The sequence below is a fragment of the Polistes fuscatus genome, unplaced genomic scaffold (assembly GCF_010416935.1).
Source record: "Polistes fuscatus isolate 324 unplaced genomic scaffold, CU_Pfus_HIC Scaffold6, whole genome shotgun sequence".
Taxonomy (NCBI): domain Eukaryota; kingdom Metazoa; phylum Arthropoda; class Insecta; order Hymenoptera; family Vespidae; genus Polistes; species Polistes fuscatus.
The window spans coordinates 13096475-13168563 of record NW_025113140.1 but is presented as its reverse complement, the minus strand read 5'-3'; the positions used below and the strand labels follow the sequence as shown (position 1 = coordinate 13168563).

General features: G+C 30.1%; 7 protein-coding genes, 1 non-coding gene and 1 pseudogene across 15 annotated transcripts in view; 3 read left to right on the top strand and 6 right to left on the bottom strand.

The window, feature by feature from the left end:
• LOC122523085 overlaps positions 1-21609 on the bottom strand; it is a 29012-nt gene extending 7403 nt beyond the window's left edge. For 2 of the 3 annotated variants that reach the window (XM_043644638.1, XM_043644640.1), the window contains exon 1: positions 19880-21609. The gene's annotated coding sequence lies outside the window, so the exon portion shown is untranslated. The remainder of the gene's footprint in view (positions 1-19879) is intronic. The other variant, XM_043644639.1, reaches the window with a different exon arrangement.
• Positions 21610-29952: 8343 nt separating this feature from the next.
• On the bottom strand, positions 29953-46869 carry LOC122523352 (nose resistant to fluoxetine protein 6-like). The gene is made up of 12 exons (XM_043645029.1): positions 46413-46869; positions 43839-44038; positions 42662-42870; positions 35315-35574; positions 34731-34901; positions 34483-34576; positions 34024-34143; positions 33748-33913; positions 32354-32529; positions 32130-32259; positions 30863-31180; positions 29953-30127 (listed from the first exon to the last, which is right to left on the bottom strand). The coding sequence occupies exons 1-12, from the start codon at positions 46867-46869 to the stop codon at positions 30002-30004; spliced, it is 2427 nt and encodes an 808-aa protein (XP_043500964.1). The 3' UTR covers positions 29953-30001.
• Positions 46870-50229: 3360 nt separating this feature from the next.
• Positions 50230-50312, top strand: Trnal-cag. Its single transcript has one exon. It is a non-coding gene; the product is annotated as a tRNA-Leu (tRNA).
• Positions 50313-50667: 355 nt separating this feature from the next.
• Positions 50668-54238, top strand: LOC122523184 (dnaJ homolog subfamily C member 11). The gene is made up of 8 exons (XM_043644829.1): positions 50668-50902; positions 51385-51514; positions 51631-51874; positions 51951-52264; positions 52364-52571; positions 52657-53221; positions 53303-53432; positions 53506-54238. The coding sequence occupies exons 1-8, from the start codon at positions 50831-50833 to the stop codon at positions 53526-53528; spliced, it is 1686 nt and encodes a 561-aa protein (XP_043500764.1). The 5' UTR covers positions 50668-50830; the 3' UTR covers positions 53529-54238.
• LOC122523185 (uncharacterized protein C1orf50 homolog) lies at positions 53236-55741 on the bottom strand. Of its 5 annotated transcripts, none has more exons than XM_043644832.1 (6): positions 55653-55687; positions 55232-55300; positions 55075-55094; positions 54881-54993; positions 54580-54798; positions 53236-54512 (listed from the first exon to the last, which is right to left on the bottom strand). In XM_043644832.1, the coding sequence occupies exons 1-6, from the start codon at positions 55670-55672 to the stop codon at positions 54321-54323; spliced, it is 633 nt and encodes a 210-aa protein (XP_043500767.1). In that variant the 5' UTR covers positions 55673-55687; the 3' UTR covers positions 53236-54320. The 5 variants fall into 5 exon arrangements, with proteins under 5 accessions (XP_043500767.1, XP_043500765.1, XP_043500769.1 ...); XM_043644830.1 differs by lacking the exon at positions 55653-55687 and adding an exon at positions 55548-55645; XM_043644834.1 differs by lacking the exon at positions 55232-55300 and having other exon boundaries at positions 55653-55726.
• Positions 55742-55864: 123 nt separating this feature from the next.
• On the top strand, positions 55865-61241 carry LOC122522987 (importin-13). Of its 2 annotated transcripts, XM_043644465.1 has the most exons (10): positions 55865-56049; positions 56338-56521; positions 56598-56762; positions 57176-57325; positions 57400-57653; positions 57748-57908; positions 57969-58510; positions 58589-59498; positions 59609-59755; positions 59835-61241. In XM_043644465.1, the coding sequence occupies exons 2-10, from the start codon at positions 56381-56383 to the stop codon at positions 60083-60085; spliced, it is 2721 nt and encodes a 906-aa protein (XP_043500400.1). In that variant the 5' UTR covers positions 55865-56049; positions 56338-56380; the 3' UTR covers positions 60086-61241. The 2 variants fall into 2 exon arrangements, with proteins under 2 accessions (XP_043500400.1, XP_043500399.1); XM_043644464.1 differs by having other exon boundaries at positions 57748-58510.
• On the bottom strand, positions 60898-68679 carry LOC122522986 (5'-3' exoribonuclease 1). Its single transcript, XM_043644463.1, has 18 exons — positions 68251-68679; positions 67613-68050; positions 66943-67390; positions 66607-66857; positions 66371-66510; positions 65874-66256; positions 65420-65712; positions 64954-65243; positions 64603-64876; positions 64258-64521; positions 64003-64169; positions 63531-63913; positions 63144-63433; positions 62992-63072; positions 62518-62679; positions 62159-62398; positions 61588-62067; positions 60898-61505 (listed from the first exon to the last, which is right to left on the bottom strand). The coding sequence occupies exons 1-18, from the start codon at positions 68323-68325 to the stop codon at positions 61344-61346; spliced, it is 4821 nt and encodes a 1606-aa protein (XP_043500398.1). The 5' UTR covers positions 68326-68679; the 3' UTR covers positions 60898-61343.
• Positions 68680-68886: 207 nt separating this feature from the next.
• On the bottom strand, positions 68887-70019 carry LOC122522910 (39S ribosomal protein L52, mitochondrial). Its single transcript, XM_043644289.1, has 4 exons — positions 69779-70019; positions 69552-69621; positions 69346-69478; positions 68887-69246 (listed from the first exon to the last, which is right to left on the bottom strand). The coding sequence occupies exons 1-4, from the start codon at positions 69822-69824 to the stop codon at positions 69091-69093; spliced, it is 405 nt and encodes a 134-aa protein (XP_043500224.1). The 5' UTR covers positions 69825-70019; the 3' UTR covers positions 68887-69090.
• LOC122523341 lies at positions 69911-71406 on the bottom strand (annotated as a pseudogene).
• Positions 71407-72089: the final 683 nt, after the last annotated feature.

Genomic DNA, 72089 nt, shown 5'->3' with positions numbered 1-72089 from the left:
CTGACGAAATATTTGTATTCTGATCTTTTGTTTAACATTACAGAATAATATGTGTGTTTTTAATACAACGATAAAATGATATTGCATATTTTTCAATCAGGGTTTATTCGAAAAGTTTATTTTCTCGCATCCAATTGTTCGATCAATTCATTTACTATTGAGACTCTTTGTAAATCTTTCTTATCTTCATATATACAGGGTCTTTCACCTAACTATAGCACCTTAAATATATCGCTTATTTTTTATGATAGAAAAAATGTCAAGCGGAGAAAAATATTCTGTTCGAAGGCTCCAATACGGTGATGGGCCGAAATTTTTTCTCAAGGTCGTTCTTTTCGAGATTTCAAGGTCATCATATATTTTTTAAATGGGACTACATATTTTCCCTACGCTAGTCTTACAGCCTATAAAAAGCCAAATCCAACGATGTGCAACATGTTGACCTTCAGATGACTTTTACCGAGTAAATTGTGAAATATTGTCTCTTGTACATGAGAAGATTTTTTGCTTGTATGAGTGTTTTACACGTAGATTGCATTTTTTTCTTCATTACCGTCCTCCGAGCGCGTATTAAAGTTCCTGACAAACTTTTCACAATTTTTTCAGTAAAGGTAATCTAAAGGTCAACATGTTGCACCTCGTTGGATTTGGTTTTTTATAGGCTGTAAGAATAGTGTAGGGAAAATATGTAGTCCCATTTAAAAAATATATGATGACCTTGAAATCTCGAAAAGAACGACCTTGAGAAAAAATTTCGGCCCATCACCATATTGGAGCCTTCGAACAGAATATTTTTCTCCACTTGACATTTTTTCTATCATAAAAAATAAGTATAATAGGGAATTTTGGACGGTTATGAATTCTTCTTGAACTTTATTTTGAAAAAGTTGAACGTTTCGTCCCTTAATTGGGACTTCTTCAGCAACTGCAATTTATTATGACTTTTTTAATATATATACAAAAATTACAATAAATTAAAAGGTGTTATTTTTACCTTGATTCGGATCTTTTATACTTATATATTTTTTTCTTATATACTTATATATTTTTGTATATATAAAAGATCCGAATAATAAAAAAGTCATTAAGTTCCCTTTTATCAAACCTCTGTCGAATAAAATAAATAAATGTTTTAAAAATACTAACGTCAAACTAGTATTTTATAACCCAGTGAAAATTAATTCCATATATACGAAACTAAAGGAAAAGGTCGACAAATTAGAACAATCGAACTTAATGTACAAAATACCATGCGAATGTGACAAGTGTTATATAGGACAAACAAAAGAGAAACTTAAAAAAAGATTAAACCAACATAGGAATGATTGTAAACCTACTAATGTACAAAGAACCAACACCACCGCATTAGCCGAACATTACTTCAATACAGGACACAAATTTAATTTTGACAAAGCAACTATTTTAGGTAAAGAAAACAACTGGTACAAAAGAAATGTAAGCGAAATGTACCATATAACAAATAATAACACAGTTAATTACAGAACGAACACAAATAATTTAAACAGTATTTACAACGAAATTTTAAAATTTTATTATCATAATAAGACATAACAATAGAGGACATCATAATATTGAGGATATCTAGACTATTGAACACTAGTCTAGATGGAATCAGTAGTGTTTGATTACATGTGGTAACGGTCTTAGGAAAAAAGTTTGGTAAATGTTAAGTATAAGTTTAAATGTATGTCTTCGAAAAAATAAAAAATGTATATGACTTGTGAACGATAACGATCAAGGTAAAAATAACACCTTTTAATTTATTGTAATTTTTGTATATATATTAAAAAAGTCATAATAAATTGCAGTTGCTGAAGAAGTCCCAATTAAGGGACGAAACGTCCAACTTTTTCAAAATAAAGTTCAAGAAGAATTCATAACCGTCCAGAATTCCCTATTATACCTATTTTAATATTAAAATTTCTGGATAAGATAAAAAATTCAATTAAAATAAAAAATAAGTGATATATTTAAGGTGCTATAGTTAGGTGAAAGACCCTGTATATATCTCTCTTATCCTATATGTATATATATAGTGTTCATATCCTTTGTAGATCTCTCTCTCTTTCTCTCTTTCTCTTTCTATGTATATATACATATATCTTTCACTATATTCTCGTTCTTAGTATCATAGAACTAGCTTTGAAATCGACGACGCCGTTTAGTCTTCCAAGTTCGGACTGCAATGTCACACATATAAGCGTGGTTAGCTCAGAAATTGGTAAGCGAAATCCGTGGCATGTAATCCCGACAGTCGTCATGGTTTAACTGTCGCTTAAGTGATGCTTCTAGTGTGCAGAGAATGCATATGGAAATTTGGATATTAATCTATAAAACATGACGAATTTCTAATAGCTTTTGATATATCCGTTTCTTTTCTTTGTTGTTGTTGTTGTTTTTTTCATCTTCATTTTATTTCATCAACAAAAGTGATACGAATTTTTCGTAAGAAAAAAAAAAGTAAAAAAAAAAACCATAGAAAATATGAGAATACAACAAAAATTAATGGAGAAATAAAAAGGAAGATCGTTGTATTTCCAATTATCGTTTTTCGCGGCAACGTTTTACTCGTTTTATCGTATCAAAATAAAGATCAAATATTATGATTTTATTTTCTCCTTAGTTTAAAATAGATCTTACGAAATATAGCTTTAGCTTCTTACTGATCCAAAACACGTACGAATTCGCACGTACTACTTATTGTTAACCTTTTTTCCTTCGCATCGCATCGTGGTAGTATTCACGTTGGTGAATCTTTTCAAAATAACCTTTCAAACCCGTCACGTAAACCTTCATTTTGATTTAAAAACCTTTCCATCCGATCTATCTGTCCAAGTTTATTTCTTGTAACGATTCAACATTTAAACTTTCCATTTGTTTGATCGTAAATTGTACCGTTTATTTTCCAAGTGGTGCTAGTTCATTTTTTAATGATCAAACAAAAAATTTTCATCGCGTCGGAAGACGTAAATTTTCAATTTTGTGAATAACATTTTGTCTTTATTTTCTTTACGAATAAGTATATCAAATTTTGGAACGTTCGTTTCTATTAAATCTTCGCATTGTTAATTTATTTGACCTACGCCACTGGTTTCTGAACTAAAAGCCATAGAGAAAGGGAATACACGGATTAACTAACACTATACCGGTACACTACGATACACTAGAATACAACAAAGGATTTACAATTTGATTGGCTGTATTCCACCCCGTACCTACCCCTCTTCTCCCCCCTTATTATCACTCACACATAGATTCTTGAAGTGTTTGACACTCGAAGAGTTAAAGAACGAGCATTGTACCTTTCCATTCGGCAAAGCAATCCTTTGCCGTTAATTTAAGATACACTCCAAGATTGGGTGGTATAAAGTAAAATAGAGAGAAAAGAAAAGAAGGGTGGAAGAAATACCCTTGAGCGAGTAAGATGAAACATCACTTGGTGAGCCCCTTTTCTTGGTTATATTTTATATACCTAACCGTTTCGTTGAAAATATATCCCCTTCTTAGGCCGTTCAATCCCCCCCTCCACCTTTTTTCGTTTCTTTTTTTCTACTTTTTTCGATTACGAAAATTCCCTCTTTTCCTTCTGTCGTTTCTTTTCTTCCGTTCGTAAAAATAATTAATTCGAAGAAAGATAATAAATGATATTCTTTTTTTTTTTTCTAATACAAAGCGAACAAGAAATTCTCTCCTTCGCATCATTCATGGAAAATGAATAAAATAAATCTAAGCATAGACATATAAATTTAAACACGAATACACACTTGTATGAATTTTTAATAACATCTGTTGGAAATATATATGTATAAATATTTTAGAAAAAAATTTATGAGTTTGTAAGATTTATCTTATCACAAGGAATTTAATAAAATAAATTTAAGCATTTACATAAATTCAAATATGAATTAGTACGAGTTTTTGATAACATCTTTTGGAAAAGATATTTTTAGAGAAAATTTTTGTAAAAAGAAAAGTTTCAAAAGATTTACCTTATTACAAGGAACTCGCTAATTTTCATCGGCTACAAATTTTCCACGAGAAATATCGAAGAGCTCGATATTGGGTGTTCACGTTTCGTTGGTTAATGGATCGTGGTACAACGTGAAAAGGTCAGTCGATACTCGAAGCAACGATCAAAGGGCTTGTGGAAACGTAACTTATATAAAAGGGTTCCTCTCTCTTTCTCTCTATATATATATATCTATGTATATCTGTATATATGTATATACAGCTTCGTAGAAAATTTTATATATTAGTTAGTTAATTATACTACAATAAATTACTAAATTATATTCTATCATAGATTGTACATTATTCTATGTATTTTCAATAGAAATGTTCTCTTCGAATATTATTAATATTACAATAACAAAATTAATCATTCAAAGATAGTGAAATAATAAATATTATAAAAAGAAATTTTTAAAACAATTTAAAGCTCCAATTAATATCGATTATATTTATTATATATATATGATTTTTTTTTTAAAAGAAAATACATTTTCTTCTTTTCATATTTTTCCAACATATTTGTTTCTTTTCTTTTTAAAAAGGAAAAAAAAAAGTAAAACCATCGCGTAGGAGCTCTTCATTTGAATATTATAATATTTATGAAATTCAATCACAATTCTTATCTTTGATTGCATCCAGGATTCAAAGGTTAAATCTAGAAAAAGGATCAAAGCTATTACGTCATAACGCACACATTTCGAATATCTCATTATTACATCTGCAATACGGTTTGCCGACTATACATATTTATATGAGATTCACACACACATATAATATCCTATTGTAGTGAATAATACGCTGAAATATATGGAATGGTTCATATATGCACATACAATGCACAGGGGTGTTCAATCTTTTAGATTTCCTGTACCACATTGGAAAAAGATGAATTGTTTATGATCACGCATCGATCATTATTTTATTTTCAATTAATGTTATTATTTCAGAATCATTTGATGAATCTTTGATTATTTAAAGAACCGTGTTTTAATTTCAAAATTTATCGATTATTAATTAACAACCTGTTCAAATAATATTTGTAATATTATTAACACGTGTTTAGTGTTTAGTGCACGTTTTTTGCTTGAATTTTCATTCAAACGATTTGATGCATTTCGATTTATTTTAATAAATATGTCAGTGTTTACCACCGGTGGTATTTACTATGTTGTTTTAAATGAAATTAAATATTTTCAAAAGTTAACTCTTTTTAAAAACACAACGATAAATCGACCATGAATCGTAACAATGAGAATTTGCATCGTAAATCCTCGTAAACGTACAGGAAGAGAGAATCCTTTTAACCTATTTAATCCTATCGTTAGGAGATTATACGGGTACCTTAATGTCATTCGTATTACCTTTGTATTGTACATATTGTATACATAGAATCGTATCAATTGTTTTTCGTGTGTACATAAAACAAAAAAACAAAATAGGAAACAAGAAAAAAGAAAAGAAAAAAAAAGAAATGACGAATGGTAGTTAAATGAAAGAATAAGCCATAAAAATCAATATGTGTATGATGCGTGTATATCATAAAATAAAATCCACAAAATTCTTATGGTAAATCTATTTATTTTATATTTTTCAAATATTTTCCAACTGCTCTCAGTATTCGTACCCATTTAAATATATAAAAAAGAAAGTATACATATATATATATATATATATATATGTTAACGTTAATATACAAAAACCAATTATTCTACAAATCATCTAGGTAATGTACACATTAACAGCTTTCGAGCTTTAGCGGTAACATATATATCCTCATAATTAAGAGCAATACTCTGTTTTTTTTTTAAGATAAAAAAGAAAGAAGAAAAAGAAAAAAGGTCTGATTTTGAGGGTACAATGATCCTTAATTATTCTCCTTAACTGGCACAACCCCGATTCACGTACTCAATCTTGGGGGATTGAGTCGAGTCAGGCATAGCAGTAGGAACCTTTAAAACCAAGCAGAATTGGATTTAATTGATCGATCGATCTTTCTACTCGATCAATCGTCGCCTGTCGTCGTCTGTCGTCACTTGGTTTTAAAATGTCCAAGATAATCTTATTCTTTTTTAAAACCAATTTGTTGTTTCATTAACAACGAGATAAGAAATTTGTAAATTAACGACAATTATTTTATACGTACTTTTAATTATAACAAAATAAATCAAAATACATAGTGCATTTATCGTTTGTGACAATTCGACCAATGGAAATTGCTTTCCTATAAGATTGAAACTAAATATTCCTATACGTGGTAGTAGTTAATGGTTTTAGTCGAAGTAATCGAATTATTCGGTGGTCGTGAATATTACAAAGTGCATTAGAATTTCTTCTTAATGTTAGATAAGCATTAAAAGTTTAATATTAGTTACATTAAATCGTGATCGAGTTATTTTAGAGATAAATAAATAAGAGAGAAAGAGGAAGAGAGAAATAGAGATAATGGGAGACGTTGATGAACTAAAATGAAAATGGAATAACGTGTTTGTATGAATGAGAAATTGTTGCCATTCCTTTCTCTTCTTTAGAGTAATATGTAAATACGTATACGTATACATATACCATACACACATACACACACACACACACACACACACACACAAGTACACAAGAAACAAAAAAGACAAAAATAAACGTTTGCAATACAGAGATGCTTGCTTCAGTTTTTTTACTATGACGCAATGCAGTTTTGCACTTTTGCACATAAAAGTATATTTGAGCTCGTCTCGTGTTCTTTTTATTTACCCCTATTACATTTCTTTATTTCTTTATTTCTTTATTTCTTTCTTTCTTTATTTATTTATTTATTTATTTCATCTCTCTCTATATATTTTTTTCCCTATTTTTTTTTTCATTTACATTGTTATTAAAAAGAAAAAGCTAGCAGCGTTATTTAGAGAGTAAAAAATTGTTTCCAATATCGAATTATCTTTACACACACGCATACATACACATACACACAGAGGTACAAAATATCAACGACTTCGATATTATCTTGTTCCATATCTCAAGAAAACTTTTTATTTTAACACAGAAGATTTCTCGTGGAAATTCCTTTGATAATTTCCTATCGATTTTCAATTTTGATTAATGAAACATTCGTTCGTTTTATAAGAACCTTCGACATAAATTTTTATTAATTATTTTCACCTTTGTGGATTCGTTAATTATCTTTCCCATCATATAGTGCAATGCATTTTTCATTCCTATCTTTTTTTTTCAAGCTTTTTCTTTCTTATTTTTAAGGATCGGTTGATTAATGGTCATTCGTTGGATGTTCAATTTACTTGCCCAAAATAGAAATAGGTTATTTTTCGTAGATAAATTTATTCCGTTCATAGCATCAGATACTTTCTATGTGTCGCGAACGTGGTATTAGTTTAATTAGTTATATGTAATAATCAATATAAAGTTGCCATTGGAAATCATTAGATCGTTAATTAGTAGATATATATATATATATATCGAATATATTGTTTATAATTTCATGTAACTGTGAGGTAGGTGCATAACTCGTCTATTGAATAATAAATCGTAATGGACAGTAGTACTGTAGAGAAATTAGAATATTCGTTAATTTTCAACACTATTACACGAGCAATGTGATTCAACAAAATTTATAATATAATATATTATATATATTACCGTTCCAAACCTAGAAAACCGTTAATGTGTACATAATCTAGCTAATCTGCGGACTTTAAAGTCGAGGAACTGATTTTTTCACTTTAGCGGAAACATTTATATATGTATTACACGAGCAATGTGATTCAACAAAATTTATAAATAATATATTATTATTACCGTTGCCAAACCTAGAAAACCGTTAATGTGTACATAGCTAGCATCTGCGGACTTTAAAGTCGAGGAACTGATTTCTTCACTTTAGCGGAAACATTTATATATGTGTTGGTAATTATACCAATGAACTATAAGTCACAAAATTGGAATAATAAATTTGATGATTTATTTGATGATATAAATAAATCATCAAATAAATTTGTATCATTGTTCTTGACTCAAGTCACCATCATAATTAATTTCTGACGCCTTTATAGAATCGTTAAATCGTTTAAAAATGAAACAACTCTTTTATGTATTAAAAATATTTTAAAATATATATTTATTTTGTTCCAAACAATATACATACTTCTTGAAAATGATTTTTAATTAATTTTGTAGATTATATCCTTGAAATGACTACCATTCCATAACCTCTAATGGTCTAATCATTTTTGTGTGAATCACCTTTGTATTATATATAGAAAATAAAAAGAAAATAAATAAATGTATAGAGAGATCATATCGAATGGATATTCCCAGCATTATTTTCAGAAGCAATATAGAAAATGTTATGCTTATAAATACGTTTGCAACGATACGATTTAGTTGATTTGTTATCTGGGGAGAAGGATTCACGTTCATGAAGGAAAATACGGAAAATCGTGGATGAAAAGGTTGTACGGTGAATACAAAAAAAAAAACACGTGCACAATCTCCGGAAATCTATATAAAAATATATCGAATCTTCAACTATAGAAGAGATTTTTCTTTACCTACGATGTTATTTCTGATTTTAACGGATAAATATTTTTTCTTATATTTCTCGAAGAAAAGATTCTAACGAGAAAAGTAAAATATTATTTTACTTTGGAAATATCTCGTAAAATATCGATTTAAATATACTTTTCTAAATTGTTCCTTACCCTTGTGGTTTATTGTTTTTCATAGTTAGAACATCCCCTTGCTATTAGACAGTTTGGTATGTGGATAACCAACGAACCCGTTAGGAGTATTATCCAAACAATCTCGAACCGGCAAGCAAACAAACTAGCAACCAACCAACCAACCAACCAACCAAGCCAGTACTTCGACTTGACTTAACAATAAACTGTCCTACCTTCTACGTAAATTTATAGATGTTCAACATATACGAAAATATATATGAGCCGTTTATTTTGAAAATGATGTAAGTCCATTTATGTTCGAGTCGAGATATTGAAGGGGTTTGCTGCGTTAGAATAAATTTAAAAATATAAATAACAGATGACAGAGTAGAATAATGTTTTTGAGTTTGTAAAGGGTGTCAAATTGATCATAATTAACATTATTTAAGAAATAATATGTTTTTGATGGCTATGATTGGACTCACGCCACTTTAAAAACAAACTTTTTCATCATTTCATTAAACAGCAAATTTTTATCTTACAAAAAATCTTCAATGATTATTAATATTTAGTAAGAAGTTGTTTCAGAATGAAAAGGATCATGTAAAAATGTAACTATTATTTATGTACATGCATATGGTACAATAGACACACGTCTTTGCGATCGTCATATTTTATTCTTTTCTTTGTATTCTCGACTATACGTAAAATGTAATATTTTTCTTATTGTTAGACAAATATTGTCATTGCTATCCAGTAATATAAGGTAAAGTTAAAACATATTTTCTCAAATTAATGTACGTTTCTTCTACGATCCATTTACGAAAGAAATTTTTCAAGTGAAAATGAAAAAGATGATCTTAAAAACGAAAGAGTATCCTCTTGGGTATCTCTCAAAGTTTGCATTTCATTTTGCCGCACATTCTACTCATTTCTTTTTTTCTATTTATCCTTTTTTGTACTCTCTTTGGCTATTTCACACTTTATTTTCGTTACCATTCAAAATATATAGTTTTTCTCCCTGCAACTTTTTCCTCTAGTCAGTGAAGAAGTTGATCCCAATATATCATATTTTTTGCCACGATATTTAGTTGCGAAGCAAAAATAGCGACTAAACTAACGAACGAACAAAAAAGAAAAGAAAAAGGAAAGATTTTCAAAAGGAAAAAAAAAAAGAAACAAATAGTCGATAGTTTTGATTTATTTATTTGCTTATTATTATTTTAAATTGGAGATAAGATCTTTGGTTGCATCGTTAAAGTTTTCTCGATATATCGGTTGCAATATTCTTTTCATAGAACGAGCTCGAAATAAAGCAAGTTTCTACGTGGAATATCCAGTGAGAAGATGGAGAGGAAGAAGAAGAAGAAGAATGCGGATGTCGGAGGTATTAAATTCCAAGGGTGTCGTGAAATGCACGACGTAGTGTCGCGACAGATCAAAATTCGAAATTTTTATCGTAACAGATGTACACTTATGGTATCGTATCTTTATCTTTCTCTACTTTTTTGCTACCTTTATTTTTTCTTATCCAACGAAGAAACAATTTTCGATTTTTCGATGAAAAAAAAAGATCGTTAAGACAACACGATAATTATTATATCGAAACACTTAATACAAAGATGTCCGATATTGAAAAGGATTTTTTTCCTAACCTTACTTTTTTATTTTTTTTAGGAAATCGTAGTTACGAAAAACTTTTCAGTGGAAAGAAAGAAAGGAATATAAAAGAATGAAAAAAAAAATATGGGAAAGGGGCTTCGTTAACGGGAAAAACCCACGCTCCTCGAGGGTTGTTTTATTTCGATATTTCGTTTTATTTTTCGCGTTTGTATCGTCATTGTTGGATATCTTCGTCCCCTTTTTTTCATCATTTTGGTTTTTAATTTCTTCTTCTTCTACTGCTCGTTAAATTCAGTACTCGTTCGACTGTTGAAAAAAAAAAGAATTGTCGAGGTCTTCGTGCTCATTTAAAAGTGGATCTTCGTGAGCATAAACCATCACGTGCGAGTCCCTTGACAATCGATATTACTTGGGTTATCAAATTAAATTTATGTTACATTATTGCGAATAACGCGAGTGTCATCATCGAGAAATAATGGATGAACTCTAATGATTTAATATATATTTTTTATTTATGTTAATGCTCAAACGATCGCGTGGTTATGTCATTTCGTAAAATTATTCGCAAACGTTTAAATTTTCCATGCGAACCTTGACACAGAAAATTTATGAAGAGGGATCGATAAATGCTGGGTTTAAAATTAGAAAATAAAAAAAGCTTCTTCTTCTTCTTCTTGAGAATAAGGAAAAGAAAAATAGAAGTTATAGGCACGTTTTTACAATATCACAAGTCACCATTTGTTTCTTGAAAATAGTCTAGTTTCATCCCTTAACGTTCGTTCTACTTTCATTAATACTTTCCGTTCTCATTTACTTTCGTTCTTTCTTTAACGTTTCTCGCGTGCTTTCTCTCCCGTTTCAATGAAAATTGCAATTAGCGGAGGTAGCGTGTGATATCTTCGTGAGAAGCAACCGTCTATGTATTTCAAACTGACTGTTAGACGTTTTGTATTATCGAGGGATAGAATTTTCCCTTACTCGTAATTCTAACGTTTTACGATTAAGACAGTTAAAACAGTTTTTAATCTACGTACAATTTTCTATAATGTAATATAGAAAATATTACTTATGTAATTGAGCAAGAAAAAATAATTTTGAAATTGTTCAAGTTACCGATTACTCGACGTTATAAACGTATATTTATTTTATTATTAATAGTATTAGAAATAAAATTATTGGCAGAGTTATTGGGATGGAAAGAAAGGAATGTTCGAGTTGATAGAGTTGACTATAGTTCGAAAAACAAAAAAAAAAGAAACAAGACAGCTTCTTCTTCTTCTTCTTCTTCTTCTCTTCCTATAGAATCAATTTGTTTTGGAAAGTTAGGTTAACGTGAAGGCAACGTGAAATACAGGAAAAAAAAAAGGAACAACTGACGGGTATTGACTGACGTGAGCTTGTAAAGCTTGTAAAGCTCACGTAAAATAATCCTTTTCGTTTACTGTGTTAGTTAAAAGAAAACACTCTTGATTGTTGGTTGAACCAAGCAGCTAAATTTTTATATTCTTCATTATTGATATTTATTAATTTCAAATTTGTATGTTCTATGTGCTTTGTCTTTTCTTTTCTTTTTGTTGTCCATCGATAAAAATACAAAAGTATTCCACTTTGGTCATTGGTGTTTTCTTTTCTTCTTTTTTTTTCTTTTTGTTAACCAATGTCACGACAAATAGATTTCCTCAACGCTTTTCCGTCATCGTCGTCCTGTTCGAAGTTTTAAGCTTCAGTTGAGTGCTCGTATATTTTTATCAACACGTTCTTTATTTTTCTTTCTGTCTACTTTAATTCTCTCTCACTTTCTCAAAAAAATACCTACACCTGCGACACGAATCTATGCTTCCTACGGTAGTATGTTTTTATTATTTGATACGTTTTAGTAGATCTATTTTGCCTCTCTCTCTCTCTCTCTCTTTTCTTTTTTTTTTGCATTAAAGTTTGTTCGGAGAAAAGTTTTCGATAACCGTCAAACCGGCATTTCAGCGTTAATGGAAGTTGGGCATCGAGTAAAGTTCATCTGTGTGAACTGTTAGTTGTTAGTTGTAATTGATTCTGTAGACAATAGACCTATTAAATTTATTCAATGGTATTAGAACTTTTAAACAATGTATTTCATTCTAAATCTTTCGAATCGTTGCTCTGAACGATGAAGAAAAAAGAAAAAAAAAAAAGGAGAGTATTTTTTGTTATGCTTATTTTTGTCTATCTTATAATATATTAAATTGAAAATTATTAAATTTAAAAAAGATTGTACAAAGAAATTGAACGTTGATCGCGTCCAAGTATTTTAATGCAGTCTCATGAAACTTCTATAAAAGAAAGAAAATTCAAATTCGATGAGAGGTATTATTAATAATCGCAAATGTAAAATATTAGTGACATATTTTCGATTCTCATACTTTATCCGTCCGAATCAATTCTGAATTGAATTTTCTCATCTTTCTTTTTTTCTTTACATCCGTCAATTTCTCATTCACGATAGAAGGAAAGAATATTTTTTACCGATTTTTAATCTTCCATACACGCCAGGTTGCTGACGATTGAGAAACGTACTAAGATTAAAAAGAGTACAAACAAACAAAAATAACATACGAAAAGGAATCTGGAAGAAGAAACGAAAAAGATATTCGCCAAGTGGACAAGAAAAAAAAACAAGATAAGTCGTAAATCTACGCTAGAGTGATTCCATTATCTCATTCCTTTCCCTTTGCATTCACAATTTTGTCGAGAACTTTGCTTTTTCCTTCCTCCTTTCTTCCCTTTATTTTTTTTTCCATTCCTTATTCCTTCGCGAAAAGAAGAAGGGGAAAAATAAAAAAGTAAAAAAAATAACAAGATTTAAACGGCAAACCAAAAGAACAACCAACTTTTAACTGCGACTAGTTCCCACGTAGTTCTGTCACTATAGTAATACATATTTTATATATATATATATGAATATATTTCATGTACTTTTCTATATACATGTATATATGTATATAAGAAATCATTTGGGAACTTTTCACACGAAATTCTTTCAACTATTCATGAAGTAAAACTCGTTCGTCTTAGATCGAAACTTCGTCGACGTAATAATATTGTCTTCCACGTCCTGTAAATTACGAGGATCCTTTTTTTCTCTATTTCTTTTTTTCCCTTTTATCGTTTATCTCAGTGTGATCGATTATTCCTATTCGAGTCTCTTCATTATCTTTTTTTTCCTTTTTTTTTCTTACTTTCTTTCATCTTTTATCCATGCTAACGAGATCCCTTTTATCAATCTCAATCGGTTTTTAACGATCCGAAATGGAAATTGAATTCGATCGGTTCCATCATTGTTCCACGATTGTTTTATTCCCTTTAAATACCTTTTTTCTTCTTCTTCTTCATTGTTTTTTTTTTATTTTCTATATTCAAATTTTATTCGTTACGTTTATTCTATAATTTCGTGTATTTTGTTTTATATGTGAGGTTAGATAAGATATTGTGCAAATGTAGGTTATGTTTGTCGAAAACATATAGACATTTACAGACAGAGTAACAGGTGGTATAACAAGACACTCCTTGTAACTCGACTATTTCGTTAAGAGCTTATAAATATCGTGGTATCGTTTCTAAGAAGGTTAATATAATGTGAGTAATATAATTTAAGAGCTTCCTTACACGTGACATTTATTATCTTTCTATGGAGAGAACATTAATTCTTTGAAACTGTTTGTTATCTCGTAACTTTTGTTGCTCTTTTCCAACCCCTTAGCGTGAGAAATATCGTTTAAAGTTTTTTTTACAAATTACATTTTTTTATTATTTGTGTATTTATATTATAGATAAAATTATTGCTGTCAAATGATTTGTACTCTGGTAACTTTTGTTCTTTTACAAACCCCTCAACGTGAAAAATATCGTTTAAAGTTTTATTACTAGCTAGATTTATTGTATTTTTACTTATATTACAGATAAAATGATTACTTTCAAATGATTTGTTATCCGATAACTTCATTTTTTTACAACCCTCGGTACGAGAAATATTGTTTGAAGTTGTTTTTAGATAAAATGGTTGGTTATCTTGTAAGATTTTTTTGTTATTGTCAACCATTACACTTGACTCGATATTCTTCACTCTATTGTGATACTTCCATTGTGTACTACCACTCCACGTTTTTGTTATATTTTTTTTATCGTTTTATCCATTTAAAAGCATGATACAGAGCTTTTTCGTGAGGTGCCTCGTGAATAGGTACTCTTTAGTAGATTAAAAAATATAGTTTCACGCTATAGAAAAGAGAAAAGTTCGTGGCGTCGCGAGAAAGTGGAAGAAGAAGAAGTAGAAGAAGTCGTAAAGCTCAAAGCTCGGTATCGTCGTTTTTGAAAAAAAAAAAAGAAAAAAGAAAAGAAAAAAAAAAGATTTCAGAGGATCGAGGTTAACGTAAACATTTGCTTTTCTTCTTGATGGTTTTTCGATTAAGTATATTTCTTGTATCGTTTTAAGTTCAGGTCTTAGAATGTCTATTAAATTCACTCGAATCACTATCGAAGAAATATTATTTCTTTTTTTCTTTTTTTATTTCCAATCTTCAATAAGATTCAATAGTGTGTCTTTCGAGAAACTTCAAATTAATCATATCCTAAGTGAAAAGAAAGTAGACAAACTGATCTGTTTCTTTTCAATCGACCGTTTCGAAAGAAAGATAGTATAGAGTGATATTGAGAGAGTGAGAGTGTGTGAGAGAGAGAGAGAGAGAGAGAGAGAGAAAAGCAAAGATAGAGATTGATTCTCCTTTGAATTTTATTCATCTCAGTTTGAACAGTTTTCCTTCCTATGAAAAGTTCTAATCTTTTTCGACCTTTTCTCAAGTATTTGTAATATTAACTATTATAAGTTCACAGATACGAGCTTTCTTTTTTTTCTATCGAATAAGATAAGATAAATTAAAAAAAAAAGAGAAGGAGATAGATAAATCCTTTGACATACAAATAAAATAGAATTAGATAAATATTAATTTTTTAAAAAATTATTTAATTTTATTCAACTAAATTAATTATGTATAACGATATATATTCATGTTATTAAACATCATTTAATGTGTTGTAGAAAATATGTATTATAATAATAACAAAAAGAGGGAGGAAAAATGTAAGCAAAATAAGGATAAGACATTGTAAAAGACTTTGTAAATTGTGAAATAAAAACCTGTTAACTAACTAACTACTGATAACAAATTATATACTTGACGACATAATACAATATTAATGGACAATATAAAAATAAAAAAAAATAAGTAGTCATGTTAAGTATGAAAATAGTGACGTTTTCTGTACGTCATTCTATGCCGATGGATTTTAATCGAAAGGAAAAGACAAAAATAAAGTAGGCTAAAAAGAAACAAAAATGAAAAAACCTTTGAATCCTTGCTGTGAATGAACTAATCGGAAAAGCCAAGAATACCAAACAGACTAATCCACATATTCTCTCTCTCTCTTTTTCTTTCTTTTTATATTTTCTCTCTTTTTTCTCCTCTCGGTTACTTTGAAAACTCTTTGTAATTTCTATGCTCTTTCAGTTGGGGAACCTTTTGTTACTTGAAAAAAAAAAAATAAAATAAAAATTTGTCGACCAGGGTTTTATCTACTATATTTCGAGACACGAGAAAACAATTAAAAAAAAGTTTCATTGAAGTATCAACTTTATTCGCATCACGCGAGTACTCAATTGAGAATTTCTATATAAGCATCTTAGAGTTGCTGGTGGTATTTTTATTCTTTTGTTACTTGTTTCTACGATACAAAAGAAACCAAACCTTTTCGAAAGCCATATCGTGTCAGAGTTTTAGCGGAAAAAGATACTGGCAGGGGGGTGAGGGATTGGTAGGTTGGTAAGTAGTGCACAAAAATTAACCCTAAACGTCTTCTTTTTCTTCTTTTTCTTTTTTCTTCGTATCCTTTCTTCGAACAGGATCATGTTGACAACACCTCTCCCCCTTTTCTCTGATATTTCGTATCATTTCTCTTTTTGTTCGTTAGAGGCTTTTCTACGAATGGTAGAAAAATCAATTTGATCTTTCATTTTTTATTTTCATTTACTTTTTCATCCCTCTACTACCCATTATTCAAAAGCAAAAAAAAAGAGATAAAGGAAGAAAGAGAGGGAAAAAAAATAAATCAAAATTTTGGTTTTCTGATAACAAATCATTCTTGTTGACTACCAAATCATTCCCTTTTTTTTTCATTGACGAATCATTGCCACTTTGTTAACTCGAAATAATCACGCTTCGGTTGCTTTTACACGAATTAATTGATACGATTGATTTACACGGCGTTGATATATGCTCGAGTATCTCTAAAATTACAGAAAAAAATAGAGAGAAAGCGAGAGAGAGAGAGAGTAAAGCAAAGTCGTAGAATTGTTCGAAAACTAAATTAACGAGTATCATTTTCTAACTTTATTTAATTTCATTTTATTTTGATACGTTGTTGATATTGCTGTTGTTTCAACTATCAAAGTTTAATGATAAATAAAATATGAATACTGCATTTAAATACTTATTTAATATCAATAATTAAATTCTGATTAATAAATTAATCAAATCTGTTATTAAATTCTACTTAATTAATACCTTATTAATGTAATTCATTCTTACTCATCTTTTGACGTTCTACTAATTATAAAATAAAAGAAAACAAAAAAAAAATTAAACGATTGTCATAATTGTCATATGCGTCGACGAAAAATTAATTTATTTTGTTTCTCTTGTGAATAACAATAATGTACAGAATATAAACGAAACTAAAGCAAATTATTATAAACAACAATACGAGCAACACTTTCTTTCATGGTAAATGAAGATAAGAAAGAGTGAGCTTTTAAAAATTGTGTCGTGCGGCGACGATTAAACTCTCGTATTTTCTCAGCTAGCTATTGCTAGATAATGGAACGATATTTTAACGTCGTCGTCATTTTCTTTATACTAATGTAAGTACGGACGTTAATTAAAAAATTAATTTGCGGAAAAATAGAAACGCGAAGAAAATTAGATCTGACGTGTATTTCGTATATAATTTTGTGATTATTTATAATTATTTATATATAATTACCCACCGGGGACGCGTACATTTATTTTTTCTACGATATAATTAACGACATTTTTATTTGTTCAACTCGTTCACAACATAAATTTATATTTTACATGTCAAAATGTTAATTATTAACCGGCACATCGTCATATCGTTTCGTTTAATTATATTTTTCATTTGAATTTATTTGATTATTTTATTATATTATGTTGTTATTTTAATTGTATCACCAAAATCTCGTAGTTTTATTTTGTCATTAAGAAAATGAGAATCGTAGTTAAGGGTAGCCAGCCTTATATTAGGAAGGTAGGTAGAAATTGAAGAAGGTCACAGGAACGTAAGAGAGAGAAAGAGAGAGAGAGAGAGACTACCTACTGGGATTTTGGTTGGTCGTTGAGACGATAAGGGCGACTCATCACACGTGGATAAAAAAGAAAAAGAAACGAGGCCAATCTTTCTTCTTTTTTTTTCTTCTCTGACAAATCGATACGTTAGTTCAATATTTATTGTTTTTAGGTAAACAATTTCTTTAAAAGTGAATTTTAGCTTTTTCATTTAACTCGTTTAGAACATATTTTCTATTTTTGTCTCCTTTGTTTCTTCTCTCTCTCTCTCTCTCTCTCTCTCTCTCTCTCCCTCTCCCTCTCTCTCTCTGTTTCTCTCTCTTTCTCTCTAAAGAAAGAGATTAACATTTCCAACGCGAAATTTAAACGTTTAAACAAGACTAGATTTTAAGTACTTTTTTTTTCCTTCGTGTTTCTTTATCTCGCGTTAAGATTGTTGAGAAAAGTCAAGAAGAGGATTATTGTCAGGAATTTTAACTCCGACCAATCTTTTTACGTTTCTTTATTTTCCCCTCCCCCTACCCCCATTTCATTTTTCTTTCTATTTCTCTTTCTTTTGTGTATATATATCCTAACGGGAACGATATCCACGAGTAAAAACACTGAATTCTTGAAAGGTTCAAGTTTCTCGTCTCGTTAACCCGTTGACCTCGTTGTTATCAATTTCAGATAGAATTTTACCCGTGAGGAAATATATCCGTTTACTCTTTACTTCGTTATTTCAATAAAATAAGTTAACGTTTAGGTGCTCGATAGATCGCAACAAATAGAATTCATCTTATTTTTTTTTTCTTTTTTCTTATATTTTCTTTATTTTTATTCTTTCCACAGAAAACGGGGATCTTCTATTTGCTTGCATTAACTCTTTGAGAGTGTTGAATACTTTTAACTGAAGTATTTTCTAGTAACTGAAATTATTATAAACAGATTCTAATAATAAATTATATTTAATATGAATACTTTTAACTGAAGTGTTTTCTAGTGACTGATATTATTATAACCAGATTCTAATAATTAATTGTATTTAATATGAATACTTTTAACTGAAGTGTTTTCTAGTGACTGATATTATTATAACCAGATTCTAATAATTAATTATATTTAATATGAACACTTTTAAAACTGAAGTGTTTTCTAATGACTGATATTATTATAACCAAATTCTAGTAATTAATTATATTTAATACGAATACTTTTAACACTGAAGTGTTTTTTAATGACTGATATTATTATAAACAGATTTTAATAATAAATTATACTTAATATTTAAAGTGTGTCTAATAAGAGTCGAAACAATAATCAATACGCAAACGAACAATACATTATTTGCATTATATTGACGAACAATACATTATTTGCATTTATATTGACAAACATATATATGCATCTGTAGATCACATTGACAACTTTTATCAAACGCATATATGCGTTTATAGAAACGAAAGGGTTATTAAACCGTTGATATTTGTTGAATTTATCTTTGCTCGTCAAAAAAAAAGAAGAGAAACAAAACGCTTGTTGTTGACGTCTTATCAGCGATAAAACGTTGATACGTACGAAATGAAAAAGAAATAGTAAACCAGGAGCGTAAGTTATTCGTCCTTATAACGGCCCTACACAACGTTTTCGATCGATCGTCGAAGGACGACGCGAGATTGGAGAGCGGAAGGAAAAAAGAAAAAAAGAAAAAAAGAAAAAACGAAAGGAAGAAAGAAAGAAAGAAAGAAAGAAAGATAGAAAGGAAAAAAGAAAGGAGAAAAATAAAAGAAGAAAAACGAAATGTACTTTGCCGTTTGGCCATTTGGCTAGGTGACTCGCGAATGAAATCGAGTATCGAAAGCCGATATGTGCTGGCGAAGAACAAAAAAAAAAGAAGAAAAAATGCCTATCATCGGGATTACGTTCAACGCGTGCGTCAAATTACGAATGTTCGAGAAAGCATTTTCTTCCGAATCATCAAATAGATAAATATACCTCCTTGAGAAAATCACAATTGTACGCTTTTTAAGTTTTCATTGTATTGAAAAGATTTATCATCCTTTCGTTTATCCATCAAACGCGATCTATTATGATTGTCCTTGGTGTAGGAATTTTATAATTAAACAAAACAAAAATCAAACAAATTATCATTCGTTGCAATATTTTTCTTTAAATTAATCAACGTACCTTAAATGTTTTATTAATGAAGCACGAAATCCACACGTTTTTACTGGAAAACTTCGAGTTGTTGTTGTTGTTGTTGTTGATAGTTGGCGAACACTAAATTAGAATTAACGTTGATCATTTTAAATTAAAATTCACTTATATCTCAGCGTTTATAATTTCTTAACGTTTAAACACCTAGAACGCACGAAAATTGATCCTGATTCGTATTAAGGTCGCGAGTAACTAATGCTGATCCATTTCCATTTAAAGGTGAACATCTGTTAGGTATAATACCCTTCTTTCACACTCGGGAAAATTCGAGGAGTACATTAACACGCATTATCGATCATCATTCCTCTTTTTCTTCCTTTCTCTTTCATTTTTCTTTCTCTCTCTCTCTTTATTTTTTTGGTATTTTGTTGGATATTATTAATTTTTCTTCGTATATATATACATATATATGTATATATAAATTGGATTTGTGAGAATTGGATTAACAATTATCGACAATACGTTGTTATCGAAAATCTTATTCGATCGATATTATTATTATTATTATTATTATTATTATTATTATTATTATTATTATTATTATTATTATTATTATTCGATTAAAATCGTCGTAATCGTAATCCAGTTTCGATATAGTACGCCATCTAATACGATTATTGTATCATATTCGATTAACACAAGCACCAAATGCATGCGTGCGTGCGTGTGTTACTGGCGATAATTTTAGTCGAGCCACGAGGTAAATCGGTCGTACACGTTCGTTTGGGGTGGTCAATATAGTCAAGTACGAAGGGCTCCCGGTATACACACAGGATCCACCCTTTAATAAAATCTAGTCACGTTTCTATTATTTCTCTCTCTCTTTTTTTTTTTTATTTTGGAAATTTGAACAACCGCGAAGACTATGCCGTACGAATAATGATACTTGTATAAATTTTTCTTGTTCCTTTCTTTCTTTATTACACACCTATAAGGTGAGATTAATCATTAAACCTTGAAACATTTTCAAAAACCTTGAAAAACATTTCGTACTCGATTAAACCCAAGAAAATTCTTATCAAGTATTCTTCGAAGTATCTCTTCGGATAAAAGTAACAAGTTTATTTCGATCAGTTTCTTCTCAACTAACGAATCGTATAGTTTCGAGTTGTATCAACAAAAAAAAAGAAATTAACCCCTTCAGGCATCCCGTACTTTTTTGTTTTTATTTTCTAAATAATTTGTCCAAACGTTTCGCGAAATAATGATCTAGTTTGGCTTTGAAGTTTCTACGCGAACGCGTTTTTTTTTTTATTCTTGTCTTTTCGAACACACGTTGCTTTGTACCGCGTTATTTGATTTGTTTTTTGTTTTGTTCGTTACAAACCTTTCGTACAGTATTTGATTTTTCTAAAACCTTTTGACTCGTACGATCATCCCCTTTTTCAAAGTATTTTCTTTTTGCCTTTTGTTTTTGTTTTCTTCCCCCTTTTTATTTCGTCGGACGATTACTCTGTCAACTACGAGAGACAGAGGGTTTAGTTTTTTGTTCCTTTTTTTTCTAAACACACTTCGTCGTTGTTACGGTTGATACGAATTGGAATAAACAGAATGGTCGTTGAAATGTTGTTTGCGAACGGACAATAAATCACGTTGGTCGATTGGTTGGGAGGAGAAAAACACGTTACTTCGCAACGCGTTGTTTCTTGCGTATTCTTTTAAAAAAGAAATCGCATGTTCGTCGAACGACGGCTCTTGGCCGACTGATTGCGAAATCCTAAAAGACCACTCTCGCGGTCTTTCACTGCGCGCCACGGTATTATTCGAGCACATGCGCGTATTGCATTACACGCGGATCAAATTCTGACCTGAGAAATGGGACGACCTCGAACAAATTCATTTCTAGGTTCTGTCAACTTATTTCAAATCTTTTTAATAATATAAATCGTACCAGGTGTTCTTCATCATACCGCTATTAACATCTTGTCTGCAAGTGCTACAGTTATCCTTCTAATTGATTTCTTATGATTCAATCGGTTTACTGTTTTCTATCCCATTTCCATCTAACAATTAATAAATTCTGACGTGAAATAGAACAAGCTCGAGAAATTAACTTCTAGATTCTGTCAACTTATTCCAAATCTTTATAATAATATAAATCCTACCTGGTGTGTTCTAAATCTTACCGCAATTAACATCTTATTCGTGAGTGTTACAGTTACCCTTCTATAATTGATTTCTTACAATTTTAACAATTAAAAGTATGCAATTTATTTTATAACTTCTAGATTCTGTCAACTTATTCGAATTATTTTTAATAATATAAATTCCACCAGGTGTGTTCTAATTTTTACCGCAATTAACATCTTGTCTGCAAATGCTACAATTATTCTTCTAATTGATTGCTTACGATTCTTACGATTAAAAGTATGCAATTTATCTCATAACTTCTAAATTCTGTCAACTTATTCGAATTATTTTTAATAATATAATTCGTACCAGGTGTTCTTCATCATAATGCAATTAACATCTTGTCTGCAAGTGCTACAGTTATTCTTTGTATTGATTTCTTGTTTTTAGGGATCACACCATCTATAATTCCATCTTCAGTTCACTCTTTTTTCCCTCCTTTCCCATCTTACAATTAATAGTAAACAATTGATCTTATGATCCCTGTCAATAACATTCAAGTGTCTGATATTTCTTGTTACTCTGTTTTAAGTGAAAGTGTACGATTAACGATGGAGTTGAAAATATCACTAAAATATTAATCACGTGTCGAATATTCGCGAGCAAAGTGGCCTAGAAAATGGCAAACATAATTATGGAGGCACAAGGATGTCAAATACCTGAGGAATAATATTGCTTTGAGCACCAACTGGAAATGTTGATCCACTCTCTTTCTCTCTCTCTTTCCCTATTTTTCATTCTCTTTCTTTATTTCTTTCTTTTTTTGTTTGTATGTGTGTGTACGTGTACATATGATGTATTCTAACGAAAAAGAAAAAAGAAAAAAATAAAACGTCGTGATACGTATTGCCGTCTGCTAATTTCAAGGAAACCACAGTACATCTATGCTCTTAACCTTTTCTCAAGCTCCCAGAAAGGAAAGTAGGTTACGTTAAGCTCGTTTTAGAACGCGTATACATAACCAGGAAAATAGAAGATGCAAAATAGCGAAGATTTTACGGTAAAAGGGAAGTTCGTTTATAATATACACATATAAGATATATATCAATTTCTCTCTATAGGTCTCCGTGTATATCTAGTCGAACTTTGTGGAAAGTACACGAAACATTATTCGACTTTCCTACGTGTCCATCAACTAGAATTCCTTTGCACAGTATGGCTTCGTGGTTTCAATATAAACTATTTTCAAATATCACGTATAATGTCCTATATGCAAATGTATATATATGTTTTATACTTTCTATTTATTAACATATACAATAAAGATTTATTGGGTTTAGTATACACGTATATAAAGCATTTCATTTTTCATTTTTCATTTTTCATTTTACATTTTACATTTTTCATTTTATCTCGTACGAACAATCGGTGGCTTTATACTGCATTGATTTTTCCGAACAAAATGTGGTTGAGCAGTTTCCGGACCATTTCGAATGTTACTACATACTACCTTTTGCTTTTTTCCTATACGTGATATGCTCGTATAATCCCAACATAATCCACGGTAACACCATAAAACCGTTGCGTAACATCTACATCTGCATGGGAATGTATCTGGAGCAAGGAATATCGAGGAAAATGATGATAAAGGAAACTCAAATGGATCATGATATCCGAAAGAAAATAAAATCAACCAACGAGCGCGTATCTCTTAACATTTTCTATTTGCCTTTTATTTTTTTCTTATTTTTTTCTTATTATAGAAGATTTCATTTCGTCAACGACGCCATTTAATCCCTTCTAATGCTATGGACGCTTATATGCGTTCAACGTAAACGATCCGTGTGGACTAAGGACGCATGCATGCGCTCGAAATTCTGTTTCTTATTAAAGATAATTCATTGAAACAAAATTTTGTCGTTACGTTGTCCGAGCATACTTGTGTACAAAATGATTTATGCATGACCGAGCAAACATTTGGGCGACTCGATGTACACACACACACGCACGTAAAACAAGCCAAATAATAGACATATACGTGTATTGTGGTTTGCCCATATATACAATACACTCTCACTCAGCCATATATTAACAAACACATATACATACATTGAACTACAAAGAGACTCCGTACTACAAAAATTTCGCATCAGAAAAGGTCGACATCGCAAAAACTTCACACACGCATGAACGAACACATACATATTTGTTATACGTAGGAAATAGAAGTATGTATAATCAGTATCTACCTAGTATAATTTATAATCGGTTTTAACGGTAGATTAATCGGCATTCGTAAAGACGTGTCATGAATTTGCTGTTGCTAATCTGATGCAAACAAATGCATATCTTAAGTATCAGATAAACGCACACAAAGGATATTGTTAATCCTTCGTTGAATATTATGCAATATCTAAAGAGTAATTTTCTTTGAAACTGTGTTGTTATATTTCCTTTTCTAAGGAATAATATGATACGAAATTCATTGAATTTTCAATTATAATAATTATTTTAATAATTATCATATAAAAATCATATATATTTTAATAATTATTTTAATAATTATTTTTAATAATTATCAATTATAATAAATGACGTTGTTTAACCCTTTGAATGCGGAGCTCGACCTAACGATTGCAATCACACGGGGACGGAATGATTTTTCTGTTAATGTTTTATTATTTTAATAAAAGAAAGAAAAGGAAACAAATTTCGAATCAAGACAAAATATTGATAAGCGCATATATGCGTCCTCAGTATTGTATAAGCGGATTGCTTTCGTTGGACGCATATATAAACCCATAGCATTCAAAGGCTTAATTAATGTTGTATTTATTATTAAAGAATATTATTCTAGAACTCGATGTACGGATCGAATCATTTTGAAATTCGCATACGTGACTAGGATCTATCGTTTGTAAAGTAAAAAATAAAACAAAGTTTTGTAAGAATCTTTGATAGAGGATTTCGATAAATGGGCAGAATCACAAGCAGGACTATGAACACTGGACCTAATTCCTTATCGAAGCAAACGTGTCAGAAGCCATTAGGTCAAGAGACGAGGACATCGTAGAACAGTCGCTTAGGATACACCGACATGCAACGTTTCACGAATTAGGTTTACGAGCAAAATGGACTTACTTGTCTTCTTCGTGAATACGATCTCTCTCTCTCTCTATCTCTCTCTCTCTTTCCCTTTTGCCTCACAGCTTAAATAATTGCACAATAATTAATTCTCCGAGTTTTAATGATTTTCTTATATTTTCAAAGACTACATGAATCGTTTATCTTAACATGTCAGCACTCCCGTTATGAGCATTTTGCTCACGCTCGAATTAAAACAACGATAATTTTTTTTTTTTATGAAATGGATAGTTAAAATTTTTTCTATCTTCATGAAATTTTATCTATTTTCAAAATATGAATTCCCTAAATTTCTCAATCCCATGTAAAGTTTAAAAAAAAATTTTTTTTTCGTGCACCTCAGAAATTGTAAGAGTGTTTCTGTTCATGGGAGTATAGGTGTAAGCATAAAAAATTTACTCTCGTTAGCGGTCGGGTCAGTTCGTGCATCTTCGTTAATTTACGGTTATTCGACTGAATTCGGTATAATTCGTTACTTTTAAATTTTATCCGTTACAAGTGCAATTAATGTACATGTATACAAACAAAAATGTGATAATAATTAAAAATAATTATTAAATAATTTTAATAATAAAAGAGAGAGAGAGTTCGCTTAACTCAGATGCCGTTTATGTAAGTATTTTTTTCCTTTAGAATAACTTGTCTTTATTATAATTTTCACTGACAACATTGTTGACATGTAGATAACCTAAAAGTATATTTACTTTATACTTGAAATTTAATATTTTTTAAAGCAGAAAACTTATTAAAAAGTTATTAAACGCGCGAAATATTTGACGCATGCGTACAGAGCGTGAGCAAATCTCTCATCACGAGAGTAAAAACTACCGAAAAATTCACGAGAATGTTGACTGGTTAAAAGTAGTGCAAGTAAAAAATTAATTAAAAATAATTTTCAAGAAGTATCGCTTGAAACAAAATAAATATGAATTTTGAAATATTTTTACTAGGTAAAACATTTGTTTTATTTTAAAGTGATTTAATGATTTTATAAACGCGTCAGAGATTAATTATGACAGTGACTCGAGTCAATAACAATGATGCAAATTATTTATGTAATGTGCACATTATTCATACTCATTAAAGTGAAAATAAAATCTTTGGTGGAACGACGACAGCAACGTTTCTGTACACTTAAATTAACATAATGTTATTTATCTAAAGAATCATGTTCATATAAATCTAACAATCAAGAAATAAGTTGATCAAATAAATCTGACGCAACTCGTCAAAGGTTAGTTGATTTTGTCTACAATTTAATTTCAACATAACAATATATAAAACATTTCGAGAGAAAGAGAGAGAGAGAGAGATTTGTGCTTATGAACCGTTTAAAATATGTATAAAGCAAAGTTGAAACGACAAAGAAATATATATGAGATTACGTTACGTTGGTTAGTTAAAAAAATGAAACGTAACGATAATGCCCGTCTATGATCAGTTTTTTTAACGTACGAAATTTTGTCGAGAATTTTACGGGGAGAATTACGTCACTGATATCACCGTTTCAAATTACTCCTCGTAATTTTTCCTTTAGATCTTTTAATAAGTACTGAGATATTCCTTCCAACGGTGGTATTAACTTTACCTTTCTCATTTTTCTTTGTTTATCTTTGTTAATGCCACTAAAAAAGTTGATCAAAACGACTTTTTTTTAGCGTTCCTTTTATCTTTTATACCAAGGTTATTATCAGATCCTTGTGCATTCATTTGTCTTCATCCTTCTAATCTAGAATCGTATCGTTAAAAAAAAAATCAAACGAAATAAGTAAAACAAAGAATAACTTATCGGACTTGACAAGAAAGTTTGTTTTTAAGAAAAGAAAAAAAAGTAAAAAAAGACATTTTCTTCCCCAGCAAAAAGTTAAGTTACGATAAAGGATGTCTTACCTTTTGTCTGGTCCCTCAAATGATAACGAATTTTTCACGAAAAATAATATATTAACCTAATCGATCATTATTACGCTTTATTTTTTATCAATGATATATATATGTATTCTTCTCTGTTTTAATTATAATCAAATATATCTTGTTCCAAGCACTAATTATTAATAATAATAATAAATTAATTGTTAATATTTATTCGTTCATACTTTCTATTGTTTGTGTACAATAAAAAAGACTTTTTATTAAAATAATTGATGATTTTTGCATTGTACTAATGGAAAATGATTGAATTTGAAACCAACTGAATGGTAACATTACATTAAATGATGTGTTAATTGTGAAGGATCGTTATTTTCGTCAATTAAATTTGACGGGAGTAACAATGATGTGGGCAAATGTAATAATGAGATACATTCAACTGGAATAATTAAATAGATAGAAATAGAGAGAAAGATATATAAACAAATAGATAGAAAAACGTAGCCAATTGTAAAGTTTACGCCAATTTCTGATATCGGATTTCCGTTTGAACGAACGCCATGAGAATGACGTTAAGTTGAAATCGAAACGTTATTGCAAAAGTATTTCAGAAAATAAGAAAAGAAAAAAAGAACGAACGAAGAAGAAGAAAAAGAAGAAGATGAGGAAAATAATCTAAGAACGGTGCAAACGTGTCGAGAAATAGAATATCATTATTCGATCTCGAAAAATATCCGTGGAAACGTTTTTCTTTTTTTTTTCTTTTTTTTTATTGTTACAAAACCTCGACGGAGACGAAATGTTATAAAATCAATTTTCATTTGGACGTTTAAAACGAGGGAAAGACATAAAACCGATAGTCCTCATTTCCGACTTTTATTTACTTTCTTCCTAAGTTAATCTATTATCTTGTCGGAAAATTCGATACATTCATGTATACTCATTATTTGACATGTAAATTATGAAGGATTAGGAAACAACCTTTCTCAAGGATCCATATATATATATGTAATATTATTCCAAAAAATGTAGCAAGTTGATTGAATAGTCGTAGATCAAGTTTTATTCGTTTTGCTTTTATAAAAACGAAAGAGAAGATTAATTATAAAATATAACGTTTAATCTTACGTATGAAATTAACGAAATTTTTGATATTTTATGAAGCAATATTTTATTTCACTGAAAATATTCTGTCTCGAGAATAAATTTATATATATATATATATCATATTTATATACGCGTATGAAACATATCAATATTTCTATCTTCGATAAGCGTCGATGTGAATCGACATAGAATTTCGTTTGGTTCTGTTGCTAACAGCCCCATGTACGTTTGTCTTGTAGAAAATATACATAAAATGTTATATATATATATAAGATCAAATAGAAATACAAGAACGTAGAATATTCGCGTGTAGTCGAAGCATCGAAAATCAATTCCCGATAAACTTTATACGTTTTTTTTAGTATGTTTACACGTATATAATATTTAAATGTATAACACAATTATTAAAAATTCAAAGAAAAATATTTCGAAAGGTTTTTATTTATCGTTTAATCTCTTCAATGATTTTCTTTTTTCATTTTTCTTTTTTTTATTAATATAAGAATATACAATGAATTCTCAGCTGAGAATTATAAGTAATTTATGCTAATTTAATACATTGACATGATTTGTAAATTCGAAAATATGTTACAATGATAAATGTAAATATATCTGTTAGAGAATAATCATATTATTATTTAACAAAATCTTATTCCTAGATCACAAGTAAGCCTCAACGATGAGATATTTTTATTCGAATTAATTTTTATTTTACTATACGATGATCTATAAACAAACAACAAAAATATTCCATTACTTGGGTAAAAACCTAATTCGAACGTTTTCCAGTGCGTACTTATAAGAAATAAGAAAAAGAAACTATAATATTTCTATTCTATTTCGTTCTACCATTTGTTATCGTGTTTTTCAATTTTGGGAGAAATAAACGTAACCTGTCGATAAATGAATTTCATTTTTAACCTTTAAAATGAACAAAACGTATTAATTGAACCTATTCTCTTATACGTTTCTTTTTCTATATCGTTTATATTTTATCGACAGATATAATAACGCATCACAGGATGGGGTATATAAAAAAAAAAGAAAAACAAAGAAAAGAGAGAATGTTTCTTCTCTCCGAAGAATCGACTTGTTTGTCACAGTATATACTCCCTTTTATCTTATTTTTATCGATACACAAGAAGAACGAATGGATATAGAGAAGAATGCAATGCTATTTCTCTCTCTCTCTCTCTGTCTCTCTCTTTCCCACCCTTTTTTCGTTATCGTTTTATTTCGGTTTTTATTTTCAAATTATTCACTCGTACTTCCAGATCATTTGACATATCTATTTTACATCGAAGTTGTGATATAAAAAAATATATATATGTGTATATTTATTATTTACAGGATACATTCGAAACTCAACCCTTTTTACGAGTGTCGAAGGGTTAAAGATGCATACACGGTTAACGTATACAAAAATCTGTTCATTTGACGTTTAACGTTTCAACGATAAACGTTTGATACGTTTTATTCTATATCATCTAACAGAAATGTTTTGTTTCCCTTTCGTTTAATCCTTTGAATGCGGAACTCGCCTAACGATTGCAATCACATTGAACCAGAATGATTTGATTTGTTAATATTTCATTATTTTGGATAAGATAAAAGGGAAAAAAAAGGAAGAGAAACGCACATTAATCTACGCGGATTGCGTTGGACGCATATATGCGCCCATAGCACTGAAAGAGTTAAGGAACACGTCAGTTCACTTTTGTTTTGTCCAACCTACTTATTCTTTTTTATTTCTGATTCTGAAAAATTTCAATCAATTGATTAATAATAGAATATTTTTCTTTTGTTATAATAATATTATATTTTCTATACTATTTGTTAATAACCTACCATGTGTCACGAGTCAAAGAGGACGACGACGGCCAATAAAATTTGTATGGGTCCCTTCTATCTCATCAGTTTTTTTCCGGTAAAGAAGATCTTCAAAAGGCTTACAACGGGTGCTTCCAAAGCGATGGAAATGCAAAATGACACGAGGTAGGAAGCGACAAGGTTGCCAAAGTAAACGATGAGCTATAAAAGCACGAACGTATAACCTTCTCTGTGAGTTTAATATGATTTTGGCCTTTTCTTTTTTTCTTTTTTTCTTTTTTTCTTTTTTTCCCATGAAAAGATTTTCATTTTTCTTAGTTTTATCCATGCGATAACGCAAATAGGAAAACTCTAAAGAGTTTTAATACCCATAAAATAGAAATATGCATATGTCGAATCATGCGACGAGAAAACAAGAGCACGGTTAGAGAAGGAAACAAATGATTTTATCTATTTGATGCAACACATAACAATGTCTTTTACTAATTTTCTTTCTCTACTTTATCAAGTCTTTTCTATTTATCTTTCATTTCAAACTTTATTAGGTATTTAACTATACTTTGTAAAATTCGATGAATCATTTGCCATTGGCTTGTAAAATATCATACACCTAATTCTGTTTTTTAAACGAATTTTCGATCTCGCAAAATTTTGATTTAACAACAACAATTTTAAGAAGAACATTTTCCAAACTCACGATTTATCATATTCATTTGTTAAAATTGAAATTAATCTTTTATTTTGACACGAATTCTTCCAATAATTCTGTAAACGTATATAAACTCTGTAAAAATATAATTAGGTTTATCGAATCAAATGTTCTGATTAATTTTTCATTTCAAATTAGTTTCTAGAAAATATCTTATCGTTTCGTGTCTTAAGTCACTGTAAGAAAGAAAAAGACAAAAATCGAAATAATAAGGAGACAAGTCTTACCACAATCCCGTTATGCAGATGCAACGGGCCATCCATTTGACCAGCGGTGATCATCATGATGACAGGGTGAACCAAATAAGCGCAATAAGTTAGCCGCGATAGCGGATACATCAACCTCAGGGACAGAATGCTGTCTATCATTCTAGCTGAGCCTGTGCAACACTGTACAACGATGAAGGACACTGCAAGTGCCCAAGCAGTGTGACCCAAGGCCGCGTAAATGGAACTCACCACCACCGTTAAATTAGCTGGATATAAGCCGTACACGACTGAGAACATTATCAATCCTGACAGCAACCAACCCGTCAACTTAATATACTGAAAATAAAATAACAATAATTTAAAATTTGTATTTATTGTTTGTTTCCACGTTTCTTTTCTCTTACATTTAATTTATGGATTGTTTCGTAACTTTCGGGTGGTTAAGAAAAAGAAAATGTGAAAGACAAATATTCGCGAGATTACATTGGTAATATTGTATTTAATATTATAAAAAAAATAAGAATAGAGAATAAAATAATAGAAAATAATTGTCGTTTGAATAAGAGAGATCGATTTGGTGAATCGAGGCCACGTTTGGTGGCGTCGTCCTCTTAGAAGAGGCATACGCCATTCATACGGGATATAATACGCGTCCCGATAATATTCTGTCTTGCGATGCCCTATTTTCTACTTTTTTTTTTTATAGTACTTTCTATAGAATTCTCTTCAATTAGACTTAACGATATTATGATGTGCGACTAGGAAAGTTGACAATTATTATTGCACTATTTATACTTTTGATTATTGTACTATTACTTACTTTACAATTATTATTGCACTATTTATACTTTTTATTATTGTACTATTACACACTCGACAATTATTATTGTCCATTTAAAAGAAAATATATATAATGTAACTATTACTTATTCGACAATTAGTATTGTACTATTAATACTTTTTATTGATGTGCTATAACAAACCCGACAATAATTATTGTCCATTTAAAAGAACATATGTGCCCATAATTATAAAAGTGTTCTAAGTCAAAATTAAAAAAAATCAGTTTATTAGTTATTTCACATCACATTATTTTAAACTAAATTAATTCAATGTAATTTTCACGATATTGTCAAAAATGAACCGTTAGATAGTGTTTGTTATTTCAATATTATATAGAATTCATTTAATGTTCAAATGTAATCCTTTAAATATCTCGAAACTAGAAATATATATGACTTAGACCACTTTCATAATTATGGGCACATATGTAACTATTACTTACCAAAGATAATTCGATTTTGCAATTGGTCTTGAACAATAAATAACCCGTAATGGTACCGATGAAATAAGGTCCGGCTCTTAACCATGGTTTATCGTAGAGTTCATCGAACAGGGCGAACGGTTCTTGGATCCTAGATTTAGGAATAACTAACCGTTGAACAAAAAAACATTCGATCGAAAGGCAGGGGGAAGAAAGATAAAACGTGACGTAGTTTTTTGTTTTACCTTGCTACGTAATCATTCGTATAAGCTACGGAGAAGGTGGTGAAGCAAGAAGATACGATCAGGAATATCACCAAACTGATTGCTATTTTCTTATACTTGACGGATAACAGAAGAAGTAGTATACCAAGTACGTAGAATTGAGTATCGTTCGACATATACCAACTCCAAAGCATACACTGAAATTATTTTCATCGTTAACATTTAAATATACGAGAATGATGATGAAGATAATGATTATTATTATTATTATTCGAAAATTTATAAGTTTCGTAATTTTGATAGAAACCGTACAAGAAGTTTCGAGTCAGTGCGAAGATCAATTCACGAGTTTGAATATCTTCCAAAACTGTCGGAGGGGTTGGGTGGTTGAGGGTGGAAGAAACTAATTAACTTTGCTTCTTCGATCATTTGTTGGAAGATGATATTTGTTTGGATCATTCGTTGTTACGTTAGGTCGTGTCTCATTCGTCTCTCGAAACTTTCCTATCACCGATAGAATTAATTATTGGAAAACGATCCAAACGCGCCTCCGACCTCCCCACACCGCCCCTCCCCCTCATTTTCTACGTTCCACCGATTAGTGGAATGCATTCGGTCGACTTTGTTCGCGCTTAGAAAGAAATTTTCTATCACGCATATTTGAATTTTGACTGACAAATTTTAATAAGTATCGTTCTGTAATATGGACCGTTTATTTTGAAAGTGTGTGTAAATCCGAGGATAAATTAGCCCAAAAGAAATTGATAATAATCAAATTACATATCGATAAATGAATATAAACATTTGCCACAGACTTGACATAATAATTGAATACTTTTAAATTAATACGCAAAATCTTTAATACGCAAATCTTGAATTTTCTCGTAACAGAAAATGGAATTGCATCATTTTCAAAATAAACGCTCTACTTCATTTTCCTCTCTGAAATAAGTATGTTAAGCTAGTACGTTAATCTCGTTCGACTCAATTAAGGATTACATCGATCGAGATAAAAATTATAACAATTAGCAAATAGGAATAATCGATTGAACGTTAAACGATGTTTTTCTTTTTTTTTAGATCACAATCCGATTTGCAAGGTAATCGAGTTTTTTTACTCGTTCTACAATATCGTAATTATAATCTGAAGTATCGTGTTGGTTTTTTTTTTGTTTCTAGACTCGATCATGTTATACCTTTCTAAAATGATTCAATATGTTATAAAAGATCTAATGAGATTAACAGATTGATGTATTACGAAATCTACGAGAACATAGAAACGCTTACTTATTATTATTATTATTATTTTGTTTTTTCTTTACGTTTAATTCTACGATGAAAATGCATTTAATGACGAAACTATTATTACACGTTAATCGATTGTTTTATAATAATAATAATAAAAAAAAACTTACCATCTCTTTCCTAGGATAAAGTGAATTCAAGTAGAACGCATTTCTCCACCAAAATTGTTCGCAGTTCAAATGATTAGCAATTTCCGGTGTGAAAACGGTTCTTGCTTCAACTTGTTTTATAGAAATTTCGTTCATCCCGAGTACGAAGAGATAAGCCGGTGTCAATCTACGTGAAGTAGGAAAAAGGAACATAATATAGATCGTGGAGTAATCCTGACACGAAAAAAGTCACCTACTTATTTTGATCTTTTTCACCATCAGATACTTTCTACTCACCTAACAAATCTGTAGAGAACCATGACGATGAACTTGCTCGTGCTACTTTTGAGGAAATCGCTTTTATCGATTTTCAAACTACCCAATGATCGATAGAACAAGATCGTAACCAGAAGACCGCTGTACAATAAAATAAGATTCATTTTTATTTAATCTTTTGTTTTTTATTTCTCACCTGACCTCTTTAGAAAAATTTCTGTATTAATAAATTTATCCCCATAAATAAATAAATTAATTAATTAATAAATTAATCGTGATTATATACGCAATGATCGGTAGAACAAGATCGTAACCAGAAGACCGCTGTACAATAAAATAAAATTCATTTTTATTTAATATTTTGTTTTTCATTTTTTACCTGACCTTTTTACAAAAATTTCTGTATTAATAGGTTTATCCCCGTAAATAAATAAATTAATTAATTAATTAATTAATCGTGAATGGAACTGATCAACTTACCTAATGAAAAAAAACGTATCAACCGAAAAAGTAGCATTGCTGATCGTCTGAAACATAAAGTTCCTCTCGGTGATGGTGCGCAGCGTTTTATTCTCTAAGAAAAAAAGAAGAAGAAAAAAAAAGAAGTAACAGAAAATTTAAAAAAAAAAAGGTAAAAAGTATTTTTCCGACGTTAGGCGAAACGAATGGTGTAAGAGGTAGAAATGGTGTTAGAAAATAGACACTACGATAAAAATAATTAGGTTCACCTGCTATAGCAAAAACTTGAAGATACGTATGAACCATTACGACCCATCCTAATGAAAAGACTCGAAGACCGTGAAGGCAGGTCAAACTGTCTCTGGCAGCCGGTTCGGTACTGATAATTTTTCCACCATTTATAGTTGGACTAAAAGCCAATAGACACTTTACCCAAAATTCTGGAAAAAACCGTTTTCAATAATTACAAAAAAAAACAACAATGTTTTTCAAAGTTTGTTAATAAAATCTAACAAGGACATAGCAGGAATGACTGGTGTGAATATTGTTTTAAAATTCATTGTACTTTTAAACATAGCAATTTAACACCGTTTGCAAAAAAACGAGGTGGGAAGAATTTTGCGTAAAAATTCTTATTTATTAACTTATTTATTTTTCCTCGGTAGAATTAATAGTCGTTTCCTGTCCTTGATTTGTATTATAGGACGTTTGAATTGTCTTTTTTTTGTATGCTAAGGTGATTAATTTGATTAAGAAATCAACATTATTACACAAGTAAAGCCTGCTGTGCCATTGTAAAATATAATTTATAATTGAAAAACAAGACGCGAAAAATATTTCTATTCGAATTAACCTCTCTCCTTGATATCCTTTATCTGTGTATTTAAATCCTTTTTTTGTATATTATTCGATACTTTGTCGATCAATTCTTCGTTATTTTCTTGTACTATAGAAACACAACTGTCCTGTGTTAGATTTTTATCCGCAAAATGAATAACTTTCTCGTTATTATTCGTTCCGCTTGAGGATTCGATATCCGTGCTTTCTATGACGATATTTTGTTCGTAGATTGCAGCACACATCATTAAAAGAACTATACCTCCTCCGATGGTACTATAAGATTAACAAATAAAAACAATGAAATATTATTAATATTTATTTTCACGTAATTAAGTAGGTTAAGTTAGTATTCAAGTTAGATAATATTAATTTCAATTTTAATATTAATTTAAAAATCTTTTTAATAATATTTTAATTTTAGATAATTTAATTTTAATTTAAATTTTAAAAAGTATTATTAATTTATTAGTTAGATAATATTTAATTTTAAATATTAGATAATATTAATTTTAAAATATTCTATACCATTCAGAGAATTTCATTTTCATAGCTTTATAGCTTTTTATTATTATTCCAAGTGGTATTTCGAAAGGGAAAGTTTACTCAGGTTTTCCTCTTTTCACTTAAAGAGACACACCTAATACTCCTGACCTCTTGCAATAAATCTATGACTTGTCAAAGGATTTTCATATTTTAAATGGTTAAAAGTTTAGAAATACTCGTAGAACGATTGTTCTTTCTTCTTGAATATTTTTAAGGTTCATAAATTATGCGTCTGTAGTGTGCATGTGTGTCAATAAAAGGAAAATCTTTCGATTGGCCTTGAACAATACGAGAAGACCTGTTTAGGTCAAAGATAAATTAACAATTTTGCTTGTCTAATTGAATAAATGAAGATCGTACTTCATAACACTAATTTATTTAGTCTTGAAGTGATTTTAATGAATTTGCTTCCAATACTTTTGAATTAGAATTTAATGATGTGTGTGTGTGTGTGTGTGTGTGTATGTGTGTGTATGTGTGTTGAACGAATCAAAAATTCATAAGTAAATCGGGAAAAAATGTATTTCCCATTTTCAATGAATCGATATCGTTTATTCGAGAAAGATGTTACGTGCGTTTTCCAATATCCTTCTATGCACGTGAAAACTATTAACAAAATTAGATCGAAGCAATCTCTTATCTTACATTAAAGTAGATACTTTCAATAGATACTTTAAGATAAGTATTAACTTGAATATCGAAAAGAGGAAATTCTTTTAACGGGAATTGCAACTTTAAAAAAATTTGATTGAAAGTATTCGAACAAATTGAAATAAACAATTGTAAATAAAAATTATTCGAATAATTTATGTATTAATTATTCATGGTATCAATTGCAATTGAATTTTATTGAATCGTTGAAAGTATTCGAACAAATTGAAATAAAAAATTGCGAGAGTAAAAATTATTCGAATGATTTAAAATTAATTATTCATGATACCATATGTGAACTGACATGGATTTCCTTTTAAGCAGAAACAAAACTCTCACTCGGTAAATACATAGATGAACGTTTTACTATAAGACGACCTTCGCAATTACTTACTGGAACTAGTTCTTATCTAGATCTAGGAAGTACGAAAGTGAAAAATCGAAAAATAAGAAAAATAATCGTTTTCTTAAGAAACCAAATCGTTGATTTCGAAAGACGAATGGATTTTTGTCATACTTTTTGTCTATACCACGAATAACTACGAGTTCTCATTTCAAATAATTCAATACCATCAATAAATTTGAAAAACAAATGTTTTCAAATCAATGTTTTCATATTTTCAAATATTCTAATCATTTCATAGAAGGTAGAACAAATTTGTTTTAGAAAAAGAAAAAAAAGAAATGAATTTTCAAGCTTGATAAAAGCTGCAGATAAAATTGGATTCCCAATTCAATGGGTATTTTTTCTTTTTTTTTTTTCTTTTTATTCCGTTTAACTCTCAAAAGCAAATAACATCGATTCGAGATATTTATTTGTAAAATTATTTGATAGGATGAAAGATATTTGTATTTGTACTGTTTAAAAATAATACGTAATTAAATATCGATTTTTGTTTTGATTAAATGATTTCGATCAATTCGTAGAAAGTAATAAATTGTTTGAATCATTGAGAAATGGCAAGAGACGTTCATTAGTATTCTCCAAAGGCGTTCATTTCATACTTGTATTAGATTTTCCTTAGATTCTACAGTTTCCCCCCACCCACCAACCCCTTCCTCTTTTTCTCCCTCTCTCTCATTCTCTTGGGAGAGTCCCAAGAAAGATCCAGCAAGATACAATCTACGTTATAGCGTAAATTTCTCGTATCCCATGCATCTTTGCGGAGAAACAGATGGAAACCAAATTAGAAGTGTTACCTGAAAGAGAGAGAGAGAGAGAGAGAGAGAGAGAGATAAAATCCCAGCATCTCTATTCGGAAAATTACCTTCCATTGTAAGTATACGAGTTACTTTCACCAGCTGGTTGGATGAGTAAAATTCGAAATTTAAATATTTTCCACGCTTGTTGGGGTAAATCTAAAAACTTTCGATCCGTTTTGATAATCAAATCTTTTTTTTCCAACATTTTACAATACCAAGAAAGTTAAATTATCAAATTTCTATCGGCGTACGAATTTGGAAATATAAAAAAAAATTCATAAAATGTACAAACTATCTTTTTTTTTTTTTATTAATACGATTTTTCAATTTATCTTTGCGATTTATATATATATACTCATATATATAATAGTCTTATATATACATATACAATATATTATTAATATATTAATATTAATTAATAATTATATATATTAAATATACTATTAATATATATAAATCTTTCCGATTAAATATTTGTGTACCAGAGTCTATTTTATAGAAATATTCTATTCGACACTCTAAGACTTTTGAATAATAAATATCTACGAGATTACTATAGGATAAAATAAGATAATTAGTCTAATGTAAGAATAGTATGACACGCAACAAGGTAATAGTGCAAGGTTAAAATAACATTCGCTTAACCCATTTTCTCTAACGATCGAGAAGCATTACGGTATATCTAGAGATTTATGTTTCCTTTTCTTAACTCTAATAATTTTTTTCAAGATTGATCTTCGATAATCGATATCTCGTAGTATCATTATTTATTCATCACCGTGCCATAATTAACCCGATAATAGAAGCAAATTTCATATCGTAACGTTAGTTGAAAAATTTATTGACAGCTTAAACGCGAAAAATGACTTTCTTAAATATTACACGATATTATAATGAGATAAAAGTTCGTGCGTTTTTTTTTTTTATTAACATTTCCAAAAGTAAATTTTATAAAAAAACAATTCTTTTATGCAGTTTATGACACAATTAACAACCCACGAACTTTTGGAAAAAAGACGTTCGAAATAAAAATAAAATAATTGAATGGCAAATAAAAAGTGGCGTTTAGAGATTCGTAGGAATGATTTAACGTTGATTATGGGATTTTTGTTCACGTTAAAATACAATTCGATTTCATCAAAACATGTATTAGATGAATGGAATTCAAACGATAAACGTGGCCACTTTCACGAGTTGGATGTTTAAAGGCTTTCTACAATCTTACGTAATATTTAACTCTTATTGCTGTTACTGGCTGCTACTGTTACTGCTGCAAGCGAGAAAATACAAGAGAGACCAGTGTAAATAATCGTCTACGGTATATATAATAGAATAAACTTAAATCAATCTTTTCCTCGAATTACATTTCAGCCGCAAAACGAACTCGATCCTACCTAATACGTTTGAATCTATTTTTCATTTTCCTACCGATGATGGGTACGCGTAGGTTGAGGTCAATTCATTTAAATAAGTATTATAGTAATACATTTTTAATAAATTTAATAATAATAAATATTCTTCGTGTGTCAATTCATTGGAATTTCTTTCGATTCTTTTTTTCCTTTTTTCTTTAATCAATGAAAAAAAATGACGATTGAAATATTAACCCGATGATACACTCGATGAAGATTTTAATATTCGACAATTCGTATTTTTAAAATTAATTTCTCATTAGCGTCTAGATAAATGTTTGATAAATAAATTCATAAGTTTTAAATACAATCAGAAATATAAATTTGAACTAATCGTGTTTTGATAGAAAACTAGAGTATCGTGCAGAGATGAAACGTAATTTAAAATTTTCATAGGATTAAAATTAATCCGATTGAATATACGGGAATATGAAATCGTCCATTTGTGTATTCTCCGAGATAGACGGGATTATTAATCGTCGTATCTGAATGAAAAAAAAGAAAAGTAACGAAAAATAATAATAATAATAATAATAATAATAATAATAATAATAATAATAATAATAATAAAATGATCGAATGTTTTTGCGTATCGATGGTGAAGAGTAAAAAAAAAAAATTAAAAAAAGAAAGAAGAAAAAAAATATATAAAATCAAAGAGAGAAGCGTTTATTAAAAAATTTGAAATAGTCAGGATAGATTAAACGATCGATAACACGACTACTAGGAAAACGTAATTGAACGAACTAGGACAAAGGGTTTTTAAAAAGGGTAAAAGGAAAGAGTATTATTATTTATTATTAGAAAATTCATCATTCTTCGAATCTCGATTAGAAAAAAACTTCAAAAATACTCACCCTTCGACACGATTTTTCTCTCGTTAATAATTTGAATACTTTGAAAAAAGAAAAACTAGAAAGTACGTTGAGAAATTTTCGGTATACTTCTTGATTCGAAATTTTCCAAACTATCACGAAACAGGAATTAAAGAAGAATTATCGAATTATTTGAACAATTTTCAACTCTCTCGTACCATCGTATTTCCAATGTAACGCGCGAATAAGAACTTTCATAAATATTAGCGTGAAACTCGAATAAAAAAGATTATTTTACTGAGAACCCCGGTTTAAAAACTTCAGAATCATAACGTTGCTTACAATTAGATTATAATTTGAAGTTGAACGATTTTCTTGGATTATTATTTCGTTTCTCGACCGTCGACCGTATCCGTAAATTGTGATAAACGAAGAAACACGAGAACATTTGGATTATAATTTATTTATCCAATAACAATATCGAAATAAATCAATTTCGATGAAAATTCGCATCAGACTAAATAAAGTATTGGTAAACCGATGAAAAAGAACAGGTTTCTAAACACCTATTAGGAGATTTGACGCTGGGGATTACATAAATGAAAGCAAACTGCTCATACTACTTCTCATCTAAATAAAGAAATTATCTAAAAAGGTATAAGCTTGTAAACATATGATTCCAAGGATCAAACGGTGACAATGAACCGTAAAAGTAAAAGCTCAGTTAGTATTACCAATAGTAATCGTGATACCTGCATACAAACGTAATACGAAATATACGATCATCTCATTAATGATTAAATAAATAAAGAAATTATTTAAAAAGGGACAGGTTTGTAATCATACGATTTCAAGGATCAAACTGTGACAATTAACTGTTAAAGTAAAAACATAATTAACAGTACCATAATCGTGATACCTGCCATACGAACATGCAAAATACATTTGATCATTTTATTTCGTACAATATCCTACTTACTTCTCGTATTATGCACGTCATATCTTTTTCTTTTTAAAGGTTGTAACCTTTTTGAAAAGAAAAACACTTAGAAAACATAAGTGTACTTTATTGCACGGGATAAAAGTAATATTATCATTTCGCAAGTATTGTAAAGAAAGGAAAAAAAAAATCGTATGACCTGTCCGATCAAACAGATACGAGTGTACGCGTAATATCGTTTTATTTTCAACATATGTTTATTGTATGTTATTATAAAACATATAGAGACGTTAAAAGTTTTTCAAAATAATTCTACTAACACCGTTGCATTCATTTCTAACGTGCAATTACTAGCACTACTTATTATATTTACGTTGGTTGAAATTAATGTCTCCGAGTATTCGTCATTATGCAAATTTCACTCGCGTAATAACGTTAACCATCGATAACGTTGTAATTCTTGAAACTTGTCTCGCGTTACGAGACACTTGCATACTGATCGCAATTTTCTAACATTTCTTACCATTACATGTATATTTATATATGTAAAATTTCTATTCTTTATCTTCTACTCTCTTTTTTCGAAAGTAAATATGCAAGATTTTCCGCATGCACAAATAAAATTGCTATTTTGAATCCGTAAAACTAAAAAGATAAGCACTCGGTTCACTTTAGAATATAGTTCGGAAGTTATTTTTAACGGAAACGTATTTATAATAATAATATTTGAAAGATTTCGTTTTAAAATGCGATTGTGTTTGTTGGACAAGTTGCTGATTTCTCTCTCTCTCTCTCTCTCTTTGTTTCTTTATCTTTTTTAATGAATTTGGTAATGCAATATGCAAAATATACAAACTCAGAGAAAATTAATTATAATTATATTCTCTGGCAAATTACAACGCGTCGTAAGATAAACGTAGAAACGAACACAAAATAATTGAAAAGTAAATTGAATTATCTTAATGTAAATGAAGTAATGTAAATGAAGAATGTAAATGAATTGACTGTTATATGTATATATATATATCTTTTTTTGATTGAATAATGTTAACCATCGTCATTAATTATAAAAATCGGTCAAGTTAGACGATTATTTAATTTTCGCGACATCGTTAAAATAACGTTCCAATGAGGGTAAAAACAATAAGATATAGTGGGTTATCCAATTACCACGATAACCCCCCTGCTATAAAATATAATTAATGAAATGAAACGTCAATCCAATGGTTAAACATAATTATGCATCTCATTAATTTATCATTTTATAATTGTTCAAATGTCGAATTGGTACGAAATGTGTCAATGGATAATAAGATCGTTTGTTTCATTAAGAAATTTATTGGAGTTATTGTAAAAATAATTAGGAAGGGAAAGTGCAACGAAGCTAACGAGCACGTGTTACTAATGCACGTTACGATAGGTAATAATTTCAGTTACGTAGAACCAATCAATTAATAACTGCTTTAATTACACCTACACACACACACACACTTATACTGGTTTCTGTAAAGGAAAAATCACGTGTGGATTAAAGATGCATATATGCGCTTATCTATTTTTTTTGTCTACCCACCACCTTCATTCGAAATTCTTTTCTTTTTTTTCTTCATTCAGTTTTTCCAACGATTGCAATTGTTAGGTGGATTTCACCCTCAAAGGGTTAACTTATTTTAGATATAGGGTAATGTAAATTTGAAGAAGAACTAATCCAAGGAAGATTATCGTTATACTAAACAATATCAACACAACTTTGTTAGTTGGTTATCACGATAAAGGGTATTATTAACATCACTCACGTTAGCACGTAGAATTTGGGGTCTTGCCAAACGGTGTAGTCGCTTAATGGCACCGGTTTCACCGTGAAAATGTGAATCTTCGGGCCAACCGATCGATATGTAAAGTTACCCTCTAATTCGACTCGATCTGCACTGGCTCTTAACATCGAAGTCAAGGATTGTCGATCGCACGAACTTGGCAAGCACAAGCCCAAAAATACTTGTCGTGTCTGAAAATTAAACGAGAAATCAATAAACGTAATAATTGTTAATTAATTTTTCCATTCTAAAAATTATAACAAAAATATAACATATAAAAAATAATATAAAAATATAATATAAGTAAAATTGTATACAAAAATATTTTTTAATTTTCTCTTCCTTGTTATTTTATTAACAGTTTATATCGTAAAAAATTATATCAAGACTTATATTTTGATTTCATTTTTATCTTCGTCCGTCCCCTTAAATACGTATTCTTATCTTTTTTTTCCTTCCGTTAATAATCTTACCTTTTACAGAACTTAAAAATATAAAGAGTTGTATAAGCCGATTATCGTTTAACGCAGGACTTACTACTTTCTCTTTAACAGAAGAGAATTTACTTTAGACTGCAACTGAGTTTGAACTTTCAAGCTTCTTCGAGGGTATTTTAATAACACAGTTAAAGCTTCTGTTTCTCTAAGTGCTACTATCACCATTTGTTATTTCTTCTTCGTCAGTCACGGGGCAAAATCGTTATGATAATCTTAAGAAAACTTTTCAACTGCTAGATCTTACGAATTCATACGCAATAATAATATTTAATAATTAATAATAACAATAATAATGATAATAATAACGTGCTTTTTTTACCGAGTCATCTTTCTAGATTTTCTACGTCGGTTAAAAGCATCAAGATAATACCCTGAGGGTATATTTTCGATGGAAAATTCATTTTTCCCTTCGGATGTGGTACTTTAAATCTGCATGAGCGTTCATAACTTAGTTTTCCCTGCGGTTACTATCTTCGGTATATAGTAGAAATCCATTATACCGGGTAAATTGAGCTTTAGCTCGCGTTTTACCGTATACCACTGTCTTTTTATATTATTATTATTATTTTTTTTTTCCCTTCCTTATCATATTATTTCTCCATTTCATATCTTACTTTGACCATTTCTATTCATTCATCAATCACAAATACAACTAAACTCACCGATAATTCAAGTTCCTTAGGCAAAGTCAAGTAGATCCTAGCCACGTGAAAGCTTACTTTATATGGTGGTACACTTTCCGTTCCACCGGTCAGGTTTTTCTCTTTCGTAATGTTGATCTCTTTGCAAAGTGTACTAGAACCCAACCAAAAACCATTTCCAAAATGGAATTGAGAGGAATAACGGCCGCTTGCGTCGGACACTGATTCAAAAAAAAGAACATAATAAGGATCGTGAACAGATCGTTGAACATTTAACGAGGTATTTTATGAAGAAAATAGTGATACGGATAATTTGAAAGATAAATAGAAAGAAAAAGAGAGAGAGAGAGAGAGAGAGAGAAAGAGAAAGAGAGAGTTAACGGATCTCAACGTACGTACGAAGGTTCGATTACGTCGTCTTAACTTTGAAAGGTTCATTACCAGTTATGTAAACTCTCGCTTGAACAATTTAAAGCCGATAGTATCGGATAGAAAGTGCAGTGTTGCATTGAACGAGATGACGCCAATTACATCGCGATGGCTCGAACGTTCCATTGAACTTTTATTTTCTTCTACGTACAAACAAACACACACACACACACACACACGTGTGTACGTACGTACGTACACGTAGAAATCTATTTCTGTGTATAAATCGATATACTTTCCATCGATTATCTCATCTTGATTACAATCTAAGACTATCATCATTATTTCGACATGCTCGATACGCTTAAACATTTTAATAGGTAATAAAAAAAAAACAAAAGGAAGAAGAAGAAAAAAAAGAAAAAGAAAGGCAAAGCGATAAAAATGAAAGAGGGCAAAGAAAAAAGAAAAGAGAAAAAATAAATAAATACACGTTAAAAGGTAAAAGTTAAAGGTAGGTAATTTCACAAGTGTAAGAATGTGTAATCGTAATAAAACGAGCACGTTCTGACTGATGTAGCTATATTTTAAGAATCATTAAGAGAAACATTATGAAATAATTCATAGCGAGACACGAAGTCATTCGACGAAGAGGAAAAAGAGAATTGCTCAATAATGCAACGACAACGAACCGCGTCGCGATTCCAAATTACGATGTTGCTGCTACGAAATGTATTACGATTATTATTATATATATATCTGTTACTATTTTCTAGTTTTCTCTTCCTATTTTTTTGTTTTTTCTTTTTATTTGTTATTTTTTTCTTTTAAAAATAATGACGAACCAGTCAATGACCCAGGGAAAATTTCCGTCTAGGTTTATTATTAAAAGGATCGATTCTACAACGTGTCTGTCTATCTGTCTGTCTGTCTGTCGTGAATAATTGATATGCAGAAAGTGAGAGAGAGAGAGAGAGAGAGAGAGAGAGAATATTGTGGTATTGTTCGAGATAATCAATGAACATAGCTTAAAGCTCACTATCTTCCTTCCTAACACACCTACACACGTAGTCATATTATTCCGTGACACGCGGAATTCATTTGACAAGCACCTGTGCACACTCTCTCTCTGTCTTTCGAGTTTCATCATTCGCATCGATAGGAGAGCTATCGTTTTACGCATAAATTTACAATGTTACGAAGAAAGAAAAGGATGGAAATTCAATACTAGAACAGAATACTATTTTGCAATATTCTACTCTACCTGTATACCTTTGAACCAACCTATTTACGTTCACTCGTTTGTTCACTTTCTCGATTTTTACATAATATATTTTTTTTTAATCTTATGCATATGTCGATTAATTAACATTTACAAGTGTCTCTCTTTCTCTGGTTATAACTTTTGACCTTTAATCGGCTCAAGGGTTTTGTATCTGTGTGTGTGTGTGTGTTTTTCTTTTTTCTTTTTTTTCTTCTTTCTCGAACTTCGTACGAGAGTTAAATTACAAATTCAAGTTTTCTATTCTCGATAGAATGCTATTTTAAATACGAGGAAAAAGGGAGGAAGGGTACAAACCATTTGAATTTATGTTAATAACCGGCCGTCAATGTTTCCATAAGTTTCCACGATGATTCATTCCAGTTTTTATTCAAAAGGGAAGAAAAAATTGCGAACGCGAAAATTCTTTAACTTCGTAAAGTAATTTACGTTACGAAGTTAAAAGAAAAAAAAAACAATAGAAAATATGAAAGAACAGGGGAAGAAAAATCGGAAATAAAATTTCCCTTTTCTTTGACGCGCTCCATCGATGCGTCGCGAAAATAAAACTGGTAAAGCAATTTATTTGCTCGTGTCATTACCGTGTTACAATGCGGTAAATTATGGAGTTTCCATAAAGTAAAGACAAGTTTTATGAAATCGTGAATCTAATCGATCTTTGTCTCGAGATCAAATCTTCTTGTTCTTCTTCTTCTTCTTTTTCGTATTTTATTCGAGATAAGTTTGGGATATCTATTAGGATGAAGCAAAAGTTCGCGTGTTTATTGTCTTATAAATTGCACAATGGATTTTTTTTTGTAAAATTTCATTTGGAAATATTAATTTAAAAATATAAAATCTTTAGGTTCACCCTAATATATCTTATGATTGATAATATTTGGCACAATATTTGAATTAAATCGAGAAGATCAATATTTGAATCAATGAGAAACAAGCTTACTTACTTTTAGCAGCCCAGAGTTTTCCATCTTTAAGGGACTTAAGAAACGAATTCATATCCTTCCTACATTCATTCTCAAGTTTTCCGGGTACTCTCTTCCATTTAAGAGGATCGTATAAATCCGAAAGCCATTGAATGCTGTTCGCAGTACTCTCGATCTTATCCTCCATAAAATTAACATCCAAATCACGCGGTACTTCTTCATTTTCAGCTGCGATCTTAACGTGATTTTTCCAATCCAATTCAGGATTGTTCTTACTATACCCAACGTGAGATTCCGTCGATATCATTTCTTTCATTTCTCGTTGATAATCGCTGACATTATTAACATGGTTACTTTTCACTACGGTAGGTACAACTTTCTGAGGTTTACTCAATCGTAAAATGTTCGATTCGTTTCTCGAAACAACCAAATTACAAAATCCTAATATTATCAACGAACAACTCAAATATCGAGCCATATTTATTTCACTTTGATATACGACTAAAGTTAATCCAATTTCTATCTATCTAGTTTTATTTCCTCGAGAAAACGATGAGAACGTATTAGATGACGTTATTACACTCTTGAAAGATTATGTTGATTAACGTTAACAAAAATGAAATGCCACTTAAAGATTTTCACGATAGATTATTTCGTTGATTAATCTATTCGATCGTTCGAACATTCTTCAATGATCCTCCTTCAAGTTTTCAATATACTTCGATCCTTTTTCCTTTCCCTTCTTTTATCATTTTTCTTCGATAAATAATTCGGCTCCTTGTTTCCTTATTTGATTACTCGAATCTGAATGAATTTTGTAGTGATCGATTCATTCATGAATAAATGAATCATATCAATAACTAACTAGATTTAACACTCTTCTTTCTTTCGGTTTAATAACAAAACGGATGAATTTTGTTGTTGTTTTCCTTTGAAGTTTATTAAATAGAAATCTAAATTAATATCTTGCTAAAACTTCCGATTAAATTCTTTCGTTAATCTCGTTCCGCGTAAAGAAAGGGAACGTTTGCACATATACGTTAAGTATCACGCACTGAATGATGCGAATCGGCTCACTGCTAGTTTTAGACTTGGTTCCCCTTTCTCTATCGGCAATGCACTTTACCGCCGATGTATTTCCTTCTTCGGCAAGCGAAGAAATGTCTCCGTGGATCACGGTAATTGTCCTAAACGTTTACTCAGTACAATTAAATTAACAAATATTTTCGAATTTTAATTACCAACGCGTGCCAGAGTTTTGTCTTTGACCAATACGAAGCTTGCGGTGGATAGTTTCATTGAAATTTTCCCTTCCTTTAATTTGAATTGAAATACGATATTTTTGTTTCGTTTGGAAATGAACCGATTGTGAAAAAAAATACAGTGGATTATAAGAAAAAGTTGTCACAAGTACTTGACTATATTTCAATTTTATAACTTATCAGAAATATACCCTGAAAGTAGACTAGAAACAATGATATGATTGATATGAACAAGGTAACGAGTGAACGAGAATTCTAAGTGACAACATCTTCGCTCTTAAATGAAAAATCATTCCGACGATCTTTCCTTTTTCTTTTTTTTTTTCCTAGATACGCGAAACGCTCAACATATCACATCTTTTATTCTTAATGTAAAATACATGATATAGATACGTATAAGAAGAGGACAAGAAATATGAGCAGTCGTTTGGGAAATAAATGTCACTATTCCTTTCAAAATACGATAAGGTGAAAAATGAAACATTTTATCCGAGTGCTCTTAGCGATCTTGTAGCTTTGAAACTTTTGTGACACGTTAAAAAAGGACATATGAACGAATAACGAAAAATCATGATACTTTTGGAAAAAGGAGAGACTATCCTAATTTTCCGTACTTCTAAATTATTGTATATGTACAAAGTTAACAGATCTTTTCTTCGATTTCTAAACATTTCGTGCTACGATTTAGTTAAATGTAAAACGTTCAAAGTAATTTCAATCGTGTAATTATAAAGTTTCATTTACCCATATCAAACGTGTTTGGTAGGATTTTTATATTTACGTAATAAAATTAAAAATAAAGTTGTTACGAAAGATTTTCAAGAATCGTTATCTCTTGCAATATGCATCAAATTATTGACAAATTATTACAAAGCTCGTAGTTTCTCCAAAGTTTTAATTCTATTCTTTGATTTTTGTTTTGTATAGTCGTAACATTTCTTCTGTTTTCCCTCACATTTTTTACACGAAGTAACATAGTACTTCTCGAAAGATCCGGTTACGACTCTTATGCAACTAAGCTTTCTAAGTGACAGAACGTATGCGTATACAATTTGCAATCGGCCATAACTCGGAAGTGAAAGATCTCATTATAATATGTTTTTATTAGTTTACTTTAATTACCATTAATTTACGTATTAGAATATTTGATCTCATATCTAATTACAAACAAATATTTCAATAATCCATAAAATGTCTCTATCTTTCTAATTTTAGTTTATAATTAACAATAAAAATATAATGTACATATTTATAATTATTATTATTGCATATTATTACCTGGAAAATTGGCGCCTATTTATATGAATATTATATATCCTATATATAGTTTTAAATATATAATATTAAAGTGTTGCCTTCTTTAAATTTTTTTTAAAAATCAACACAAATTTTTCGAACAATCCGATATATATAATAAATAAAAACTGAATATTATTTATATCGAATCGTAGTATTGCAAAATTATTTTAATGTCCAATTAAAAATGTTATTAAAATATATTAAAATATTTTTAATTGCTACGTTATTTGATTAATATATGTGGGGTTGGGGAAATTCGAGAAGTGTGCATATCGATATTCCTAGAATTATTAACAAACGATTTCTTTATAAGTATTGATAAGAAAATATTATTCTTTATTTGCATGTGTGTTATGATATGGGTATGAGTGTGTGAGAGTTTATCGTAAGATGAAAAAGAAAGAAATTGTATCTGTAAACGGGAGTATGTATTTTGTTTGTAAGATGACACCGCTTGGACCTATCGCTTTTTGTGTGGTCCCACCGACGTCTCTCAAATGTTTCTGATCCGGAAGTGCAGAAAAAATCTAGAATTTCTATGATCTGGATTGATCGGGAAGTTTCGCAAAAAATGCAAGGAATGACGAGGACGATGGAGGGGATATTAAGTATAATGGGCGACAGAAAGGGCCAGCAGGTGCATTCTGATACAGTTCATTGTTTATATGACGAGTGTTGGGTGTGAAAGAAAACTAGGAAGACTGAAGACAACGGAAGACAATAGAAGACGATAAAAAGGGATACGAAAGACGATGGTAGACGACGAAGAATTAAGTACGACGTGTCCTTTGTTAATTACGACGTGTCCTTCGTTAATTACGATGTTATCTTCGAATTACGACGTAACGAGTAATACCTAACACCACGTGGCAGTGATACATTGTGAATTTAAATTATAGATATTTACCATTCTATCTCATTATTTAATATCATTAAATCATTAAATCATTATTGAACGTTATTAATCGTTTGGGGCTACCGGAGGGTTTTCAAAAAACACGATCGAGAAAAGCTGAGTGACGCTAGACCACCGTCAATTATCTGTATCGACAAAATGCGCTAGCATTTTTCGACATGAAATCTGAAGAGCGCGAAAGCGGCACGTGGTAGCCAAACGGTTAAATAAATAAATTAAATTACAATTTTTAAATAAATCTTTGCAGATATATATCCAATTTTCAATTATTATTTATGAAGGAATTTAATGCTGTTATGGCATTTAATATATTTTTTAACATCAATAGGGAAAATATTACAATCAAAGAAAAATTCATAATGTCAGAATGGCCGAGCGGTCTAAGGCGCTGCGTTCAGGTCGCAGTCCACTCTGTGGGCGTGGGTTCGAATCCCACTTCTGACACTTACATTTTTGTTCTTTTTTTATTACATTTTTTTATAAAAATCCTTTCGAAATGTAACTCTACGTAATTACGTCGAAGAACGATGAAAAAAAAATGAAAGATATATCAAATAACAAATCATAAAAAACAATGTTCAATTTTCTAAAACAACTTACAATCGTATATATGTATAATATTTATTTTTTTAATTGTTTCCATTGAAATTATATTTCTTGCGTTTAAAATATTAACCATTTGATCGAATTTTAATTAATAAATTATGTATTATTAATTCGACTACTAAATCAAAATAATTTTTTTAATATGTTTCCCGCGTCTACTGTCCTATTAAGGTTCCATCTATTGGAAGATGATAACAACTTTCACTTGGACCGGTTCGCTGACGAAATCTTCGTAACCTGTTAAAAGCAGAAGGTCGAATTAGATAAAATATATTATTAACTTTTTTTAAATCTCCTTCGTTGTTTGTTAATCAAAAATTAATTAAAGAGAAAGTATATAAAATTCGAGGTTTAAAATGGAGGAAGATAATGAACAAGAAATAATAGTCGAGGATGACTATTACACATTTCTCAACATCCCCAAAAATGTGAGAATAAGTTTAACAATTCCTCTTACTTTAGGACTTCCCGGCGATAAATTATTTACGATATCTTCACGTGACACCTTTTAACAATGCTAACATAACTAAACATGCTTCTTTTTCTTCTTTTTCTTTTTTCTTTATAACATTTATTAACAGTTAAAAAATTCTGATTAAAAGTCTTTTATTATGGAATCTTGAGCTGTGTTACTTTTGATTCGAAAATGCCGGGAATGCCGGTGACAAAAATATAAAATAATATTAATGACATAATATGAATGAAACATTTCTCTTTACATTTATTTTTCATCTTAGTATTAGTTTTTCTTTTTGCTAAGAAAAAGGTTAATCACGATGATTAAACTTTTTCAATTGAATTCAAACTATTAACATTTTATGAATAATGTTTAAGTAATGAGAAAAATGCTACTTTACAATCAACTAATGACAAACAGCATTTTGTTAAATGTTACAAATTTGATTGTTAGGCTACTCCGGATGAAATTAATAATGCGTATCGCAGACAAAGTAGATTGTATCATCCCGACAAGCATGTCGACCCAGTGCTTAAAAAAGAAGCAGAAGTATTGTTCAATCGTACAAAGAAAGCATATGAGGGTACGCATTTCAATTTGTTTATATCAGTTAGATGTTTTTATCTGTATTGTGTTATAGATTTAAAGCATTACTTAATAAAATACTTAATTTAGTATATTTTGTATTTTGTCCTTCAGTCCTTAGCGATCCTCATAAGAGAGCGATCTTTGATACCGTTGGAATTAAAGGACTAGAAACAGAAGGATGGGAAATTGTTCAACGTACAAAAACACCTTCCGAAATAAGAGAAGAATATGAACGATTAGAAAGGGAAAGAGAAGAGAGAAGACTTCAAGAACATACAAATCCAAAAGGAAATGTAACTGTGTATATTAACGCTACAGATTTGTTTAGTAAATACGATGAAGATTACAATAATAGGTAGTGAATATTTTCTCATTGATATTAATTCAATCGTGTTATATAGAATATTCAAGTATTTTAAATAATCTTCTAGTTTGGATATATTTTCATCTATTGAAGTCAGCGGAATGTCATTTACTCAATCTATCGAAGCACCTCTTACCTTAAAAGATACCGTAACTTTATATGGTTCGTTGGCTACACAAAATGGAACTGGTCATGGAACCATTAATGTTTCTGCCAAAAGATTGGTGTCTTCCAAAGGATGGTTGGAATTAGATGTAGGTGCAGGCAACGGTCCGACTATATCAGTAAAAGGATTTCGAACATTAACAAAAAGACTTTTTTGCGATGGTGAAACAATATTACAATTTACAGCGCATGGTGTGAGACCAGGTCTTGTTGGAAGTACGTTTTGCTATTTCTTATAATGATCGTTTCAAAACTTCAGCTTGAACAAATTCTGTACTTTCAAACAATATGAAAATATTTAATCTTTTTTTACAGCTTTAGCTATGCAATTAGATAAACATACAGTTGGATATCTGACGTATAGAGCAGGAATTCAAAGCGCAATGAGTACAATGCTTGTAAGAGACACATCTCGTACTTATATGTCAATTTTAATAAACTTAGGCATTGTACATTCTTACATTAATCTTAATTATGTATATAAAATGAAAGAAAAGGAGCTCAAAATACGTGGTAATATACGGTTAGTAGGGAGAATTATTTCCATATTTTCTTATACCCTTTGTAAAAAACTTAAAGAATATATTTAAAATTATTCTTTCATACAGAATAGGCACATTCGGCGCATTTTTAGAATATGGTCTCGAAAAAAGAGTTTCTCGTCATAGTTCGCTTACAGCTGCTGTACGAGTTTCCATAACAACAGGAGTTACATTAAAAATAAAATTAAATCGAGCATCACAGACATATGCATTTCCAATTCACATAAGTGAAGAAGTTCTTCCAGCACCTGTTTTCTATGCAACTGTAGTACCATTAATAACATGGACTATTGTTAAGAAATTTGTTGTTGACCCAATAGTCAAAGAGAGAAAGGAACGAGATAAAGAGAAACAAAAAGAAATGAATAAAACAAGAATGTTAGAAAAACAGAAAGAGGCTAAAGCTGCTATTGAATTAATGAAAGCTACGTTTAGTAGAATAAGAGCGGAAGAAGAAACCAAAAGAGGATTAGTTATAACTAAAGCTTCTTACGGACGATTTGTCTATCCTTTGCAAGATAGATCAACTGTGGAAGAAACTAGACGTAACAGAGATGAAGTCATAGATGTAACAATTCCTTTGCAGTGTTTAGTAAGAGATTCTAAACTGATTCTTCATGATACGTCAAAGGTAATTCATCATTATTTTTTTATCGATCGATTTATTTCTAATTTTTATTTATTCTATTTATAATACATCGTAATATTGCAGAGTCAGTTACCTGGATTTTATGATCCATGTGTTGGAGAAGAAAAACAACTTTTAATACAGTATCTTTTTCATAACCAAACACATGAATGTATTATAAAAGATACAGAACCTCTAAGGATACCATTACCTTGTAAGAACTATATAATTTAACATTACGATATAATATTAGAAAAATATGAATAATTATTTGAAATATTTTTCAGCACACAAAGTAAATACGACATGACGTACAGAACAAATCGAATATACTAAAAGATGCCGTCATATTCTGCATTGGTGACTTTAATCATTTCGACCAGATTTTGTTCAATTTTCAAAAATACAACATCACTTTCAAAAAAACCTACAATTTCATTAATATTTTGGTAAATACTTTGTATGTTTTCATTTGTTCTTAATAATGATGTTCTTGTATGATGTAGCTATCAGTTGTATTTATTAAGAAATTAATTCCATATATTATTGAGCGAATATGGAAAACCAATGCACAAAAAATAATTTATCCGAAATTAAGACGATCGATTTGAATCTATATTATCATTTCGGCATCGTGTAAGATTAAATTTGGACGTAATTATTATATTACTTTTCGTCGAAGCAAAGAACGTAATGACTGCCTTTAGAGAAATACGAAAATTTATCAAATATATTCAAATATATGAAAACTTTAGAAAATGGCTGACATTGAGATAATGTCTGGATTAATAAAAAGAAACTAGTTTACGATATCAGTGATTAATGTATAGAATACTTCTTCGATTGAAGATAGTATACATATGTAATTATGTAGATAATATTTGAAATTTATGAAAATATAATAAGCAACAAGAAAGGTAGTATTCTAATAATAATAAGAAGAAAAGAACACATAAATTGGATACTACTTATATCAAATAATATTATAAGTTTCAAATAAATCCTGCTTTGTTGAATTGACTATGATTTTCAATTGTTTATATATGTTATGTATTTTTTTTCGTTTTCAACAATTTGTTATTCTAATAATAAACGCAATAATTTATTTAGAATTTATATTAATAGCAAGTGTATCTAAACTATTATTTAATGTCGCATTATTCGATAGAAGTTTATTGAAGATACTTAATTCATTATCTTTACTATGAATATTGGAAACAGATGTCCACGAATGATCCTGTTCTAGTCTGTATGATCCTTTATAAGTTTGAGATGGGCCTGAAGTACCCCATTCCTATAATATACAAATATTAAAATAATTATGAAATGCCGTTAAAATAGAAATTATTTTTAATACTTACTTCTGGACTAATTCTAGAAAAATAGCATTGACCTGACTCGCGTTCATATAAATGATATACTTGTCCAGGATGTTTTACGAAATTACAAGCGATATGATTTAGTTTCATATTTTGATTAACTTCTAATAAAATATTTTCGGCTTGTTTACGAAGGAATTTCATTTGTTCTGCAATAACTTGCAACTTATTGCATGCATTAGCTTTGACAAAACTGTCGGCCTGTGAAATAAATACAATTTATTTTTTATATTATTTTTGTATATTAATAAAAATATGTATATATATATTTTTAAATAAATACTTTTTGTATTTCTCTTGCTAATGCAACCAAATCTTCCTTTGATGATTTAGTTACAGAATTTGGATCAATCAGTTGTATACCTTGCGGTGCGTTGTTTCGTTCAACAAGGGCTACTATTAAAATATATAATATTAAAATAACAAATATATTTCTCTCTCACATAACCTTAAAAAATAATAATTAATCAACAATACATTTATTAGGTAACTCGTCGCTGTTATCCATTTTTGTACAAATGCGTTTCATATATATGTCAAAAAAGAAAGAAAGACACACAAATAAATTTCAAATTATGCTAGTTCGTATATCTTTTTGCGTATAACAATCATCATAACCTCAAAAAATAGTTACTATCTAAGTAATAGGATGTTTTCCAACTCTCCGTAGATTGTAGAAACTGCCTTTATATTATTCAACGTACTAGGAATAATTCTTAATTGATTTCGATGAACAAGATCTCATTTGAAAGATATAGATTCAAATGAAGAGACAGACCTTTCAAATTCTTAAAATATCTTTATTTATAAATTAATAATATCGAAAAAGAAAACAGTATTTTTTAAAAAATAAAATCAAGATTGTTTCAAATTCAAAAAGTCTATTTTTTTGTTTGAACTTTCATCTTTTAAACGAGAGGTTGTTCATTAAAATCAGTTAAGAATTATACTTGATACGTTTAAAGGATATAAACATTATTCTTAACATTTTTTATGTAAATGAATTTCCCACAATGGCGCCCCTAAAAAGCTGCAATAATATAACAAGTTTTTACCCCTTACTACTGACTTTCATATACACTCTTGAGAAGTGTTGTTTGATTTCATGAAAACGATCATGTTTTCAGTTGTATGTCAGCCTACTAACACGACTATATTTACTTGATTATTAGGTTACATGAGAGAGAGAGAGAGAGAGAGAGAGAGAGAGAGAGAGAGAGAGAGAGGAATAACCTAAGCAAACATAGAAATTGAACCAATAAACCGTATGGTGGAGACACTGTTTCTTACTTTCGCTTGTAGTTCATATTTTGTTCATACTTATAACTAACGTCACTCTTAAATTTCGAATGAAAGATGATTAAAAAAGTTTATTAGAAATGAAAGTACAATGAAACTACGTAGAATAGTCAAACGATATTATTTAATTTTACGACAACGAAATAAAATAAAGTAAGTCACACAATCTTGAAATTTATTTTTAAGTGATTCATAAATAATACATATTTATAGTCAGTTTATATATGGATGATACATATTCACATTTACAAAATCAAGAACATATCAGCTGTTGTGTGTACATAGGTTATATACCATTAAATGATAATGAAAATAATTAATACAAGAAAATGTTAAATAATTAAATCGATATATTAATTTTTGAAGAATTGATTTTGTACGAAGGAAGAATAAGTATTTTTGTTTAAATGTTCATATAATTCTGTTAAATATTATTATCAGTTATTAAGAAATCCTTAACAAGGAGGAAACTTCAAAACGTGGAATGGATTATGCAAATGTCGTGGACGAAGCCATCAAGCAGTTTTATGCTGGAGGAAATAATGAAACACACAATTGGTTGCTACAGGTCCAAGCCTCCCCCGAGGCTTGGAGTTTTGCATGGCAACTTCTTGATCCTTCAAAGGTTAATACAAATGATATATGATACTTATATGTTATAGTATTATTATTGATTAATTATATAATATTAATGATTGCAGTCATGGGAAGTGCAGTTTTTTGCTGCTACAACGTTACATGCCAAAATATCTAAACAATGGGAAGAAGTACCTAAAAGCGAATATCCAATTTTACAAGAACGTTTACTCAATAGTATTAAGCAAGTTAATACTCCAAAGTTTGTTCTTACGAAACTGTGCCAATCGGTAATTTGTATTATTTTATACTACAGTTTATATAACATATTATAAGGTATTTTCTAAAATACCTTGTATCAGGGCTTCTCAACCAGGCTTCTTTTCCTGAACAAATATGGTCGTAACTCTAAGTATAGACTATACTATTTTCTTTTTTACTATACATATTCAGTTTTTACTATACATATAGTGTTGTTAAATTGGTTGTAAAATAATTTTCGAACGTTGCTTTTATAGGAATTTCTTAGTTTTGCTCATTCCTAAATTTAGGAATTACTTTGATAAGTCCTGCTTTATATTATATTAATATAAGATATTATAATGTATATATACAAAATATCTACAATATTATTCTCTATAACATTACGATTATTGTTTACGTATATTTGATGTGCAATAATAAAAAAAATATGTATTTGCAGTTAGCCGCGTTTATGGCGTACAGCTATATTGAACCTGAAAATAGAAACAAGGAGAAAAGTTTAGTCGAAGAAGTAATGGAAATTTTACCATACGATTCGGCATCTAAATTAGAATTGTTATTAAAAGTATTATCTTACATCCCTGGAGAGGTAATTATAAATCATTTTAACGAATATTATAATGTTTTACATTAATTTATACATTTGTATTATGATCTTATTAGTTTGAAGCAAAACAGAATATAAGAAAAAATGCTAAAATTAGGGAAGGGTTAATTAATAGTTGGGAGAAAACAGTTTGGCTTTTACAACAAGTCTTTGCATCATTTAATCCAATGGCGCAGGACAATAATACATTATATCTTTTGGGAGCAGATTGTACCCTTTCTTGGCTTAAAACTGGTCTATTACCTCTCGAAATAACTGGACAACTTTATCCTTATTTATTAGCTGCTGCAGCAAATTATGCACCACTTAGGTAGATATAATAAATATATATATATACACTTCATAAATTATAATATTTTTATATATATCAAACATATTATATAGAATTTGAATTTGTATTAAAGGGAAGATTCACACGAGGACAATACTGATAGTTGGGAAACGGTACAAGACTGCATAATTATGATAGTGACGCATCCTGATTTATACAAAAGGCCACAGACATTTTGGGAATGGGCGACGAGTTTAGTTAAAATGGCACGGGACAATAGAGGAAAATCTTTTTGTGAGATTTTAACAGCTATGGGAGAAGCTTATAGTAGATCATTTTTACTTGCTCTCGCAGGTGAAGGAAATGATACACAAAAATGGACTTCTCAAGGATTAGTTGAATTACTCTTGGAATGTGCAGAACAAGAGGGACGATATCCTACAGATGAAATTCGTAGTTGTATTCCATTTGGGTTTTGGTTTACATTACAGGATGATTTATGTACAATTGACCCACCACTTGAAAGTAAGGCGATAGATGCTTTAAAACCAATATATGCACGATTAGCAAACGCATTATTAAGGAAATCTACGCTACCTTTGTCTCCAAGTGATAGTGGAGATGCGGACGAACAAGAACTCTTTCGATGTTATAGGCAAGATGCTGCAGATACATTGGATTATTGTTATAGAGTTTTAGGAGAAGATTTATTAATACTTCTTGGACAAAGATTGAGCGAGCCACTTGACAATCCAGAGAAATGGGTTGATGTAGAATCCACGTTGCATGCTTTCGAAGCATTAGCAGACAGAGTCGGTTTGAATGAATGCCATTACATTCCTGCTTTAATGGATTTGGTTGTATCTCATATACCTTATAATCTTTATCCCGAAGAAGTAAGTATTATTTTAATATTAAATAAACACATCGTATATATTCTAAACGATTGTTAATATATTTTGTTTCTATTGTAGGTACTTGCATGTTCTTGTTCAACAATGGGTGCATATGCCGAGTGGATAGGAGAAAATCCTGATCCTTGGCTCGGAAGAGTATTAGAACTTGTAACATTAGGTCTTTGGAAAGGTCCGATTACAACACCTCGTGCAAGTATGGCACTGAAAGATATAACAAGAGAATGTGGAGTATTTCTTGCACCATTTGCACCAACTATTCTCAATACAATAGGACGAACTCTTCCAAACGTAACGTCGGAAGGAGGAGAAGGTCAACGCCTTATGTTTGCTGCTGGAAAATTATTAAATACACTTTCTACGGTTGAGGAACAATTAACATATTTAAATGCAACATTAGGCCTATGTATAGTGAAAATAAAAGATTTGTTGAAGCAGCCAATACTCACAGCACGTTTAGCGGTTACGAATCAATTAAGAATGGCCACTATGCTATTTGCAACTTTGGAATCACCTATAGGAAAGGCTGTATTAGATGGACTCTTGCCGATATTTAATGAAATTATTACACATCCTGAGTGGAGTCAAGACAATGCTACATTAGAAGCAATGTACATATGTTCGCAAAAATCATTGTCATGTCTATCAAATCCAGAAATAGATGCGCGTCCTTTACTTACTATTTTATCAACTTCTTATAAAAATTGGCCCCATCCTGCTGCATTGAATTTATTGAGTCAGTTGGTGATATTATTTGGCAAAGATCGAGATAGCATTATATGGCCTGTTTTTGCAGAATTAAGTTCTCTAACGTTAGGTGGTATCAAAGCATGCCAGTCGGTACGTGGGGATTTATCTGACTGGTCTGATTTGATGGAAGCATATTTATCATTACTTGCTCAAATTTGTAAAAAGAATGGTGAAATGTTACTTCAAGTGACCGATCAAATTCCTGACATGTTACGATGCGGTAAAATATTTCTTTTAATTCACATCTCTCTCTCTCTCTCTCTGTGAAAATGTAATGAAAATGAAAATAATTATATTTATTACGTTTACATATGTTCCTTCTTTTTTTAGGTATTACTTGTTTGGTACTTCCAGAAACGGGGACAGCAAAAGCAGCAGGATGTTTTCTTGTCCATGCTATTATGCAAACTCCGCGCTTGCAAAATTTTATTCGACCAATTGGACAAGAACTAGTTTTTGTAATCTTACAGTGTGTTGGTATGGTATAAATTAATGTTTAATATTTTAACCTCCATTGCAAAGTTATATCAAATAAAAATTATATGTATAATTTCAGCAGGGGAAGTGGTTCGAAACAATTTAGATCCTCATGCAGAAGTTTTATGGACATTGAATAGAATGTGGTCATCAAATATGTTAGAATGGCTTCGTGTTCCACTTGAAAGTCAAAATGGACCTATAGCTAGTAATATTGATAAAGAAACTTTTATGCGTGCGGTTTTACGAGAACGGACAAGTAAACGTCGAATTTACGAACTGTTGAAAGAATTTAGTCTCAAGTGTCGGCAAAAAACTATTGGACTGTAACAATGCGCTTTTTCAAATAGATTTAGGAGTACAAGGATCTAGTAAGAACTAATATTAATCATGAAGAAATTATATCTTCATAATATATATATACAAAATCTAAGAATTTATTTCTCTATGTCAAAAAAGACATATTTATATATATTTTTAACTTCATTATGTAATTAATTAATTATGTGATTCTATTAGCAATGAAAGTAAAGTTAATTTAAATGAGTGATTGCATAAAATATTATTTTTATTTAACTTATGTTTCAAATCATTATTTTGTATACTTATAAATTTTAATTTTACTTCCATATTATAAAATATCTCTGTTTACAGTTAAAAATCACACGTCTTTTAAATTAAAAACGACTGCTAAAAAAATTTTTTTAGTTCTAATACAACTGTAGTATTTGTTATATACTGCTAATTCACGTTTATTGCAACATTAAGTGTTACAAGTATTTAAGTATAGTATTGTTGTCAGTGTACCTAAAGGAAAGATAAAAGTAAAAATTAGGGATGTAAAAGAATGTATCATTTCAGGATATAATAGTTTTACCAAAAAAATGCGATGAGATGAATATATGTTCTTTTGCATTTGTATTCTGAAACAGATACATTCTGATTATAGTCATATACAACAACAACAAAATAAACAAAAGAGCAAATATATATTCTGCAACTTGTAAAGATTATACATTTTAATTTTTTTACATTTGCAAAATATCAAATTAAATGTAAAATTCACTGTTCGTCTTTTCTTTTGTCCCATTACACAGTAGAAATAAAAATAATAATATTTTGAATGAATACTATCTGCAAACTATCTTGATTCCAATTTTATTAATAGATATTCTAACTAAAAAATATCTGTCTTGATGATCACAATTTTTATAAACATTTTCTCCGAAACAACAAAAGTTGTTGACTAAATATAAAATACATTATTTTCACCATATACTTTCGTATAGTTACATATAATACAATAACTTAATTGTGAATAATAATGAGCATTAAATTATTAAACCTCTGTTTACAAATATTCACCCCGTACAAGCATGCATCCGGACGGAAAGTTTCATTTGTATACCGAGACTTTTCAAAATAAGAATGATTGTGAGACATGTTTTATAAGAACTGCTAAAATAAATGAGTCAATTATATCCTACACATCTTGCAGAGAAATAGAGAAATAATGAACTCTATTGGATAAATACAACTATATTTATATATATTATGCGACACCCTACACCACTTAAATTAAAAGTCTTTACTGTCCACTTCCATTAGTCGCTGGAGGTGAAACAAATTTGGCAGCAACACGTGACCGTTTAGGTCTTCCAGATTTCGGTAATTTTGGCGAAGGTTGTAAATTATTTTGTACACGTACTTCTTTTTCAAGAGTTTTGTTAACACTTTGCGTTTTCGGAGGCTATATAAAACATTTCAATATTTTTATTCAATAAGAATACTCGTACAAGAGGAATATTATGATTTAAAACATTTGAACATACCTTAGGGAACGTTGTTTCTTTCTTTTCTGGTTGTTTAGTTGATTGTTTGTTAGTTGATTGAGAATTGCTTGTATTATTTTGCAACGTTTCCTTGTTAGTTTGTCTCGTATTAATTTTCCTACTTTTCTTTTGGGCTTGCAATGGTACGAACGACGTAGCATTTTTCACTTCGGATTTCGATTTATTTGTCGTTTGTTTCTCTTGTATTTTAATTTGACTATTATGGGGCGGTGGTGGTGGTGGTGGTGGTGGTGTCATAAGGGGAAATCCTGGATTTTGTTGAACTTTCATATTCCATTTTGAACAATGTGCTATTGGATTTTCTGACGTTTGATAAGGTTTCGACATATATGGTAATACCACAGGAGGTGGTCTTATATTTTGTAACCAAGGACTATTTTGTCGCATATTAACCCATTGTTGCGAAGGTTTTAATAAAATGTTCGTATCAGGCTTCTTTACCTTATCTAAATTTAATTCCTACATAATACAATAATGTTCATTAATAATATAATGTAAGAAAACAAACAAAAAAGGAATCATCGTATTTGTTAAATTGCATATATTTTACCTCATATACTTTTTTTGCAACGTTTTGTGTTGCCTGTGGAAGATTCAAACCTGGATCTCCTACAAATACTTTCGCGTCTGGTAAAATAATTTGAGCTTGTATCATGTTAGTCTGTTTATATACAAAATAATTATATCTTGGTACACCCAAACCAAGTATTTGGTAATGATTTAATAAAAGTGTATAATAACAAATAGAGTTTTTGTTATCTTTGATTTCTTTTCTCTGTTGTCTAGCGTACTGCAAATAAAAAAAAGAAAACAGAATTAAAATAAAGAAAATAAAGATAGAAACACAGACACTCATACAAATGTTAATGGCAATTTGTGTTTCGAGCATAAGAACAATATTATGCTTACATCGAATAATTTTTGAACTAATGGTGGGGCATCCGATGATTTTGGGGTTTGAGATTGATTTTGATTTGTGGAAGTACCACTTGATTTACTTGGCAAATTTATCTTTGCGTTGTCGTCAGATATTTTCAGCACTTCTTTCAAGAAAGCACTGGGATCTTGTGACTGAAGGTTAGAAATATTGTTAGGATAAATTAACGCTATACTTATCATGATTGATTTATATAAAAAAAAAACTCAACAAGGGATAAAAATTCGGTAGGTTTAGTGTTAAAATAATAACGTTAAATATGTTCTTTCTAAAATAATAAACCTTTTCTGTAAAAAATTAAATATTATAAAAGATTCTATAATAAAAAAAATAAAAAATTATATATTCCTATAGCATAAAAATGATAGTAAAAACATAATATCTATAAAAATGCATAATAATATCTCATTAATGCACATTATTATCATTTTACATAAAATACTTACTATTTGTTTACTTTTTTCTGTAGTCATTTCGTTAGATTTAACGATAGTTGCGGTGGGAGTTTTTGAAGGTCCACTTGAATCCTACAGGGTATAAAAAAAAACATAAAAGATTTATAAATGTGTACAATATTTCTAGGAATTATTAAACTGACCTCTTTTTTATGCAATTCATTCCATAATTGTTGAAATTCCGAGGATAATTGCTTTGATGCTTTTAATTCATTAGAAGGCTTATTATGTTGTGTTATAGGCTTATTATTACTGTGCATTTGAATTTTTGTATTTTGATGTCGCCTCCAAGACATCTCTGTTGTCTCATTGGATGGATTCTCCATTCCTGATTTTCCATGTTCTACTCGTTCGCCATAACTAATGTTAATAAAGTCAGTTATTGCTAATTTGTAACCACGATTCGCGGAACATCCATTAAAAGTTAGTCCACCTTTATAAATGAAAAAAAAAAACAAATATAATGAAATACAAAATTAATTAATTAGATAAATCTTCAAGCAAAGATTGGCAAAGAGACTTTTAGTTACCTAAAAATGATTTATCAAATAATACGTCATAAACACTATCTATAGCGACCTTTGCTTCCTGAATTCCTATAATAGTTCCTTTATAACCAACTGGTACAGTAAAACTTCCTCTGACACAGACAATTCTATCTAATAGTCTTGTATGACATTTTGGATCGGGTGGAAGTTGACGTGAATATAATTCAGGAATAAAAAGTAATTGTGGCTTCACTTGCATAACTATTTTGTTTGAACGATTATACACTCTATAATATTTATCCACCTCTTGTTCTATTTTTTGTACTATTTCTGATTCCAGTACATTCACCCCGCAGGGACGACTCTCTACTCCTCGAAAGTGTTGTTCTTTTAACCAAGCTACTATGCTACTTAATTCATCTGATCTATAAAAGTACAGAATATTTTTTTTAATGCATTATAATATTACACTAATTATGCGATAGTGAAATAATAACACGTGTTTGTAACGTACGATTTATCAAATAGCTCTTCTTCGCTAAAAACATCGATCGTAATACTTTGAGCCAATCGTTCAAATAAATTAGGAAACTTTGCCATATAATCACGTATAAGTTCAACAGCCCTTTTACTGTACAACCATTGACCATAACCATATTCTTTCTTGGTATAGCCTGGTACCTGTGAGATTTTCATATTTTTAGAATGATTTTAAATTCATAGATGAAATATAATTGATGATCATTTAAGATTTCACGAAATTACTTACTTCTTCATTTCTTTTATTAAACTTTAGATTTAATCCGATATTAATAACTTCTCGTGGATTATTCTGCGCTATATAAATTGTTCCAGTAATTCTACTTAAAAGATGACTACTTATTCCTAATCGCTGAGCAGCTGTGCTACCATAAATATATTGTGTTTTTGATTCTGTATGTGCTTGTTTCACCGCTGTAAAATTTGGTTCATTTACAACTTTCACAGATATTTTTATTCTGCCGGAGTTTATATTGATCTTTGGTCCAACGATCTATTTTATAAATAATTTCAAAACGCATATAATATCAAGAATGTAGAAAATATGTTAACAAAAATAATGTAATTAAAATACCTCTCCCATTGCACCATAATGCGGATGGCCTAACATAAAGCAATTATTTCCTGGTATAAAAATTTCATCGATTGTTTTATACAAAGGAATAACAGAATATGTAGGAATATTTTTTAGTATAGTTTGATAAGCATAAAACATTGGTATTTCTTGCCACTGCTTTTCTACAGACAATTTTCCTTTTGCTTCAAAAATGTATTTACTGCCTATTAATGGTTGTGCATAAATTAAAACATTAGTTTTTCCAATGTCTATACCAAAACGATTTAGATACCTGTTCATACAAAAATAATTTATGATACAATAACTTGTATATAAATGCGCTTGATAATAATTAATTATTTTTCTTACGTTTCACTAATAGATTTGACTTCTGAATTCCATTGAGTTAAACAAGCTCCTTTTAATTCTTCCTCCAATAAATTGCTAGAAGAATATCCTAATTGTGGAGTAATTAAATGTATTCTCTTTTTAAAATCTGATACACCAATGACGAGAGCTTCTCGTAAATAAGGCCACTCTACAAAAACGGTTGTATTTAATAAAGAGGCAGCAATTACTCTTATATTATGTTGTTCCTCTTGTTGTTGTATATATAAAATCATATTGTCATTTCTTGACGCTTGTTCAAATATTTTCACCTATTAAATAAATTAAAAAATTGTTAGAACAATAAATAGGAGAAATCCTAATACAAAGATAATAGATACAAAATAATACTTTTAGTTATTAAATCCGGATATTTGATTTTTATTTATATTACTCAATTAAAATTTTGCGAAAATAATATGTTCGATAATATTTATAAATAAAATACCTTAGCTTGTTTTAATTCTGCTGTATGTTGAATATATTTTAGAGTAGGAAATCCAAAATAATATACATCTAAGTTCACACGTGGATGCAGTCCTTTTACTAATTTTTCTTTAGGAACATAGATATCTTTACGATTTATTATTTCTATATGACTATGGCTGTCAATTACAGATAAATTTCCAAGTGCACGGCATAAACCCAAAACCTCTTCATCGTACGAATACATATACATTGGACCATGCCTATTTCTTTCACGTTCTTCCTTTGTCAATTTTTCATAATACGGCTTCATAGCTATTGACAAATATTTTATTATATTCAAACTAATTATTATCAAAATTATTACACTTATTCTATTAATATTATTACTACTACTTCTGTTAATACTATTACAAATATTAATGCTGTTAATTTATTAATAATTATATTAATTTTATATAAATATTATTATTTACCATTTGTTAAAATTTTCTCATCGATAAATGGTATAAGTACAACAGCTTCCCAGTCTTGTTTTTTCCCATTTAAATCAGTTTTAAAATCAGATGGATAATAATCAATAATAGGTGATTCTTCTTCAACTAACAATGGTTGCAAAGCCTCCGGTAATAATTTTCTGCTATACGGCGGTAATACTGCTAATAATTGTTGAAACGGCTCAAAAGGTTCTCCCAGTTCAAAATCTAATTTTATGTTTCTAAATCCTTTTATATCCGAGATATATGGAGCATAATGATGTGGATAATACCAAGACCAACTACAGCATCCATCGTAATAGTAATGTAAATTCCATTGAATAGCTCTTACATATACTTCTGCTTGGGATCGTAGAACATCTCTAAAAAGCAACTGCATTGTATAAATAATTTTCAAAAGAATGTTCAAACATTCGTTGCTTAAATTGAAATTGAATATACTTTAAATTTATATGGAATATAACAAAAACACTTACTCGTTGACATCTTCGTATTCTAGTTTATTCATATAATAATCTCGTTTATGTAAAATAAATTCCGTACTATATGTGTCACTGTCAGACTCATCATCTAATTCATCTTGAGAATAATTTGTTTTTTCCTCTTCCAAATCTTGCTATGAAATAAAATATTAAACAAAAGTGATTATAGAATTCAACCAGTTTATAAATATTTAAATATATATACATATATTATACGTTAAAATAAATACCATTTCCATATCTACAAAAGGTTTTAGTACATTGTCAACTTTTATCGAAGGAGAACAAGTTTGTGAAGAATCATCATCTTTTAAAGAACTTTGTCCATCGTTTTTTGTATTCTTATATTTATTTATTTTTGCTTCTAAATATTTAAAATCACAGTAATATTCTGTAAAGTTTTCTACATCAATGCGACTAAGTCGTTCCATGAATACTTCAAAACGATCTAATCTTAGTTTTCCTGATTCGTTTATATAACCTAAATTGATAAGTTTTATAATTATTATTGTTTATACATATATATGTATTATGTTATGATAATATTTAAAATATATATTACATACCATCTAAAGTTGGCAAGACTTCCATATACGCATGATACAAAAGTGGTAACGCACCACTATGAATATTTAAATTTGGTAAATTGGGAATAAAATCATTTCCCACGAGAAAGCCCATTAGTACCCAATCATCGATAATATGTTCAATATCAAATGGAAAAGATAATTTATCTTTAATGGGAGAAAATTCATGACTTAAATAATCCCTTAATAACGATAAATGAAGAAGACAAAATTTCGTTTCTTCTGGTGTTAAAACTTTTTTTTGCTTTTTTCCAAATTTAACTTCTTCCCTTAATAACGAAAAATTTCGTTCGTGTGTACAAAGACCCAACATTATTAGGTCTGCATCTAGGCCATATAAGCAATGCCTAGTATTGGGATTATAGTTTTCTTGTGATTTTAAATATCGTATATAATCCATGATTTTGTGTTCTCCTTCTCCTACTACCTAAAAACATTTCAAAATAAATATTTATTTCTTTTTTTTTTCATATGCCTATATTATCTCTTTACACTCGAGGGTTTTGAAACAGAGCCATTTATATTTAAATACATACAATTTCCATATGCATGGCAATATGACAAAAACAAATCGCAAAGTAGCTGATAATAAGAGTAAAAAAACCTTAGAGTGCAAAAGATTAAAATATAAAAGCATTGTAATGAATACCTCTGAACCGCTAAATAATATTTTACACTTTTGCCAAAGTTTATCCGTTGAAACTTTGTACATTATAAAATCTCTTAATTTCTTATTAATTTCTGACATAAAAAGAGTTCCTGGCGTTATACAATTGGAATCAAATATATCATCCTTATTGTAAGTACCATTCGCTATTTCTTTAGCCTCTTGCATCTCCGAAGCTTTTGCAGTTCTAAAACGACGAGCTCTTTGTTGATTAATCTTGGCTCTTGGAGCGACACCATCAATAGCAATAAAAAATAACTTTTTAGGTTGAATCATACCAAACAATATTTCAATATAATGAAATATATTGTTAAAAATTTCATCTTGCGTAATACGAAAACTTATATCATTGTCGTTTGGATGTGAACAAATATGTATGACGCCATTCATATCTAAATATAAATTATCAAATTCTGGAATCTGTGTAAAGAAACAAAATATGTAACTTTTTCTTAGACCTGAACATAATATGTAATTAAGAAAACAATATTTGAACATTTGCGAATGAATTTAAGTTTAATAATAAAAAATACATACAATTAGAAAATAAATGAAAGAATAATAAAAATTATAATGGTATGTAGACAAATGATTTTCAATTAGTAAACATAAATATATACCTGATAATCTTTCAACATTTCACTTAGACAAGGATATCTTTCGCTTATATATCTAAAAAATTTGGGTATACCCATTTTGGTCCGTGCTTTTTTTTATTCAACAATAATAATAATATTTCAAATGATATGCACGTATATTACAATGATTTCAATCGTTTATCTTTTTAAATATTCGTATAAAAATTAAAAACTTTGACTATAAGTGTTTTATACCAACATTAATATACGTCTTCAATAAAATGGGTTCCTAAAGATACGAAAGTCGGTGGATTTTGTTTTCAACGCAACCTGAACATGTAAACGTTGTTCGCTAGTTATACCTTGCTTTACCATATAACCAATCATAACCAACATAGATTCATTAAATATTTCTGAACGACCAATCATATTTGATGGAATTTCGTAAGATTTTAATTTTTATTTGCTTTTTTATTTTAAAGTTATGAAAATTTTTCGAAATTGCACAACTAAATTGAATGTTAATTTAAACAAAAAAAAACAATTATCACTACATACGATAAGTAAAAATTGTTTAAATAATTTATCAATTTTTATAACTTTATTTTTTACCAATGAACTTACTATTTGTTTTTTTTCTATTATTAATGATAGTGTTGGGAGCATTTAATGTATTTAATTAATAACATATATTTAATTTTATCTATCCTAAATATAGATTTCACAAGCTTCTAGTATTCTTAATCAGTTTGTATTTGCATAAATTATTTTTAATTTATATTTAAGTATTTATATGAGAGACAATATATTTATAAAGTAAATATATCATATAAAATATCAATAGTATATTATTTCTACAAATGTTTCTTTCTTTAGTATGTCTTATGGAGTAGATTTTTCTGCTTTTAATAAAAGATCTCCTTTTGGTTTTAATTTGCTATCAAGAATTTTTTGTCGTTCTTCCTCTTTTTCTTGTTGTAATCTCTTATGTCTTTCAACCGCATAATCTATTTCTCCAACTAATTTATGAATTTTTGCCTAAAACATCGAACATTATCAAAAGGTTTTTATATTTTCTATTAAGAAATAACTAACAAATATATTAATTAATAATTTTTGTAAGTATAATATACACACGGCATATTCTCGTTGTTTAATCATACGCGCTTTTTGTCTAACTCCAAACGGTGTAGGTTTTCCATCAAGAAACGAATAATCTGGCTTATTTGTTAAAGGTCCAAATGCATTCGGATTTTCTGTTAATCCTTTACTGTAATAATGAACATATAATAAATAGGAATAGAATTAAAATAGAAAACAATCAACGGGACAGAATAGCATACTTCCTTCTCCAATCTTGCTTTAATAAATTTATGTAAGATGTATGAAATTCATTGTTGACAATGTAAAAATCTAAAATGAAATAAAATAATAATCTTAAAAAGTGTTATTGATCATAAAATAGATTATGAATTAATATACATAAATTAAATATATATATACATATGTACAATATATAAAAACATTTTCTACTTTTTATTGTAATAAGTAATAACATTTGTATACTAACTTGCATAATTATTACGGGCAAATATTTTTGATATTTTGGTTAACATTTTGATGATTTTGATAATATATATTAGATATTATTAAAGTTTTCTTTTCTAATAACACATTCAATTATTATTTAAGTTATAATTTGTCACTGACTGTAATTAACAAGATAAAATTCAAAACATTTGTTTATAAAAGCAAAGAATACAGAAGTACATAGAAGCTCGCAAGTCCACCTTTCGCGTAACTAAAATCATCTTAGTTAGTACCGGGACTACCAGTGGGCGAGAGTAGGTACTCAACTGTAGCGGAAGGAACCAGGAACTAGAATTTTATTGGTTCAAAAACTGATCGCCACTATTATTTTTATTTTTATGTAACATTTATTTATTCATAAACTATTACAAAACAAGAACGGGTAACAAAAATGCGCTATTGATCGAGCACGTGTAATTAACTTTCTAGTAAATTTTTCCATAGCAAACATTGTTAGCCGTGATAGAGTACTAGTGCCAAAGTGGCTTCGACAAGGAATTAGCGGTGAGGATAGCAGCGCTAGTCGTCGCATAGGATAAGGTAGAAATCTGCTTATCGACAGCAGGCCGCCACAGTACTCCACCCCGAGCGACTTAGGCTAGTCGAAGTCGCGAAACGTATCCTATTCTTAGGCAAGTACGTTTTAGGTTGGTTTGAGGTCGGAGATTGGCTGTTGTTGTTGCCCTCCATGGTCGGGGTGATATCCGTTTGCTCAGTGGCCTCGAAGAAAGCTGGTTTGAGTCGCTCTGTCGAAATCGTCGACGGTCTCCCATTACCGTTGACACGGAAAACGCTGTCCGACATCCTTTCTAACACCTCAAACGGGCCCTCGTAGGGTTGACAGAGCAGTCCTGAAGAACCTCCGATCCTGACAAACACGTGGGAGCAGGAATGCAGAGTCCCATGCGCAAACGCCCTAGCCTTGGAGTGATGTGCAGCTGGTGCTGACCGAACTCGACGCATTCTCTCCCGAAGAAGCTCGAGGAATATCTGCGGATCGTTAGCAGGTTCGTCGCTGAGGAAGTATTCGCCAGGAAGTCTTAGCGTCGTTCCGTAAACGAGCACTGCTGCTGTTGCTCGAAGGTCTTCCTTGAAGCTGGTGCGTAGTCCTAGCAAGACGACGGGAATAACGTCGACCCAGTCTTGTGTACCGTGGCACATGATTGCAGTTTTAAGCGAACGGTGCTATCGCTCAATCATTCCATTGGAGGCGGGATGATACGCGGCTGTCCGAGTACGTTGGCAACCTAACAGTTTCGTTAAAGCTTGAAAAAAGGTAGATTCGATCTGCGAACCTCGGTCTGTGGTCACGATGGCGGGTGCTTCGAAGCGAGCGACCCAACCGCTGAAGAATGCTTTCGTGACGCTATCGGCTGACATATCGGCGATGGGGATGGCTTCCGGCCACCTGGTGAAACGATCGATCATCGTAAGGCAGTAACGGTAACCTCTCGATAACGGCAGTGGTCCAACGATATCAATATGGACATGATGGAAACGTGTGTCCGGTATTGGAATTCGTTCCGAAACGTTCTTCGTGTGTCGTTGAATCTTGCCGCGTTGGCACGGCAGACAGGTGCGTACCCAACGGGTAATATCGCCGTTCATGCCGGGTCAGACGAACCGTTGCGCTATTAACCTCTTAGTAGAACGTGCGCTGGGATTTGCCAGGTTGTGCGAAGTATCGAAGATGCGTTTTCGCAGCGTCCGGAATGTATGATCGGACATCGGTTCTAGAGACGTCGCAGTAAATGACTGTCTCGGTGTTATCGACGCGTAACTTTCGTAGTACGAGCGACGTTGTTGCTCCAGGATCGATCAGTGCAGCGAGTTCCTCGTCTATCGCTTGATGTTCTGCCAAGTCCTGTGTGCTGACAACAACAGGCATGCTAATTTCCTCTACCCTGGAGAGCACGTCCGCGACTGTGTTCTCGTCGCCGGCGATATGGATGATATTGGTGGTGAACTGCCCAATATAGTCCAATTGTCGTAGTTGTCGTGGTGACGCCTTGCTCGCCTTCTGTCGAAATGCGAAAGTTAATGGTTTATGATCAGTCCTAATTATTAGGTGTCGTCCTTCGACCAAGAATCGGAAGAATTTGAGGCTGCAATAAATTGCTTGTAGCTCTCTATCGTAAGTCGAGTATCTGGTCTGCGTTTGCGATAGCTTTTTCGAGAAGAAACCTAAAGGTTGAAATTGATCTCCACTCCGTTGCTGCAAGACTGCCCCTATAGCGTTGTCGGAGGCGTCCGTCTGCAGGATCAGCGGTGCATCTGCAATAGGATGTGCA

Coding starts and splice junctions, on each gene's coding strand:
- LOC122523184 (XM_043644829.1), top strand. CDS start 50,831: ATGGAGGAAGATAATGAACAAGAAATAATAGTCGAGGATGACTATTAC. Junction 52,265..52,363: donor GAGACCAGGTCTTGTTGGAA/GTACGTTTTGCT, acceptor CTTTTTTTACAG/CTTTAGCTATGCAATTAGAT. Junction 53,222..53,302: donor TTCTTCATGATACGTCAAAG/GTAATTCATCAT, acceptor GTAATATTGCAG/AGTCAGTTACCTGGATTTTA.
- LOC122523352 (XM_043645029.1), bottom strand. CDS start 46,869: ATGGCTCGATATTTGAGTTGTTCGTTGATAATATTAGGATTTTGTAAT. Junction 34,902..35,314: donor AAAGGATATCAAGGAGAGAG/GTTAATTCGAAT, acceptor GGTTTTTTCCAG/AATTTTGGGTAAAGTGTCTA. Junction 32,530..33,747: donor TTTATCCTAGGAAAGAGATG/GTAAGTTTTTTT, acceptor AAATAATTTCAG/TGTATGCTTTGGAGTTGGTA.
- LOC122522910 (XM_043644289.1), bottom strand. CDS start 69,824: ATGTTAACCAAAATATCAAAAATATTTGCCCGTAATAATTATGCAA. Junction 69,479..69,551: donor AAGCAAGATTGGAGAAGGAA/GTATGCTATTCT, acceptor TCATTATTACAG/TAAAGGATTAACAGAAAATC. Junction 69,247..69,345: donor TTAAACAACGAGAATATGCC/GTGTGTATATTA, acceptor TCGATGTTTTAG/GCAAAAATTCATAAATTAGT.
- LOC122522987 (XM_043644464.1), top strand. CDS start 56,381: ATGGATTATGCAAATGTCGTGGACGAAGCCATCAAGCAGTTTTATGCT. Junction 56,522..56,597: donor AACTTCTTGATCCTTCAAAG/GTTAATACAAAT, acceptor TAATGATTGCAG/TCATGGGAAGTGCAGTTTTT. Junction 58,511..58,588: donor ATAATCTTTATCCCGAAGAA/GTAAGTATTATT, acceptor TTTCTATTGTAG/GTACTTGCATGTTCTTGTTC.
- LOC122523185 (XM_043644830.1), bottom strand. CDS start 55,585: ATGTTAAGAATAATGTTTATATCCTTTAAACGTATCAA. Junction 55,095..55,231: donor AACATCCTATTACTTAGATA/GTAACTATTTTT, acceptor AATGGATAACAG/CGACGAGTTACCTAATAAAT. Junction 54,513..54,579: donor TTTCTAGAATTAGTCCAGAA/GTAAGTATTAAA, acceptor TGTATATTATAG/GAATGGGGTACTTCAGGCCC.
- LOC122522986 (XM_043644463.1), bottom strand. CDS start 68,325: ATGGGTATACCCAAATTTTTTAGATATATAAGCGAAAGATATCCTTGT. Junction 67,391..67,612: donor TATTATTTAGCGGTTCAGAG/GTATTCATTACA, acceptor AAATGTTTTTAG/GTAGTAGGAGAAGGAGAACA. Junction 65,713..65,873: donor TGAGAAAATTTTAACAAATG/GTAAATAATAAT, acceptor ATTTGTCAATAG/CTATGAAGCCGTATTATGAA.